Here is a 72,089-nt window from a genome sequence, read left to right as displayed (position 1 = left end):
ACTTCTTTGTATTTATAAATTATTGCTCAAAGAAACCTAGGTAATTTAACCACTGTCACCCCAATAAATAAATAATGAATGAATAAATGAGACATTATTAATCAACATGAAAATGGCACAGTGTATGGAAAATCTCTGAATTTGTGTTCAGTAAAACAATTCTCTATAAACCTTCAAGTATAGGTTATATATAAAACCAAGAGGCCAAGTATTTAAAATACTTAAACACAAAGGCAGCAGCTAAGCATTTTGTTGAAAACGTATAGTTTTAATCCCAACAACTGTAGTCAAAGTAGACTTATTACTGTAAGAGATAAAGAGCAACCAATAATGAATGGGTTTTAAGGAATGAAAGACAGTCATTAAGGCAGGATTCATTCCAAAATTAATGCTTCTGTGTTACACAATTCCAGGGGGCACCATTTACATTGTAATAAGGGCTCTTCCCAGAATAAATTATGTTCTCTGTCTAAAGCCATAGAGGGACATAGAATTCTTCCAGGTACAGCCAGAGAGAAATCTTGCACATGATTTCCCAAGCAGAAAACAATTTGTGGAGCACTTTTTTTATCAAAGATATCCTGTATATCACTTTATCCCCAAACTAGCTTTCATTGGATGAATTTGTGCCTTAGCTAATAGGAACAAAAGTATCCAGTACAAAAGAAAGTTGATGACAGCTGAGTAATCAAGACAGATTGTCTACACATTCAAATCTAAATAGAAATTTTCAAACCAATTGCAAACCAATGAGATGAGAGATAATTTGATATATAGACATAAAATGTTTCCCCCAAAATAAGACCTAGCCAGACAATCAGCTCTAATGCGTTTTTTGGAGCAAAAATTAATGTAAGACTCAATATTTATATTATGTTATATTATATTATATTATATTATATTATATTATATTATATTATATTATGTTATATTATATTATACTCGGTCTTATAGTAAAATAAGACCAGGTCTTATATTAATTTTTGCTCCAAAAGATGCATTAGAGCTGATTGTCCAGCCAGGTCTTATTTTGGGAAACACGGTAGTGCCATTCTAAGAGGGAAAGAAAACCCCAGATGGAAGAAGGAGATCAAGATACGGGCCAGGACAGAAGTTCCGCAAAAGAAAAGGAGAAAATCAAAGCATATCAATATGAAAAAGTCAACAAGATACAAAGGAAGGCAGTAAGAAAGGAAAAGAAGGACAAACGACCTATAAGACAGAGAAAACAATTAAAATGGCAATAGTAAGTCTTTACTTATCAATAATAATTTAAATGTAAATGGGTTATGCTCCCCAATAATAAAAGGCATAGAGCGGTTAAATGGTTTTAAAAAGAGATTCAACTATACAAGAGACTCACTTAAGATTTAAGGACATATATAGGCTCAAAAGAAGTGATGGAAAAAGATACTGCAGGCAAATGCTATCCAAAACAGAGCAGAGGTGGCTATACTTATGTCACAAAAAATAGACTTTAAGACAAAAATTGTCACAAGAGATAAAGAATAACTTCCTATAATGATAAAAGGGCAATTCACTAGGAAGATTTAATAATTAGAAATATATGCAACCAACATTGGAATAACTAAATAAAGCAAAAATTAACAGATCTCAAAGAAGAAACAGACAAAATAATAATAGGAAACAAAACAGAACAAAATAATAGTAGGAAAATATAATACTGCACTCTCAATGATGGATAGAACACCTAGACAGAAAATTAATATGAACACAATGAACTTGAACAACACCACAGAGCAAACGAAACTAACAGACATATATAGAACATTCCATCTAATAGCAGTGGAATATACATTTTTCTCAAGTGCACATGAAAGATTATACAGGAGAAATAATATGTTAGGTCACAAAACAAATCTTCAAAAATTGAAGAAGATTGGAATCATAAAAGTATCTTTTCTGAATACAATCGAGGGAAGTAGAAATCAAAAGAAGACGAAAAATTGGAAATATATGAAATTAGAAAAATACATGAAAATTAGACAACAGATTGAGGTACTACCGATGGTTTAAAGAAGAAATAAAAAGGGAATTAGAAAATATTTCAGGACAAACAAAAATGAAAAAAACTATACACCAAAATCTATGGGATGCAGCAAAACCAATACTTAGAGGGAAATGTATGAACATTTATATTAAAAAAGAAGATCTCAAATAAACAACCTAACAGTGTATCACAAGAAATGAGAAAAAGAGGAACAGAGCCCAAAGTTAGCAGAGGATGGAATAATAAAGATTAGAGTAGAAATAAATAGAGACTAAAAAAAAACAATTTTAAAAAATCAGTGAAATTAAAAGTTGGGTTTTTTTAAAAGAAAACCAAAATTTACAAACTAGCTAGATTGAAAAAAAAAGTCAAATAAATAAAATCAGAAATGAAAGAGAAGATATTAAAACTGATACCACATAAATCAAAAGACTATAAGAGATTGCTACAAACAATTATACACCAACAAATTGGATAACAAGAATTTATCCATTACTGCTAATGGATAAATTACTTCTATCCATTAGAAATAATGGATAAATTCCTAGAAACATACAAGCTACCAACTCTGAACATTGAAGAAATAGATAATTTGAACAGCTGATAATGAGCAAGAAAATTGAATCAGTAATTACAAACATCCCATGAAAGAAAAGCCTAAGAACATAGAACTCACCAGTGAATACCATGAAATATTTGCAAACCATGTAATTGTTAAGGGGTTAATATCTAAAACATATAAAGAATTCATACAATTCAATAGCAAAAATAGCCCAATTTAAAAAATGGGCAAAGAACTAGAGTGGACATTATTACAAAGAAGATACACAAATGGCCAAAAAGTAAATAAAAAGATGTTAAATATCACTAAACATTAGGGAAATGTAAATAAATCAAAGCCACAATGATATATCACATCAGATCTTGTTAAAATGGCTATTATCTAAAAGACAAGAGGTGACAAGTGTTGGTGAGGTTGTGAAGAAAAGGGAACACTTGTGCACTGTTGCTAGCAATTGGTACAGCCACTATGGAAAACAGTGTGGAGGCTCCTAAAAATTAAAACTACCATATGACCCAGTAACCCCACTGCTAAGTATTTATGCAAAAATACTGAAATCAGGAGATCAAGGAATTATTTGCACTCATGTTCATGTCAGCATTACGCACAAGAGCTAAGATGTGGAAACAACCTAAATTTCCATCGATAGATTCATGGATTTTTTTAAAAATCTGGTACATACATACAAGAAATATTATTCAGCGTTACAAAAGAAGGAAACCTGCCATTTGTGACAACATGGTGAAATAAACCAGTGATAGAAAAATTAATACCACATAACTCTACTTACACGAGGTATCTAATATAGTCAAACTCATAGAAGTGGGAAGTAATTCAGTAGTTTCTGGTGGCTGGTGTAAGGGAGGAATGAACAGTCATTGTTTAATGGATGTGGAGTTTCAGTTTGGGAGATAAACACGTTCTGGAAATGGTTGGTGTTGATGGTTGCATTAGCCATGTGAATACACTTAATGCCACTGAACTATACACTTAAAATGGTTAAAATAGTAAATTTATGTTATGTATACTTTACAATGAAAAACATACTGAGGAAGAGAGACAGACTGTGAGTGAGGTTGGCAGCAAACAGAGGAGCAAAATCAACTGTTGAGGACAGAGCTGAGAGCATTGCTTCCTTTTCTCGTTCTGGACTTCAGGAGTGTGTCAATTTGGTTTAAAGGTAAAGGCTAATGATACCAAAGAAAGGTGATGCTTTGCAGGGTTCCAGCCAGCTCTTCATCGTCTCAGAAGCTGAGGTGATAAAGTCGGTAATGGAGCTTCCTTTCTATAGTGTTTCTTTTCTCTACACCTGGACGTCTTTATGCATGAGTGCTTGGCTGAGTATGATTTTCTCAATGGCTACGGTGTGAAGCACAGGACTTTGCTGCACTTCCCCCAAGATCCTCTCTCTGTGGAGCAGAGAGAAAGCTGCATTCACCTGAATACATCTTGAGAATCTGTCGTCTAGGTACTCGCTCCAAAGGAAGTTGCTACGTCTATCTTCGGTAGATAGGAATCCTGACATCTAAGTCTCCTCAGTAAGTCACTAATAAAAATAAAACAATCTCCCAGGGTATTCTGGCACATAACCTTGAAGACGAGCATTTCCATTCTCAGGGCAGACATATCACTTAGGACAGTCACATTTTCAAAGAGACATCCAGTCTCTGAACTCTGAGCTATACCTAAAACGAACTATATCCTATGCCAGGCTCACCAATGTCAAAATGAGCAACAAAGCCCCATAGTGAAGCTTTCCAATTTCCATTACCCAAGTCCAATCCTAAACTATAGCCAGAGACACATGTCCATCCATAGGTCAACGACATTTCTAAAGCTGGCCTCTAATGAGGTTTGTGGGTACCAAGTGGGAGTAAATGAAAGACTTTGGCTGATGTTTCAGCAAATCAAATATTTCAACAGACCCAATTACTAATCCTCTGAGGATTTGAGAGGTCAATGCATTACCAAATCCTTTACTTCATGAAAACCTATTTGAATGTCTCTCTAGAGACAATGAAGAAAAAATTACAAAGAAGGACCTTTAAGTAAGTGACAGCACCAGAGCCATGCACCGACCAGCTGAAGATTTGTGTGGGAGACACTGCTCCCAAGCTTAGTGTGTTAGAAGGAGGGCTTAAATTAGGAAGAAAAAGAATTCTCTCTACATTTCTCATGGACCTGTTTGGAAACAAAAATTTAGCAGAATTGATTGAGAAAACAATGTCCAATCAAGTTGATTTGATTCATGTATACGTTTTATAGTTCCATATACTAACTTTTCCTGATTAAACAATTTTTATTGTTCCCATTCTTTTTAATTTCAATTGAATAAAGTTCTAAGATATCTGAAAAGATACGTATTTTTTAAATGTATTTATACTTGCATTGGAAGCCAAGAAAGAGAGTAGAAATTAAATCTTAGAGTTACTAACATTTCCTAATGCAAACAGCTCATTTTCTGAGTAAATCCAGACTGATAATGGGAACCAAAATAACTGAAATGTCCAAGATTGGGACAGTTGTCGAGAGAGATAAGAATTTCCAGCGTCCCACTTGTCAGTTCATGGAGTCTATTTGTGGGTGTGGAGCCTGTGCCACAAAGGGAACAAAGCAATGGGTGGGCTCGATCTAAACACTGAGAAACGTACAGTCAACTAGATCCATGTCAGTGATAACTAAATATATTGCCCCAAATTTTAAGCAGATTAACTCAATTTAGCCAACTTATTTTCACTAGAATTGTTTGTGTAGTTAGAGTCTGTGAATTGAAGGTTAATCTTCCTGTCTGAAAATGAACTTAGACACAATGATATGAAAAGGTCAATAGAAAACACTATCTGTGATATTGGCAGACCAGACACTGTTGAGAACTACTGAAGTCACAATTACAACACTGTGGTTCACATTTATGTCTCGTTAAGTAGCTGATATTGCACTTTCTGTTTAATGCAATTCCTTCCCCTTTTGGTGCCACACTGAATGTAGAATGTGTGGGTTGCATCTATTAAGAATGATTAACCACTCAGTCTCTGACTATAGGAGCCATGGATAGAGAAGAAACAACTCAGGGACGGAGCTTTTCTGAAAAGTAAAGCTATCTTTCCTCACCTTTGCTGAAGCTGAGAGGCCATGATGCTGACTTCTGTGTTCAGAAATATCTGAGGAAAAATATGTGGCTATGTTTTGGGCAGTAACTGGAGAAAGAAGAAAGAGCAGGAGGAGGAACAAAATATCTTATGATCTTTTGTAAACAACATGTACTCACTCTTGGAAACCCATGTACAGATCGTTCAAAAAAAAAAGAATGTATTTCTTCATATATTCAATATTTCCACCAGTTAGCAATAAAACTTCAAGTTCATATTTCTTGATTAAACTTATGACAAAAGGGCAAATTGCATTATATTAGGTCATCCCAACGTTTGTGTTTTCTCAACACCAAACTTCATGACTCAATTCTGTTTGTAAAATGTAGGTCGGATGACATATCTAATCCAGAGCATTAGTCTATATGTGAAGAAAGACCAACTGCACAGAAAGTTCACTTAAGAAATACTGAGACCTTTTCAGGGAAATGTGCATCTTACACGTCCACATTCAAAGACGTGGAAAGAGTGAGCACGAAAGAATCATGCTGAGCCAGACACAACAACCAAGGCTGTTGAGTGAATGCTTTTCCATGAGCCATTATAAAGACAGTTCCTTGGCATCCTGAAGGGACAAACTGCAGCTCTGTCTCTATCTGTGTGTGCTCGTACATTCATTTGGCAGAAAGGAAGAATAACTCACAGAACACATCTGGTGTAGTAAGCCTAGGTACTTTCATGTCTGATGCACAGTTGACTTTTGAAAGAATATTGTGTTCATATACCTATAAATACTTATGCCAGTAGACAAGTATAACTTCAAAACAATTGTTACTAATTCAATGTGTCCCAAAAAGCTATCTGTGAGACTTCTAGAGCTAGAAAGAAAGTTTGGAAGTCAATGGTAGTCAACATTTATAATTAACACCTTGCTTTTATTGTGGTGTTTGTAAGGTATTGTCACTTTTAATTATATAACTAAAGAGAAATTTATAAGAGAAATGTAACTAAAGAGAAATTTAAACTCCTTCCATTCTTCTTTGTAACTATCTACAAAACGGCAGAGTTGAGTGGAAGGAGCAGTTCACCAATCCCAGACCAGGACTAAAGAGGTGATGGCATATTGCAGTATTGAATTTAAAATATCATCACTCAGAAATACTATGCTCTTTCCAGATGGATCACATGCTCACAAGCCAAGCTGAATCGACGGGAAAGATGAGCAACGTAACAGAATTCATCCTCCTGGGCCTGACTCAGGATCCAGACCTGCAGAAAGTCTTATTCGCTGTGTTTTTAATCACCTACTTGATCACACTGGCAGGTAATCTGCTCATCTCGGTCACCATCTTCATCAGCCCAGCCCTGGGTTCTCCCATGTACTTTTTTCTGTCCTATTTGTCTTTCACTGGTCAGGAAATTCCAGAAGTTTAAGAACCTCTGTGCTACAAATAGGGACAAAGACCAATTGTTTATTTCTTATTACAAATCACAGTATCACAAAGTTCCAGCTGAGCTATATACTAACTGTGAACTTTGGCAACTCAATTAACTTTTCAGTACCCCATTTTCAAAGTTTAAAAAGATTCCCAAATTAGAAAAGCTAAAGGAGTTCATCACCACCGAAACAGTATTATAAGAAATGTTAAAGGAACTTCTCTAAGAAGAAAGGGGGGTGGGGGATCAAAAATATGAATAAAATGGCAATAACTACATATCTATCAATAATTACTTTAAGTGCAAATGAATTAAATGCTCCAATCAAAAGACACAGGGTGGCTGAATGCATAAGAAAACAATACACTTACATATGCTGCCTACGAGAGACTCACTTCAGATCAAAATACACACACAGACTAAAAGTAAAGAGATGGAAAAAGATATTTCATGAAAATGGAAACAAACAAACGAAAAAACCTGGGGTAGCAATACTTATTCCAGACAAAACAGACTTTAAAACAAAGGCTATCACAAGAGACAAAGAAGGGCCCAGGAATTCCACTTCTGGGTAATTATCCAAAGAAATCCAAAACACTAATTCAAAAAGATACATGCAACTGTGTATCCATTGCAGCATTGTTTATAACAGCCAAGATATGGAAGCAACCTAAGTGTCCAGCAAATAAGAACTGGTATATACAGAGGATGCCAAAAAATTGTATACATATTTTAAGAAAGGAAAACTGTATTAAAATTGTAATACTCAATATATTCCAATAACAAAAGATGAATATAAGTCATGTGTATACATCTTTTTTGGCACCCCTGGTATACTCATATACAGTGGAATATTATTTGGTCATAAATAATGAAATCTTGCCTGGAATATTATTTGGTCATAAATAATGAAATCTTGCCTGGAATATTATTTGGTCATGAAAAAATGAAATCTTACCATCTGCAAAAACATGGATGGACATAGATGATATCATACTAAGTGAAATAAGTAGGACAGAGAAAGACAAATACCATATAATTTCACTTATATGTGTAAACTAAAAAAAAAATGAACAAACAAAACAGAAACAAACTCATAGAGAACATTTTGATGCTTGCCAGACAGGAGGGGAATTGGGAGGACGGGTGAAAAAGGGGAAGGAATTAGGAAGTACAAATTGACAGTTACAAAATAGTCATGGGGATGTAAAGCACAGCATAGGGAATGCAGTCAATAATATTGTAATAACTATGTATGGTGCCAGGTGGGTACTAGATTTATTGGGGGGATCACCTTGTAAGTTGTATAAATGTCTATCTAATCACTATGTTGTATACTTGAAACTAATATAATACTGTATGTCACCTGTAATTGAAAAATAAAAACTATTTTTAAAAAAACACAGTTTAAAAAGATAAGGATATCTACCAATTCCTCTGCGTCCACTGTCCCTGGTACACACACCATCACATTTGTAACATTGTTCTTTATTGTTTATTCACATGTCCAGTCTCCCCACTCGGCTGTGAGCTGCTTGGTAACTAAGCTCCTGACCACGTGGCTCTAGATAATGTTCACTGTTTGGCACATAGATGCTAGGAAGTGTTTGTGGAATAAGGAATTAATCAATACCCGCCCCATCCACTTCAGGACGCCCAAAAATAAACTCCGGATCTTTCCCCTCAAACATATTCTTCTGGAAGCCTACTACCGCAGTTGAGGGCAGCTCCGACTTTCTGAAGGCTCAGCCGAAAAATCTTGAAGTCGTCTTGATTCCTCTTTTCTCACATCTCACATCGAATCAGTTAAGAACTCCTGTTGTCTTTAGCTCCACAATGTAAGGAGAATCTGTTCTCACCACCTCCACAGCTCCCCTACCCCCCCCCAACCCCACTCCCGTTCTGAGCCAGAGTCACTTCTCCCTCGCTTCCTAACTCGTGTCCCTAAGTCTGCTCCTACCACAGACCCTACCTGCAGTGTAATTTCGTAACAGAGAGCTCCCTCAAAGCCCTGCACTGGGTGCCCGTTCCATTCACAGTAAAAGCCAGAACCTTTGCCATGACACACAGCGCTGCGGGATCTTATCCCCATTGCCTCTCTAACCTCATCTGCTCCCACTGTCCCCATTCCCTCTTCCAAGCACACTGGCCTCCCTGTTATTCATCTAACACATCAGGCACGCTGCCACCCTGGGAACTTCGCACAGGTCGTGCCTTCTACCGAGAACATTCTTACCTAGGTGTCTATTGGCAACTCCCTCACCTCCCTGAAGTCTTTGTGCAAATAACACTTTCTCAAGCAGGCTAGTTGATCACCCTATTTTAAATCACAACCTCTCAGCACTCCCAGTCTCCTTTACCCTGTTCTGCTTTTTCTTTTTTCCATCCACACATTGCTTTCAAACACATTATATAATTATTATATTTTTATTGTCTGCCTCCCCCATGCACACTAGAATATGAGCTCCATGAGGCAGGGTTCATTGTGTATTTCATTCTCTAATGCATCCCAAATGCTTGGAACATTGCCTGGCACATTGTAGATGCTCAATTAATATTTCTTGAATGAATAAATGATAGGTATAGAGGTAAAAAAAAAATAATAATACCAATCTATACATATGTAAGACTTTACAGTTGTACATAATCTTATTTCATTGAGCTAATATTGACTCATCCTAATATGTGCCAGACACAGGCTTAGCTCCTTACACACACAGTATTAGCTCAAATCAACACAATCACCTTTGGAAATGCATTTTATTTATTCCTTCCTTTTACACGGGCAGGATCAAAAACTCATAGTTAGTTCCTCAAGGTCATAACTAACAGCAATCACTCCTTCTATGCCACACATAAAATACTGTATGTGGAAAGCATTTTGTTATCTAGAAACTATGAGATTGATGCAAATGTCTGCCCTGGAACATGTATAGTGTCAGAACACAGACCAGAAACAGACTTAAGAAAATAGTGAAAGCATGTTAAATGAATGAATGAGTAAGTGAATGTACAAACAATTGTCTCAGAGTCTAAGTAATTTGTGAAGCAATGATTATAAGATTTAAAACTGCTTAAATTCAACAAAGATAGTTGAGCCCCTTAAGTACCAACACAGATTGTCACTGACCCTACATGTCTAGGACCATATAGAATGCATTTCCCAAAGGGCCATTTTAAGGACAAAATAAGGTTTTTAAAGGCAAGAGGAGAGAGATGTTAACATTAGGAAGTTGGGCTTCAGGCCTTCTCTTCTGGATACATCACTCAACAATCACGGAAAATTGGAATAACTTCCACTGTGAGTACATCAGCCAACAACTGGAGGAAGCTGGGTGGTTATTGATGATTCATCATCAAGGGCAATTTAGAAAGTGGACTAAGGAAGTGACTCCCATAGGATTCTGTTTGAGCATTGCTTTTATCACATTTTGTTACTGTGGCTTCAAAAATATCAAGTCAAATGACACTTTTTCCAAGGGGATATGAAAGACAGTTTGGGGAATATAGTCAATAATGTTGTAAACATTTTGTAGGGTATCTGATGGACACTTGTCTTATTAGGGAGACCACTTCGTGGACGGTGTAGGTGTCTGACCACTGCAGTGTACACCTGAAGCTGAATAACAATGAATGTCAACTATAATATGTATATTTATATTTACAGGATGTGGAGCACAGCATAAGGAGTAGAGTCAGTGGAACTGCAGCAGCTATATACGATGTCAGAGGGGTAGTAGATTGGAGGAGGGGTATAAATGTCTAACGATTACATTATTTTGTACACCTAAAACTGATTTTAAAAAATGACACTTGTTACTAGAAAAGTGAAGAGGATCCTCCACCATGATAAGGAGTTAGATGAGCTCTAGTCTCTGCATCTCCAGAAACAGAAACCTGGGGAAGGATTCACAGAAGTCTGAGAAGAGAATCAAAATGCCTGGGGCACAGTCTCATTGAAGTTGAAACAAAGGGTGTGACTCAGGCAAAATTAAGGTACAGCTGAAAATGAGAACAATAAGCAATGACACTGCCCAAGGCAGAAACAAGGAAATCATCATCCCTCAGGATATTCTGCCCAGGCTTATTAAGCATCTCCCTCTCCCAGAAATTTCCCACCAGCAAAAGTATGTGTTTTACAACAAAATTCTTCTTCTATTCTCTTCTAAAATTCTGAAAATGGTTTGATCAGATGGTTACATTTACCCACAGGTTAGAGAGGAGAGATTGTCCTGGAAATAGCCAGCCAGTTCCTATCATTAAAGGAGAATACTGTAACCAAAAATAATACACTCATTGTGTGCATCCCAAAAAAGAATCTGGTAGTAGGTAGACACACTAGCTATTAGTTCATGAAAAAGAAATCCTACCATATTTTGTTTTTAGTTAGGCTTACAATAAGTGTAAAGCATGCACAATGTTTGTATCTGGTCTTTTGGTAACACTCCAAAAAGGATCCGTAAGGACATTGGGATATAAGACCAAATGCCTGCGTGGGTTGCACAGTTGGTACTGGGGCCGTCATGAAAACTCCCCTAGGAGACAGCATCACAGTCAGCAAGACCTCAGGCTCTGGGGCCAATTCCATGGGACTGACTCCCAGCTCTGCCACACCCCAGCTGAATGGCATTTGGCAACTAACTTGACCTCTCAGAAACTCAGTTTCCTCATATTCAGATGGCGCTAATGATCCATATCGTCTAGGATGGCTGTGGTGGGATCATGTAAGAGCACAGCCATGCATCACTTAATGATGGGGTACGTTCTGAGGAAGGCGTCATTAGGCGATCCCATCATTGCATGAACATACAGAGTGCAATCATACAAACCTAGACACCTGGGCTACGTGGTAGAGCCTACTGCTTAGGCTATAAGCTTGTACAGCATGTTACTGGACAAAATAACATGAGATCAAGTCAAGAGCAAGAGAAAATGATGCCATCAAGGGAGCAGTGAACATGAGACGTATGAGGCTGCTGCCAGCGGCATACTGTTCTATAGCAAACTTTCTTTTTATAAGTAGAAAGAGTACACTCTAAAATAGCAATAAAAAGGATAATAGAGTCAATACATAAATCAGTAACACACTCATTTATTATCATTATCAAGTATTATGTATTGTATATAATTCTATGTGCTATACTTTTATAAGACTGGCAGCACAGTAGGTTTGATGACACCAGAATCACCACAAAAATGAGTAATATGTTACACTAATGTTAGAATGGCTACAATGCCACTAGCTGATAAGAATTTTTCAGCTCCATTATAATCTTATGTGACCAGTGTCATATATGCAATTCGTCATCGACTGAAACACTGTTATGCAGTGCGTGACTGTGCGCTTATGCAGCTAGCACACTGCCTGGCACTTAGTCGGTGCTCAGTAACTATCAAGTATTATTACATCTCCATAGTTGCGTGGCAGACTCAAGTGGGAGATCGGTTTACAAGGGCAATGCCATAGGATTTATTTCCAAAGTTATTTTTCATTTCTGTTCATTTCAAACATTTTTATTAAATTTCAAGTAGAAAGAATCATAAGACTTGGGATACCAAACGGGCACAATATTCAGCCACTTGCTCACAGAGCCAATCCCGCTAATGGTAAAGGGGGAACAACGTGGTGGGTGCTCCAGTCAAGATTTATTCTCCCTTCCCGTCCATTCGTGAGATTCTATTCTGACCCAGACTCTCCCAGAGAAAATCATCATTATCATTTGCGTTTTACTTTTATGATTTGTATGACAGAATAATACCTACCTTATGTTACTTGATCCTCGAAACATTCCTATTAAGTATTTATTATTCTTATCCCCATTTTACAGATAAGGAAAGTGAGATTCAGAGAGATTAAGTAATTTATCCAAATTCATACATATGCATTAGAGATACTTTGGAAAGTAAAAAAAAAATGCAGTGAGAAATTAGAAATCATTAATATAATGGTGCATTTCTTTCCATTGTTTCCTTTCAATCATGCAAACATTTATTACAAATCTGAATGAAATATATACATAATTTTATATTCAGCTTTTTTCTCTTAAATAAATTTTTATTTAAGAATTTCCCCCAAGGTGATAATCTTTAACAGGTGTTATTAATGGTGCATTTTTTTAAAGTACCATAATTCACTTGATCATTTCTCTATTTATGAGCTTTTATGTTACTGCCTATTTGGTACAATAGTATATGACCTTCCTCTATAAATCTCTAGACAACTTTCCTTAAGTCAATTCCTTCAAGTGGATAAAGGGCATGAACATTTGAGATAAAGGGCTGAGATAAAGGGCATGAACATTTTTGAGGGTCCAGATAGAATTTTATGCAGTGTGAAGACGTCATTTTCTCTTCCAGGAATTAGGGAAGACACTGATAAAACAAGGATGATCATTAACTCTCAATACAGACTACTTTTCTCCAACCTAAATATCTTCGAACACCTGCAACCTCTCCTCCTGTCCTTATTTCCTCCTCTCTCATTCAGTACAAATTCCTCACACCACCCTTAGGCCATGAACACGCCCTTTGACCTCATGGTCTGTGAGGCCCTGAACAAGACTGAATTGAGTGCTAAAGGGACTTGCCACTTCCTACAGCTCATGATGCTACCGTGTTTTCCTGAAAATAAGACCTAGCCAGACAATCAGCTCTAATGCATCTTCTGGAGCAAAAATTAATGTAAGATCTGGTATTATATTATATTATATTACATTATATCATATCATACGATATATTATATAAGACCCAGTTTTATATTATAGTATAATAAGACCGGGTCTTACATTAATTTTTGCTCCAAAAGACGCATTACAGCTGATGCTCCTTCTAGGTCTCATTTTCAGGGAAACAGGGTATCACCATGTGGAGCTGCCGGGGGTCAGGCACTGTTCATGAGCCTCACACATTATCCTAGTTCACTCATCACAACGCTCTATGATAACTGTTAATATCCTCACTTTAGAGATGAGAAAAAGGAAGCTCAAAACATTCAGTGTTTCAGTGACTTGCTCAAAGTCACAGACAGCAAGCGCTGTCACAGGAGTTACAACCCAATCTGGGAGACATTGCATATCTCACTGTCAGAGAGTTTTCTCCATTGCAGTAGTCCTTTCCCCTATTTCTCCTACCTCCTCCCCTTGCAAGGCTTATTTGCTACACCCTCCTACTTTCTCTAGTCTCACACTACTGTAAAACTTAACATTGGACTTGACATTGCCCAAAGAAGGCAGCATGACACCATGAAAAGGGCTCTGGTCTGGAAGCCAAAACACCTCAGTTTCAGTCCCAACTTTGTCACTGGTATCTCTGTGACTCAAACAATTCCCTCCATCTGCTTGGTATTGTATTTCTCCATCTACACAAAATGATGGCTGGAGTAAGCGATGTGATTCTAAGCTGGAAAAGTAGAAATACACCCCAAAAATTAATTTCACCGATAATGATGATCAAGATTTGATGAATTTAAAAATAACTAGAAAGCACAAAAGTAGCTTTACATCATTACTAAGTCTGTTCACTGCTTTGCCTGAGAACTGATGTAGGGGACTGAGGTTCACATGACATTTGTCATGCGAACTGAATTTGATCTCTTACCAGTTTTCAGATACAATCTGTCTTGAAAGAGAAATTAGTAACGCAACTTAGAAACACTTCTACCTTAAAAGATTAAAATGTAAATAAGTCTTTTAAGAATCTTTCAAGCTTCAGGTATCAGAGGATTGATTCATTTAGATGAAACAAGGCCTTGTCAGGTGGACCTGGGCTTTGGGGAAAGGGTACCATGATCACACCTCAGTGGAATACACTCTGGAATTGCTGTAATTTCCAAAATGTTAAGGTGGTATCAGGACCCGCCTACCAGGACAGCTCCTGGGAAAAGCTGGGGAACTCAGCAGCGCTCAGCCATGATCTGGGCATTCCTGTAACAAGCCTCTAAATAATAACATAGGTGCGAAAGTGCTCGCTGAGCCTGAACAGCTCCACAGGTTAAAGGAACAGTAACCACAGCAGTACAACATGTGCTTGTATTTATTCAGCAATGCTGTACTCCAGGCCCCGTGCCGAGCAGTTTAAATGCATCGTTTCACTTAATCCACTCAACATCACTTCAAAGAAGCTACTATGATTGTTCCTATTTTTTGATGAGGAAAATGAGGATTAGAGCAAATGAGTGGCTTGGCCAAGTTCTCACACCAGCAATGGTTAGAGCCAGAAATGCAAGCCAGTGTGGAAGCATCAAAGCTGTGCTCTTAATCACTATATGACACTCCTGATGAGGGAAGTGGGACCATCTCATCACCCAAAGAGGGCATGGCCTCAGCAGCTAAAGGGTGAGCAAGAAAATGGCTGAAGGAAGATTCTAGTGATGCCTTGCGAATCTGGATTAAAAAAAAGAAAATCAATTCACAGGATGCGTTTGAAGGCAGGAACCTGAGAAAGACTCAGATACTGTGCGGCAGGACTTTCATCTGGGCATCGAGCACAAGACAGAGAGAGAGCAAAGCAAGTGAGGACATCTGTTTTCTATAAGGGTCCTCAGCCAGTTCTGGTTTATCCCAGCCAGAGATTCCCCAGTACACCAAGACTACATGAGAACTGACCTGAGGGAGCTCTACCCTCCTCAGGTGAGTGGTGAAAGTCAAAAAGTCTGGCCAGGAGACGTTCAAGCACAGCACGTTCGGGGAGATTCATGTAGAATCACCCCAGCCAACGCCATTGCCAGACGTGAACACCTCTGCTTTGGAAGCTGGAGCACATTCATGGTTACCAAAAGTACCTTGAGGCTTGCTAATGAGACCCCAGGAGCACTACATCCCAATTAAAGGAGTGGGACATAGGGACAGCCATACCCCCTTGGCATATTAACTTAGTGGTTCAGACAAACTTTACAAGACAAGGAAGCCACTGTTTTTATCCTGACTTTGGATTTCTATACTGAATCATCCCAAACTCATTCCTTCAACAATAGTTATTAAGCAGCTACTATATAAACTTTTGTGCCATCTATTTGGGGAAATAAGCTGCTGTCAAATAGCTGTTGTTGTTTTTTTAAGTAGCAAGTATAAGTTTGAACTGAACTAGTGCTTTGCTTACTGCCTCATGTTAACATAGCACTTGGAAGTGTTTCCACCTGTGAGGAGGGTAAGACAGACAAGAGGCATAATATAGAGCTTAAAAACATGAACTAAGGCCGACTTAGCCACCTGGTAGATACCTAACCTTTAACAAGTGGCTTAACATCTCGGGATACCATTTTCTTTCTCAGGTTTAAAGAAATCAATACACAATTCCACAATAATAGTTGCAGACACTAATACCACCACCACCCTCCAGCAAGTGGGAGCATGATTCAATTTTAAAAATTAGTAAAGACACAGATTTGAACAACATATGAACCACCCTAACCTAACTGATATTTATAAAGCCCTATACTTTACAACTAAAGAACATATTCTTTCAAGCATACGTGGCACATTCACCAAGATAGACCTTCTATCAGGCCATGAAACAAGTTTCATAAATGTAAAAGGAATGACATAATTCATAATGGACTTAAATTAGAAGCTAATAACAATAAGATACCAAAGAAAAAAACATTTTTAAAATGAACAACACACTTGTAAACAATGCATTGGACAAAGAAATCATTTTAAACATTACAATACATTTTAACTGAATAATACTAAAATACATGTGGAATTTTATGGAATGCTGCTAAAATACTGCTTAAAGAAACTTTACAGTTTTAAATTCTTATATTGTAAGTGAAGAAAGTGCTAAAATTTGTGAACTAAGTTTACACCTTAAGAAATAGAAAAAAATAAAATTAAATACAATCAAAGTAGAAGGAAGGACATAAGCAAGATAACAGAAATTAATCACATAGAAAACAAAAACTGAGGAAAAAACCTGGACAAAAACCAGACTTTTATGAGACATAATGAGTGAATATTATGATCAACCTTAACTTTTAATATTAATGTCTCTTGTTGAACTAAAGTTATCAAATTCTACAACTTAGGTAAAAAGTGCAAATTTATAGAAAAATACAACTTACATAATTGACCCAAAAATGAAACAGGCAATCTGAATAGCCCTCTATTTATTAAACAAATTGAATTTATAGCTTACAAACATTACACACACCAAAAAAATCCAAGCCAAGATGGTTTCATTGGTTTCATCAAATATTTAAAAATAAAGAAAGAACACCAAATTTACACAAACGTTTTCAAAAACAGAAAACTTCCCAGCATAACTCTGCCACCAAACCCTGACCGAAAAAAAAAACTAAAAGAAAATCACAAACATTACTCATGAACACAGATGCAATAAAATCCTTAATAAAACGTATTTAAATCAAATGTATACAAAGGATAATATATCATGACCAAGTGGGCTTATCCCAGGAAAGCAAGGTTGTTTTAATGTTAAAAAAATTAGAGGCGATTCAAGATGGCAACGTAGGACCAGCCTGAACTCCCCTCCTCTCAAGGACACACTGAAGCTACAGCTCCATATAGAACAATTTCCTCTGAAAACTGCCTGAGCGACTCCTTCACACGAGGAAAACGAGAAAAAGTCCACATGCAAGCCGATAGGAAAGCGACACACCCCACATAAACCTCACCCCGGCGCAGGGACCCATAATCAGCAGGGAACTCACAAACCAAGCGCTTCTCCCTGAAGAGCGAAGGGTTCACACATTAGGCACCCCGACTTTGAAGACCTGCACCTGAGAGACAAGCCCCCAAAACATCTGGCTTTGAAAACCAACAGGACTCATGTCCACGAGACCCAAAGGGCTGTAACAAACTGAGAAAAGGCTCTTACAGAGCCCGCATGCAGACTCACCGCCCCAGGGCCCAGCGCAGAAGCAGCTCCCTCAAAGGTTCCCAGCCTTCACCTGAAAGGGCTCACCTGCTGCTCTTATAGCATCTGCGGAGGGGCGGGGCCCTGCTGGGAGACTCTGGGTAAGGAGGCTGGTGGGGGACCAGTTTCCTGCTCTCCCTCTGCCCAGCTCCAGGGCCCAACCAGTATGGGGAGGGGGGAGAGTTTACACACATCCGGTGCCCACATTTTTTGCAGCTCAGGGGACACCCCTTGCAGATTTTATATTGAATAAAACATGGAATATTAAGTGACTTTCAGGTGTACTAAAGATTGTTAAAGAGTTTTCTATTCTGAAAGGAAGATGTGAATTCAATTCCCTGATGGTGCGAGTGTTGGGTATAAAGAACATGCCTTCCAGAATTAAACAGTTGTGAGAGCAAGTCTCCACTCTACCTATCTACTCTGTGATGTAAGCCAACATTATCTCAGTATTAGCTGAATCCGTGTAAAATAGGGGTCGTTAACACCCTCCCGAGCGCCCATGAGACATGATGCCCTGTCTGGGATAGCTATGACTATGCCAGCTCTAACACTGTGTGTGATTCTACAGGGTGGGTTTTCACCCACACACAAGAAAGCTATTTCCAGAAGATTCACCATGATAACTACTTATGTTATTCATTCCATTGCAACACCTGGCTTCTCAGACTTTTCCAAGGGAAGCCATATCTCTATCTGATGTCTCTGCTTCCCAGAAATGCCACTGAATGTGGAGGTTGAGCAAAGATAAGAAGTGAGGGAAACATGATGATGTCTCTGGACATGGCTTCTCAGACTGCTGAAAAGACTTAACACCTGGAATTCTCGTAATTATTTAGGAATAATATAACTTTCACCCAATTCTTTTTATATTAAATTTACATATAAATATCAAAGCACAGAACTAGTCCTGTACAAGTCATACATTTTTACAAACATTATAAAGAAGATTCTGAGTGATGCAAGCCTCATGGCACAGTGTGCAATCATAATAAAAAGATGTCATAGAGACATAATGCCAAGATTTGAGGCAATTTCAGAGCGAGCTGTGTCAACATTGCACGTTCAAGGGAGTTCACCCTAATTGGACAAGCTACATTTTTTGAGGCAAGTCTTCACTCTGATTGAAGAAGCTCTTGCCATGACTCTCTGGACGTGAACTTTAGAAGAAGGCTTGGCTCTGCTTCCCCCTCTCAGAATGAAGGTCGTTTCCTAAAGTCTCCATAACCGAGCCATACCTGGCTATGACCAATCAAGACAGAAGCGTAAACATAGTATATTGTAGTGGCTTTTGAACTTTCTTTAGGATTTGAATACCTTTTATCAACATAAATATACAAAAAAGATTTTTAAAAAGAGACAATCAGTTGTTTTGAAGTCCCACACACGCGTGTTTGGCTGCCTCCTAGCCTCTCCTGCTCTTCCTGCCCCAGTCCCTGAGGTCCCTGAAGAATTCTGGACTCGAGTCATAGTTCGCAATCAACTGATATGGCACAAACATAGGGCTTTGATCAGTACTTGATCTTCAGTTTCCTCAGCTGAAAAGTGAGCAGCATTGTCCTGAGATTTAATTTTAGGAAATTTATTGGTGGATGCTCAATTTGTATTAGTCTTCTGCCTCCTACTTCTCATTTTATGATCTGAACGGTGTTCTCAAGAATGCTGCCATTTTCAATACTATGTCACTAATATATATATCTTCTTGGGCTGCACACTGAATTTTGATCCCATGCATTAGGTATCCCTTGCAGCTCATGCCCAGGTTTTACCTACATAAAAGAGGAGCCAGAGCTGAAGCAGCATATCTTCCTGCTTTCCTATCCTCCAATTCCAGATCTGGCATCTCAGGTTTTCGTGGACCCAGGAATACCTGTGAATACCCATAAGGCAGTTCATGCTATTTCTATTTTTTAAACTTTTCCTTTACTTTGAAGTCATTCCAGAGGGAAGTACCTGACAAAAAGGAGATTGTCAGGCCTCAGATTTAGAATTCAGAGACTTAGATGTATTTATGTTCTGTTGATCTTTAGAGAGAAGCAGAGGAATGCACAGAGAAATCAGGGGCTTAGCAATCAGACCTAGGTTTGCACTCAGGCTCTGTGAGTTACTATGTGACCTTGATCAAGACACTGACTTATCAAGATTCAGTCTCTTCATCTATAAAACAGAGACCTCGTACCAACCTCACCAGAGTGTGTTAGGATCAAATGAGGTAAAATATATGAAATCTCTTGGTTCATAGTAAAATATACACACACATACATCCTCCTTATTTCTTTATAAATATCAATCTCGCGAAACAATATCACAAGAGTGCTTATTGTGTTTTCTTAAGTGGTGTAACATTGGTATATTATTTAATAACTGAGATGAAAATAGAGATATAACAACAACGACTTCAGAAACTTAACCAACCCAATATTTATTGAGTTTTACTATATGTCATTTAGAGCGAGGTACAAAGATGAGTAAGATTTAGACCATATTCTCAAGAGAGTGACAGTCTTGGGGGTCAGGGAGGGAAATCATCACTGAAATACAGGTAATTATGCTTGTTATGTTGTTATCGTCCAGGGTGTTAGCGCTGGGATGTTTTCATTCTGAAAATTCACATGCTTTTTGAAAAATTGAGAAATATATGTATGTGACTTCAAAAGATATGTATTATATACATATATATAACTTTGAAAGGTTTTTTACATAGATTATTTACTATCAGATTGTAAGTAACTGCAGGATTTCATTATTTTTAAGATCTCTAGCAGTTTATTTTACACGTCTTCATATTTGTTTGAATAATTAATAAAGCATACAACATAAACAGAATATTGAATTAAATGACTATCTTTTATTTTGCTAAAATACTATGTTGCTTATAGAACAGAGATAATTTTAGCAACCCACAAGCCCTACTTTTCTTGTTTCTGGTGACAGGGACACTTACTAAACTAGGTGTTTTTTTTGGTAGCATCGTCATGTGTGATAATGGTCTGGCCTTGGGGCAGACACCATTTTCTGGAAGAAGGAGTTTATGAGAAGACAGTTGCTCACTTAGTATTATGCTATGGATACCAGTGATACCAGAAAAGCCATGTAGACACAGATTTGTTAATTTATATAATTGAAGTGCATGTACATGGATAGCAGGGATTGCAACAAAGCGTAAATATGGACTGTGTAGGTGGTTAGATATTTTTTATTGTTGTAAACTTCTAACCTATTCTTTCATGTATTTTAAATACATATATTCATTTTTAGAGGAAGACATATTTTTTGATGATGTGTCTATAGGAACAGATATTTAGGCCAAGGGTTTGAAAACCTGCACATTTATCACTAGATTTTTCATTCATATATTCTTTATTTTTCACCTACTTTCAACTTTACTTTCTTTATGTTCCCACAGAACCAAGGAGCTCACATGTGATACTGTGTTTCCCCGAAAATAAGACTGGGTCTTATATTAATTTTTGCTCCAAAAGACGCATTAGGGCTTATGTTCAAGGGATGTCAGCCTGAAAAATCATGTTAGAGCTTATTTTCCGGTTAGGTCTTATTTTCGGGGAAACACAGTAGTTGCCTTTCTCTTGCTATTATATGATCCAGCAATCCCACTTCTGGGTATATATTTAAAGGAAATGAAATATCTTGGCTCTTACTCAAATGTTGCAGGAAATGATTCTGCTTGACCTATGTTGGCATAACATTCACTGTTGAACCAATCGGCTGTGGTCAGGTGGGCGCAGTCATGTGGTGTATAATGACCATTTGAAACATGGTGGATGAGTGAAGAAAGTTCTTAGATAATTCATATAAGCGTGAGTAGAAAAACTAGACTAATTGGGGGGATTACTGCATAAATTCTATAAATATCTAATCACCAAGCTGTACACCTGAAACTGATATAAAATAATACTGAATGTCAACTGTAACTAAAAAAGATAATTAAAAATAATTATTTAAAAAAAAATACTAAATATGTTAATCTAAGTGGAAGAATAAGAAACCCTTATGACACTAAAATCTGAGGCCTTTAAAGAATTGTCTAGGTCAGAATCCCAGGTTTAGTGTGAGGCTGAATTCTAAACAATCATTCAGAGACAGGCGGCTTTGACATTTTCTGCTGGTGGCTTCCATGGTTGCTATGGTTATTCCAGGCCAGCCAGCCAAAGTATGAAGTAGAATTCCAGGAGACGTCCTCTTCAGCAAGTGTAAATGTGTAAATCAGCACACATTGTCTCCTCTCCTATTTCATTGCCATGAACTAAGTCACATGATCGTGCAAGTTTCAGGAGAGACTGGAAACACATCCTGGCTACTATAGAAATTAAAAAATGAAATAAAGGAGAACTGAATTTGGTGGACACATTTATCAGTCGCTAGTATGGTGCATAGTACAATCATGAGAACCAAGGAGAGCCAGTGGAGGAAATTTAGGAGAAAAATGCCACGATTTGATTTACATCTTAGAAAAACATTATCCTTAAATTCAGAAAGAGAATAGTGATGAAAGCAAAATACTACTGAAAATGTAGAATATTTTTAAAGTATGTCAACTTAAAAAGATTATAAAGGTATGAACTTAGGAAGTTCCCATGAAAACAGAAATGAATGGAATTGATAGAAGACAGAGTTAGCATGATTTTGGTAACTGACTAGACATGTGGGTAAAAAAGATGGAGAAATGATAGATACATCATATTTTCTAATGCGGCCTGGCTTGGTACCAAGTGTACACATCACTTTTCAGCTCGTAGTGTTGCAATTTCGCTAAATCCTTTTGGATGACTCTTGCTTTACTATCACTAAATGATCTGAAAGGTAAGGACTGTGACTATTTTTCTACTTAGGAACAATATAGATCTTAGAAAATGCCTGAACATCTAATATGGTGTTTAGCATTTGAATCTCTTTTTTTTTTTTTTTACTTAAAATTTATTGGGATGACAATGATTAGTAAATTTACACAGGTTTCAAGGACACAATTCTGTAATATATCAGCTATATACCACATTGTGTGTTCACCACCCAGAGTCAGTTCTCATTCCATCACCATATATTTGATCCTGTTTACCCTCATCTATCACCCTCCCCTCTTACCCTCTGGTAACCACTAAACTATTGTTTGTGTCTATGAGTTTTTGTTTCTTTATTTGTTTGTCTTGTTCCTTTGTTGCTTTCAGTTTTAGACCCCACATATAAGTGAAATCATATGGTTCTTGACTTTTTCTGTGTGATTTATTTCTCTTAGCATAATAATCTCAAGATGATCCATGTTGTCGCAAGTGGCACTATTTCACAGATGATAGGATAAAGAAGATGTGATTATATATATATATATATATATATATATATATATATATATACACACACACACACAATGGAATACTACTCTGCCATAAGAAAACATGAAATACCATTTGATTCTGATATTAAGTAAAAGACACTTTTTAAATGAAATCATTACTCTTAAAATGGAGAAAAGGATAAACAGAGAATTTTTGATACATGCACAAATCTTCCAAGGTGGAGAGCACATGGTAAATTTCCTCTTTCCACAGATGAAACGCCAAGAAAAACCACCAGAAGAAAATCTAACAAAATTGATGGAATGTGTTCTCTTGGACTTTGCTGAGGTGCCTTGTCTCCAGAGGTTTCTATTTGGATTGTTCTTAATCATCTATGTCATTATCTTGATGGCAAATGGCACCATATTTCTAATAACAAAACTGGGCCCTGCTCTTTTGATCCCCATGTATGTTTTCCTTGGCAACATTTTCATGTTTGGAAATCTGCTATGCATCAGTTATACAACCCAGAATGCTCATGTATCTTTGAGCCCAAAGAAGAGTAATTTCTTCAGTTGCCTGTGCTGCACAAACGTGCTGAATTCTTATGCTGGGAGCTACCAAGTGTTTCCTTCTGGTCGTGATGGCCTGAACCCCTATATGGCCATTTGTAACCCTCTGAACTACCCTCTATTCATGAACTCCAAGGCCTGTGTCCAGTTGGTGGCTGGCTCCTGGATCAGTGGAATTCCAGTCCAAATAGAGCAGACATTCCAGATTTTCTCTCTGCCCTTTTGTGCTTCTAACTCATCAACCACTTCTTCTGTGACATCCCAACAATACTCAAGCTGGCCTGTGGGGACACCTTTGTGAATGAAATGATGGTCTACATAGTTGCTGTGTTGTTTATCGTGATTCCATTTCTGTTGATACTTGTCTCCTATGGCAAAATCATCACTACAATCCTTAAAATACCATCAGCCACAAGTAGGGTCACAGCTTTTTCCACTTGCTCATCTCATTTTATAATTGTTCTTTGGATCAGCCATTATCACATATTTATGACCCAAGACCCAGGACTCAGCAGGAACTGACAAAGTACCTTCTCTTTTCTACACTCTTGTGATTTCCTTGTTTAACCACCTGATATACAGTCTAAGGAACAAGGATGTGATAATGGCACCGAGATAATTGCTATGTAAATAATTTACATCATTTAAAAAATGAATTTATTTACAGGAATTGATTTCTTACATATTTTTAATAAAATTTCAATACCTATTTATCTTAAATTCAATTTATCTGTCTATATATTGGGAATTATTTCCAAATTTAAAATTGCTTATAACGTTAAGAGACATTTCTGTCTCTACTTATGCAGTCACGTATGTGTCCACAAATAGCAAATCACTCTTTTGGGAATTCTATATTTTATTGTGAAATGTCCCTTCTTTTGATGAGGATTGATGTAATAAATTCAATTGTAATATAGTGCGTTATATCACATACTGGAAACCATGTCATTCATTTGCATAGAGTTGTAACAGTCATTTTTAAAACCAGGTTGATAATGGATATTGATTAAAATTATGTGTACGTTTAGACCTAGCAATGACTCTATAGAGAAATCATTTCTTAGAGAAAAATCACCTTTCATTGGGAATCTAGTTTATAAATGATGATAGTACAATGATAGATGACAGTGAAAAAAAGTAGAAAGAAATGAAATTAGTTAATTAGAAACATTTCTAGATTTTTGGAAATCAATTGATGAGAAGCAAGAAGAAAATAGAAATATAAGAAAATAAGTGACCTATGGCGATTCAGTATAACACTCAACTATGTCCCTTGTCTACAAACAGCAGTGGGCTCTGAAAGTGCAGGAAAGTAGCAGATATTTATTCAAGCATATCATGAGAAGCCAAAGCAGAAGGCACTCCACTCAAAAGTTAAAAAGGGAAATTTCAAAATTGTTACAAGAGGATTTACATTAAAATTGTCTAATTTTTAAAGTGTCATCGTTTAAATGGGTACCTTCATTCTATGAAAAACTAGATTTCATCAAATGCATCTTTCTCCAACATTCTTGCATTTTCCAATAAGACTCTTTGGATAAAAGATCATGATTACATTTTCATAATATTGCTGTGACATATTTAATGATAGTCGGCATTATTACATTTTATAGACAGAAATTGATACAAAAGATTGGAGATACACAAGGATGCATTTTATAATAAATTGGAAATAAAAATCAATTAATAAAAATGTATTTTCATATATTGTCTCTATACTGCATCTTCCCAACTCTTGTTATTGACTCTTTTTTGTTATAGTCAATCTAGTGAGTGTGAAGTTGTATTACATTGTGGTTTTAATTTGCTTTTCCATAATGAGCTGTGATTTTGATTATTTTTGTGTGTATGCTTGTGATCTTTTTGGTGTCATATCTATTCAAATCTTTCACATACATTAAATGGGGTTGTCTTTTACTACTGAGTTGGAAGGATTCTTTATATACTCTGCATACAAATCCTTTACCAAACATATGATATACAAATATTTTCTGTCTGTGTCTTCTCTTTCACTTTCTTAATGGTTTAGTTTGGAATACAAAGGTTTGATGTATTTTATTTTATTTTATGGATTGTGGCTGCTCCCCCACCCCTTCTGTGGTCTGGGAGATGACGAGTCCTGCCTGGCTGACGTGAATGTGCAGAAGAAGGAGTGAGTCACGTTGAAGATGATGTTATCATTCCACAGTCCTAGACTTATTTCTTTTGCATTTTAATGACAGAAATAAATTTCTCTCTAATTTAAGACACTACACATTTGTATTTTAAAACATATTAGTGTATATCATAAGTCACATGTAATTATAAATTCCTGATTTTCAATCCTATATTTTTTAATAATCACAAAACAGAAAGGTAGAGAATTTAGAGAAGGAGTCATATGGCAAAATAGGTGTTTGGTTGTTGTATCAAACTCCTTGAGTGGCAGGCAGAATGGTTTAATTCAATTGGGAAATTACCTGATCTCGAGGGTAAAGAATATTTCCTACTTAAAGAGCACTATTTGTTATGACCATAGAATATATTTTAGAAGGTGATTAACCTCTATGTCAAAAAAAGGAAATTATCTAATCTAAAAAAAATAAAATAAGAAGAACCCAAAACAGTTTTTTTCCTCATGCTCTCTCTACCTTTTAATTCAGTCAGTAAAGGTAAGTATATTTAACGTCAATCCAAACAGGTCAGTGTGAATTATTCTTGTCCAATTTATTTTTACATTTAGCTGTATTTATTTCCGCATGGGCAAAGAACATTTATTTACAGAAATTTTTAAAAAGAGTCTTTGTTATTATTGCTTAGTGTTAAAAACACTGATTTAGGTAGATTTTGTATATTTCTGACTCATTATTATAACATCAAATGAGAAAATACCAATTGCATTTAATATAATGGGCCAATATATCAAAATTACTGATATTGTCATTACAATCATCGTAATAATCATGGTTATCATCATCTTTAGGTGCTAATGTTTATTGATTGCATGTGCTAAGCACATATTTAAGTATTTTGCATGAATTAAATCTGGGGATCACATAAGAATTTAATTATATATAATTAAGGAGGAGCAAGATAGTGAATGCACTTTACTGCAATGGTTTTGTATCCTATTAGTAGCAAAAGGATTCCTTGTTTGTTAATAGTTAAGTTCCAGGATAAATGAATCTGAAAATATTAAAGAGATTAGCATGTTTTCATTTTTATCTTTAGAGACTTCAAAAAAAAAAGCTTTGAAATTGCATTCACCAATTTCTGATTTCTATTTCCTATCTTCAATTTGATTTTATAATCTTGTTCTGAATATAAGCATTACATACATTGGAATGACAGTTTGTGTAATTGATATCACAATCTCCACATCAAAAGAAGTAATTACTTCAGTGGAATACCAGAGAAATACTCAGAAAATATTTGAATAAAAACAAGAGTGGCCAGATTTAGTTGAATTATATAGCAGTTTTCTTTCTGAAGTGCATAAATAGAAGCACCTAAAACCTTCTAGAAGTCAGAAAAACAGCCTGTATATTGCAAGATTTGAGGAAGCTTTTTTTGGTGAGAAAGTTTTTAGAAGATTAGTATGATTTGGATAGGATTTGAATAATTACATTATTTGTTTTACAAATGGTTTTATATTGAATTCTATTGAATATTCATAAAATTGTCACTATTTTACAAATAGAAAATTAAGGCCAGAAAACAGATGTAGTAGATGCAGAACACTATGTTTTTGATTGCAAGTTCTGTTGCTGCTTTTTGTTGCTAATTATTTTTGGCACCTAAGTTTCAGTTTGCTCTTTAAAAGTACTCCCCCATTTGTACAGTAGAGAATAATGTAGAGAGAGAGATAGAGACAGAGAGAGAGAGTTGAAGAATGAGAAGAGGTTACATAAAGAGCAGATCCAATAAAGAGAATAAAGAGGATCGCAGTTCCTGAGAGCAATGGTGAGCTCATCAAATGTGGGTGTGTGATGCATGCTAGCCAAGAAAGATGGAGTGAGTCATTCAATAAACAGTTTTAATCATTGCCCAAGTATTAGATGCTACATTGAATTAAATAGATGAATAAAACATGGTTAAAAGTGTGCAGGATGGTGTAGTGAAAAAAAACATACTGTGTAGTCTTTCTTCTACACATGAAATCATCTTAGTAATGTCACCTATCAGCTGCTAGTTTCTGACCATCTTAGAGACTCAGTTACAGCATTTTTACATTCTCTACAATCAAATTTTCATTGGGAGAATTGTATAATTATGGAGGAAGGTTTAAATACCTGTAGTACTTTAATAGGTAATCTGGAATATTGCAGTTGGTGAAATAAATTATTACTTAACTTTCCTTTTCTCAGTCACAGAAAATCCTCAGGACGCCCAAGTTTTACATGGAGTGTTGCTCCTGAGCCTCTTGTGTCTGCATTTTTGTAGTAGTTGAAATCTTAACTATTGTCCGCACTTAACACCCTAGAATAGGGTTATATATGTCTCTTCTTTGTGGAGACTTGGTCTCTATTGACTTTCAAATTAGTTAACGCATAATATGGAAGTTATCTAGCACATGCTGAAAACAATGGAGTAACGTGCTACTGATTCAAACAGTGAATGACAAGAGTATAATTCTGAGAGAGAGAGAGAGAGAGAGAGAGAGAGAGAGAGAGAGAGAGAGAGAGAGAGAGAGAGAGAGAGAGAGGGAGGGAGAGAGAGAGAGAGAGAGAGAGAGAGAGAGAGAGAGAGAGAGAGAGAAAAGAGGAGAGGAGAGGAGAGGAGAGGAGAGGAGAGGAGAGGAGAGGAGAGGAGAGGAGAGGAGAGGAGAGGAGAGGAGAGGAGAGGAGAGGAGAGGAGAGGAGAGGAGAGGAGAGGAGAGGAGAGGAGAGGAGAGGAGGAGATCTGCTTGATCTACACCAGGAGAAAGTGAGTGGAGGTTCAGCATTTGAGTAGGAACCCATGCTTACACCTTGGGGACCACTTAAAGAAGCAACCGATTTGACTGAATTGTTATTTATTTAAGAAGTTAGTTCATTTTTCACTTAAGTCCACATATACTTCTATAAGTATGAGACTTGTAATAAAGGGTTAACAAAAAAAAGTTAGTAAATCATATTTTGTAGAACTAATATACTATGCATTGCATAGAAAGATGTATACAATATCAGAAGCTTATAATCTAGTTGTAGCAATAAGAAATGTATATAATAAAGATGGGCAAACACACCAAACACACTCACATGCATAAACACACACATACCTGCAAGAAAAAGACAGACTGGATTAAATGAGTTCAGCAGAATGGCAGCATTAATGAGAATGTGGGTGATTTAGGAAAATCTCAGAGATGAGTTGTGGTTGATGTCTGTTATACAATAAGTGTGTGTGGGGTGCACATTTTAGTCAGAACTGGTTTTCTGAAGATAAATGCTAGATGAGCCTTCCTCTTTACCTCTTGAACTTACCTGGACAGAAAGAGAGTTCCCTTTCTTCCTGTTGCAAAATATGAATAAAAATTATGAGTGTTGCTATCATAGATCTTACATTGAAATAACACGATATTAAAGATTAAATAGAGGGTGGTCAGTTAGCTCAGGTGGTTACAGCGCAGTGCTCTTAACAACAGGGTTGCTGGTTCGATCCCCATGTGGGCCACTGTGAGCTGCACCCTCCACAACTAGATTGAGACAACTACTTGACTTGGAGCTGATGGGTCCTGGAAAAAGACTTTAAATAAATAAAAGATTTTTTTAAAAAGAAAAAAAAGATTAAAAAACATCCCATACTATTTAATGGCCAGTTTATCTTTTTTTTTTTTTTTTTTTTTTTTTTTTTTTTTTTTTTTTTTTTTTTTTTTTTGGTAATAATATAGCCTAAATATGCAGAATATCAAAGCTAAACAAGACTTTGAAAATACCACCGGAAAACCATCACTTTAAAAAATTAACCCTGCTCATTCCTAAACACTATTTTAGATGACCTACAATGTATTACTTCTGTAATTAAATTTAACATTGAATTCATGATAATCAGAAACAGAACTAAAAGGAGAGGAGACAACCATGTCAGGCATCATTGTTACAATTAAACATATTTTGAATTTTTAGGTGTCCAGATGAATGGTAAAATTATAATCACATATATCATCAACAGAATGAAAAAATATAATAACCCAAGCAGAAACAAAAAGCAAAAGGGGATTTATTTTCTTACAGATACATTTAATAATAATGAAAATACATTTCAACACACTTTTTAGAGCACCTGGCAGTTACAGGTTTTGTTTTTACAGACAATGGGAACAATCAGAAGGCAGGACATTCTCATTTTATAAATAAGAAAATAAAAGCCAAGGAAAGTGGTTTAACTTGTACTTCCAATTAAATCATTCCCACAGATGAACTATAAAGAGAGGAAAACAGAAGACAATGTTTCCACAGTGACGCAGTTTGTACTCCTGGGATTTTCTGACCTTCCACAGCTCCAAGGGTTACTATTTGTGCTGTTCTCCATCATTTACATGATTATCTTAATTGGAAATAGTCTCATAATAATAATAACCAGGCTGGACATTGCACTACAGAAACCCATGTATTTTTTCCTGGCAAATTTTTCCTTGTTGGAAATCTGTTACGTGTCCGTCACTCTCCCTAGGATTCTGGTGAACCTTTGGACTCAGGATAGGATCATTTCTGTGCTGGACTGTGCCATCCAAATGTGCTTCTTCCTTATGCTGGGAACCACTGAATGTTTCCTCCTGGTGGTGATGGCCTATGATCGCTACGTGGCCATTTGTAACCCTCTGCACTATCCTCTCGTCATGAACCAAAAGGTGTGTACCCAACTGGCTGTTGGCTCCTGGATCGGTGGAATTCCAGTCCAGATAGGACAAACATGCCAGATTTTTTCTCTACATTTCTGTGATTGCAATCAAATTAACCACTTCTTCTGTGACGTACCCCCCATTCTCAAGCTAGCTTGTGAGGACACTTCTGTACAGGAGGTGTTGATCTATGTGGCAGCTATTTTATTCATTGCAGTCCCTTTTGTGTCGATACTTGCCTCTTACAGTAAAATCATTTTCACCGTTCTGAGGTTGCCCACAGCCAGAGGACGGGCCAAAGTCTTCTCCACATGTTCTTCCCACCTGCTAGTCGTGGTTTTATTCTTTGGATCTGCCACCATTACCTACTTAAGGCCCAAATCTGATCATTCTGCAGGAATGGACAAACTGCTCTCTCTTTTCTACACCATAGTGACTCCCATGTTTAATCCTATGATATACAGCCTTAGGAACAAGGATGTTATTGCAGCTCTGAGAAAATTATTACTTAAAAAATAATGTAATTGTAATTGTTGTAGTGCTTGCCACAGAGTTATCAGAGAAACATTTCAAATTTCTATATTCCCCTTTTAAGATGTTAACCACTTCCAGCTTGTGATGTTCTTTTACATACTTTTAAACACTAACCTACAATTTAATGTGCATGGATATATATAGACTAGGCCAATTTATCTATCTTCAGTGCTCTATGTCTAAAGAAGAATAATCCTGCCTCATGAATAAAATAGTAATGTGCATCACATATTCTATATAAAAACTAAAAACAGAATTCAATCTGTTAAGATTTTGGCTTAAATATACTAAGAAGTGTACAAGACTATTTACCTGAATAATTTCCTATATCTTCACACATGTATTTGTTAGTGTTCTCTCATTCTATGGCACAGAGACTGGCCAATAGCAGCTGAGTAATGAATGTTTGAATGAGTAATTACATGAGTGAATGGATAAATGAATATTGCTATGCCCTACATCAGACTCCTGCCAAAATCTAGAAATTTTAGAGCATCAGTAAACATCAGGAGTATATTTATTTAACCTACTATGCATCCATGTGAAATTACTCCAATCATAATACCTAAAGAAAAGCTTACATGACTTAGTTTTCTTCCTAATAACTTCCTGCAAAAACTCATGATACAACAGAACATTCCTACCTGTCTCAGCCAGTTTGCTTGGCACACATTTCTATGTTCTCATTAGCAATTATGATCCCAAAGTAATTTGCTTTAAGTTACTTTATCTCTTTCATAACTGTGCTTCAAACAGCTACTCCCAGGCCAAGTCATATTTCTGAAAGGAAACATCTATGAGTTTAAAAGTGAAGACAAATGTTAGAAGTTATTTTCCAGATCCCCGAAGCCAGCACATGTGCATTTACATTAGGGTGCCTAAGCTTCCATGTCTTTAACCTTTTCTAATGGGTTTGAAATTATCAAACCTTTGCATGGTGTTATCAGGGAAAGTGAACATCTGTCAGCAGAACATTAATGCCTATCCTCCCAATTCCAGATTCTTGAATCAGCAACTCACATTAAGAGATGATTTAGTGCATCTGTCTCTGGGAACATTCGTTTGTTGACACTTCTGCTGTTCTGTAGTTTTAGTTATAATTGTACACCTGTGGATAAGACAATGTTGGCTCCTGCTCTATGTTTCACTTCATCAACCCATTACATCATCTATCATCTAACATGATTTGCCACATTTATTTACTTATGTATTTTATTCATGAAAGTACGTAAGTGTATATTCCTTTTCATTTAAGGTTTCATATAAGACTTTTATACCTGGTCATGATGAAGACCATCATGATGATGAGAAAAGTGATGATAAAGATTATGGTTATGATGGAGATAGTAATGTCAGTAGTTTATGTTTCTGATATTTAGTAAAGCTGGAATCACAATGTTATAAAAACAGTCTGTCCCACGAGTTCAGATACCTGATTTTTCATCTTCTCTTTACCAAGTTCTTGAACAAGTCATCTAGTTACTTTCCTCATAGGGGTCTACAGGCAAATTATCTAACTAACACTGACGAGGTGATTCTTGATTGACAGATTTAAGGTTCCATTTCTGGGAGACCCAAAAATGTAACTAAGTTAAGTTTAAATTTAGTTATTTGGGAATTAGCATAAGCCACTCCATTTGGGGCCTCTTGTCTTTAACAATTCACAATTAATAAAATGATGAAACCATGGTTTTTCTTGGGAATTCTGGGATTATTATAAGGGTCAATCCATATCCACCTAGTATGGAGAAGCATTTGAAAAAGTTTAAAGGACCAGAAATTGAAGTGTTGGCTGGATTTCAGTATAATTCTTGGTGGAATGATTGGGTCTATTGTATTTTATATTCAGATCCATAGAGATAACCATTATAGTGCTATTTTTGAGGAAAGAGACATTTCACAATATCAGTTACCTTGAGGGGAAAACTTACTTGTTTACACATTAGAATTATTTTCTTTTCACTAATGTTTTATGTTAGTTTTTTTTAAACGTGCTCAAATTTTTGCTCATCTAAACAGGAACTATGAATGGAGAAAAACCTTTGCTAATTTTAAAGAAAATATTAATAATGTGTATATCATTATAAAATCCACGCCAATTAACCTGTTAGGAGTATGACTTTATTTTTACAAATTTCCTTGAGATATTTGTATTTTCTCTTTTTAGCTCTCTATCCCTTACCTTCCCAATCTTTTAATTCACAAAGAACTCTAGAGTCTAGAAATTACTCTCTGAACTCATTAATCTGCTCTCCATTACCAGCAAATATAATTGAGGCTGACTGGAAAAAAACCTGTGACATGGTTTATAAAAACAGTCATCTGACTTTACATATAATTCTTGGGCTAGTCAATGGTTGCCAGCTAGGGCTCCAGACATTTCTTGAAGATTAAAAATTATTCTCATGCATTTTTCTTTTTTCTGATGTTTATATTATATCAGTCTTCTGAATAGTAGCATTTTCTGTCTTCTGGCCACCGAATATATGGGTGATCCAATATAGGACTTGGTGAGCCATTGCTGAAGACTTGCAATCTCTGTATGTCAAAGTAGTGGTTTTAATACATATATCGCCAAATTATATATTTAATGAGAAAGAGAACATGGAATATTGCTGTCTGGATTCATTCTGGAGGAGTGTTGTCTCTTCCCTACTTTTCACTGGGGCTATTGACACATCATTTCCTTAACGATAGTAACACCTTTAGCATAACATCCTCCTAAAGAAAATACTTGTGAAAATTAAGCAGAATTATCCATAAGAATGTAGTAGTGATTATATTTTACAAAAGCTTACTTCATCAAAGAATTTTATGAGATGAAAAATGTTGTCCTTAGAGGATACAGAAAAGATTTTAACATAGTGACACTAAGCTATAAAATAGCATGAGATCTGTTTTCTCTGAAATACAATTCCTAACACCCCTCTATCCTGATTGTCTCATTCAATAAATCACTCTCTGCCAAATTTTAGTAAATTTTAGAAATAAGAATTTAAGTTGTGGTAAATATATTCATATTTCTTTTCAGAATTCTTGCTGTAATGACTTGGAAAAGGGCCACATTAAATAGAGTTGTAAAAGAAGACTGGTTCTTAAGTGAAGATAAAAAGTACTATGTAAGCTAAAAAGTGGTAATGGCCACTGCTTTAGATGAACAACTCTTTATATATATACAATTTACATCACAATTTTATATATATATATGTATATATATATATGTATACATATATATATATATATATATATATAGTACATTATGTTGCATATATACCATAGTATATCAAAATATATACATACCATAGGTCATCATATATAATAACATGCTACTATACATAACAATATATAATTCAGTGTTTATTTTGACATGATGGAGAATTTACACTAATGACAAGACCCATTCCCAAACAACACCAATTAAATGTTAAATTCACTTGAAACCATTTTCCTATTCACTTTGAATGGATTTTTTGCTAGTGTAAACCAGTAGTTGAGTATTTGTCCATGTGCCTTGGTTGTCACAAATTATTGCTTGGTTCTGACCCACTAAGATCAGTGGATTCCATTTGATAATGTTTCATTAAATTTATTAACTCTTCAACTCATATGTCTGTCCTAGGTACATGTCACTTCATTTGTGTCAATAAGGACCAATGGATTAGACAAGACAAAGTGAAGATCTTCAAAGCCCTAAACTCATGGAAAAAAGTCAACTACAACGTCATCAAAATGGTGGATCAGGTAAGCCTCTGTAAATCTCCCCTGGAATTTACAACTAATCGAACAACTATGATTCCACAAAGGTCTCCCTGCACAGCAGGCAGGCAAGAGGAAGAGGCCCACAACTGAATTCACCTAAAGGAGGGCAAATCGCGCGAGCAGGGGAGGAGGAAGGGAGAAGCACGGAGATGGAGCCGCACAGGCGCAGGACACAGACCTAGCTCAGTGCTCCGAGTTCGCTGTATCCCAGAACTACTGCAGCTGTGGGAGAGGGAAGAACTCGGACTGCTAGGGCTCCCTTTATGGCCCGCAATGCTGAGGGGACAGCATATAACATGGCTGAACCCAACGCTCACGGCAGAGACATCGGAGAAAAGACTGAGGGAAGAAGGCTGAAAACGGTGGTTTAAGCCCTCACTGCCGAGCAGAGAATGGAAGCCTTAGGCACTGAGACTAGCCGCCCCCTTCCGACCCTCCCAGAGCTCACCCCGCCCCCACCTGCCTGGTGCTAGAAGCAGAACAGTAGCAGTGTCAGATCAAAACAACAGAATATTTGCTGTTCTGAGAACTGTGGACTGCAGACACAGATTCACAGCCCAACTAGTTCTGACAAAGGGGAGGGAGCTGTGGAAACAGGACCAGCTGTGGTGGTGGTCACTGCCATTGCTCTGGGCCACCTCTCACAACTCACATGGCCCCTGGCCCCACCTATCTGGGCGGATCCCTGCAGGAGTAAACAGAACTGCTGAAATATACAGGCTCTGAATCTAGTGCAGGAAGAGCTTAGGAACTTAAAAAGCTCTCCACATACCCACACAGACACTGCGCCCTGTGACCCAGGCGAACTATTAACAGAGGAAAAGCCTGTCTCCCAGGGAACCCCCCATTGAGTGAGAGGCTGGAATAGTGCAGAGAAAACATAACACTACCATGTGAGAGAGAAAAAAAGACTGCAGTCGGAGAGAAAATACTGGAAAACAAAAGAAAGACCTCTTCCTATCAGCCTGTTGCAGAAGCCACTCCTGTAGATGTATAGGAAGAGAAATAATAAATCAGTAATTGCCATAAATAACCAAGGCAACAATACAGCTCAGAAAGAAAGTGAAAAATCTCCAGAAAAGGAACTTCAAGATATGGAAACATGTGACTTAAATGACAGAGAATTCAAGATTGCAGTTCTGAAAAACCTCAACGAGATGCAAGAAAACAGAGAAAGGCAGTTTAATAAACTCAGAAACAGAATAAAAGAACAACATGAGCATCAAGGATCCAGTTCTGTCCACTAGTTTGGGAAGTTCTCATCGACAATTTGTTTGACTATATTCTCTGTTCCCAAGAGATTGAAATTTTAAAAAAGAACCAAATAGAATTTCTGGAGATTAAGAACTCAATAGAAGAAATTAAGAATGAAATAGCCATGTTAGGTAGTAGAGTTGACCAGTTGGAGGAAAGAATCAGAGACATCGAAGATAGAAACCTGGAAATTACACGGATGGAAGAAGAAAGAGACTTGAGACTTAAAAGAAATGAAAGAACTCTACAAGATCTTTCTGACTCCATCACAAAGAGCAATATAAGAATAATGGGCATACCAGAAGGAGAAGAAAGAGAGAAGGGAACAGAGAATATATTCAAACAAATTGTCGATGAGAACTTCCCAAACTAGTGGACAGAACTGGATCCTTGATTCTAAGAAGCAAATAGAATACCTAATTACCTCAATCCCAAATTGCCTTCTCCAAGGCACATTGTATTGAAGCTGTCTAAAAACAATGACAAAGAAAGACTCCTCAAGGCAGCCAGGGAAAAGAAGACGGTAACATAAAAAGTAAAGCCCATTATATTATCATCAGATTTTTCAGCAGAAACTCTACAAGCCAGGAGGGAGTGGAACCAAATATTCAAACTATTGAAAGAGAGAAATTATGAGCCAAGAATAATATATCCAGCAAAGACATCCTTTAGATATGAAGGAGGAATAAAGACCTTTCCAGACATACAGAAGCTGAGGGAATTTTCTAATACATGACCTGCACTACAAGAAATACTAAAGGAGGCTATTTGACCACCATCAACAGGGATAATTTGTGGCAACCAAAACTCAAAAAGTGGGAGAGTAAGGCCAGAACCAGAATACGGGAATGGAGAAAGTAAGCCTGCTGAAGAAAACAGAATACTCTAAATATCAAACTTTCTTTTACATAAACTTAAGGGTAACCACTCAAAAAAAAAAACGGAACTGAAATACATCCTGTAATAAAAGAAGAAATATAGGGAAATATCATAGAATACCACCACACAGAAATAATAGACAACAACAAAAAGGCAAAGAAACAATGGAGACACAGCCCTACCAGAAAACTAAAGATAGAATGACAGGAAATCCTCACATATCAATAATCACCCTATATGTAAATGGACTGAACTCACCAATAAAAAGGCACAGAGTAGCAGATTGGATCAAAAAACTACACCCAACCATATGGTGTCTCCAAGAGACACATCTCAGCTACAAGGACAAGCATAGATTCAAAGTGAAAGGGTGGAAATTGACACTCCAAGCAACTGATATCCAGAGAAAATCAGGTATAGCCATACTTACATCAGATGAAACAGACTTCAGGGTGAAAAAGGTAACAACAGACAAAGATGTACATTTCATAATGGTAAAGGGGAATATACAACAAGAAGACGTAACAGTCATCAATATTTATGCCCTCAATCAGGGAGCACCGAAATACACCAAGCAACTACTAACAGAACTAAAGGGAGAAATTGACAAAAACACAATTATACTAGGGGACTTAAATACATCATTGACAGCTATGGATAGATCATCCAAACAGAAAATAAATAACGAAATAGCAGCCCTAAATGACACATCAGATGAAATGGACATAATTGACGTATATAGAGCACTTCATCCTAAAACATCAGACTATATATTTTTTTCTAGTGTACATGGAACATTCTCAAGGATAGACCATATATTGGGACATAAAATCAGCCTCAGCAAATTTAAGAAGTTGAAAACATACCAAGCGTATTCTCTGATCACAAGGCTTTGAAATTGGATATCAACTGCAAAAAGAAAGAAGAAAAAAACACATATACATGGAGATTAAACATATTTTTAAAGAACGACCGGCTCAAAGAAGAAATTAGAGGAGAGAACAAAACATACATAGAAACAAACGCCAAAGAAAATACATCCTACCAAAATTTTTGGAATACAGCGAAAGCAGTTTTAAGAGGGGAACTTATATCATTACAGACCTAACTCAAGAAACAAGAAAAATCCCAAATAAATAACCTCATGTTACACCTTAAAGAACTAGAAAAAGAAGAACAAGTGAAACCCAAGGTCAGCAGAAGGAAGGAAATAACAAAAATCTGAGCAGAACTAAATGAAATAGAGAACAAAAAGACAATAGAAAAAATTAATGTGACAAAAAGTTGATTCTTTGAAAAGATTAATAAAATTGACAAACCCTTGGCTAGACTCACTAAGATAAAAAGAGAGAAGACACTAATTAAAATCAGAAATGAAAAAGGGGAAGTTATCACGGACACCACAAATACAAAGGATCATCCAAGAATACTATGAAGGACTATATGCCACCAAATTCAATAACCTAGAAGAAATGGACAAGTTCTTAGAAACATATAGCCTTACAAGGCTGAACCATGAAGAACTGGAAAATCTAAACAGACCGATCACCAGTAACGAAATTGAATCAGTCATCCAAAACCTTCCCAAAAGCAAAACTCCGGGACCAGATGGCTTCACTAGTGAATTCTACCAAACCTTCAAAGAGGATCTAATACCAACCCTGCTCAAACTCTTCCAAAAAATTGAAGAAAAGACAGTACTCCCTAACTCATTTTATGAGGTCAACATTACCCTGATACCAAACCCTGGTAAGGACAACACAAAAAAAAGAAAACTACAGACGAATATCTCTGATGAATACAGATGCAAAAATCCTAAACAAAATTCTAGCAAATCAAATACAACAAGCATTAAAAAGATTATTCATCATGACCAAGTGGGGTTTATCCCAGAGGCACAAGGATGGTTCAACATCCGCAAATCCATCAATGTGATACATCACATAAACAAAATAAAGGACAAAAATCATATGATTATATCAATTGATGCAGAAAAAGCATTTGACAAGATACAACATCCATTTATGATTAAAACACTTAATAAAGTAGGTATAGAAGGAAAATACCTTAATATAATAAAGCCCATATATGACAAGCCCTCAGCTAATCTCATAATTAATGGTGAAAAACTGAAGCCCTTTGCTCTACGTACGGCTGTCCCCTATCACCTCTGCTTTTCAACATAGTGTTGGAAGTCCTTGCCAGAGCAATCAGGCAAGAGAAGGAAATAAAAGGCATCCAAATTGGGAATGAAGAAGTTAAATTATCACTCTTTGCAGATGTCATGATGCTATATATAGAAAACCCTAAAGACTCCACCAAAAAGCTATTAGAAACAATCAACGAATACAGTAAAGTTGCTGGCTACAAAATCAACGTACAAAAGTCCATTGCCTTCCTATATACTAACAATGAAATCTCAGAAAAAGAAACACAAAAAACAATTCCCTTTGCAATTGCAGCAAAAAGAATAAAATACCTAGGAATAAACTTAACCAAGGATGTGAAGGACCTATATGCTGAAAACTACAAGACATTTTTGAAAGAAATTGAAGAAGATACAAAGAAATGGAAAGACATTCCATGCTCATGGATTGGAAGAACCAACATAGTTAAAATGGCTATATTACCCAAAGCAATATACAGATTTAATGCAATCCCCATCAAAATCCCAATGGCATTTTTTAAAGAAATAGAACAAAAAATCATCAGATTTGTTTGGAACCACCAAAGACCCCGAATAGCGAAAGCAATCTTAAGAAAAAAGAACAATACTGGAGGTATCATACTCCCTGACTTTAGCTTGTATTACAGGGTTACAATAATCAAAACAGCATGGTATTGGCAGAAAAACAGACACATAGATCAATGGAATAGAATTGAGAACCCAGAAATAAAACCACATAAATATGGACAGATAATTTTTGACAAAGAAGCTAAAAACATACAATGGAGAAAAGACAGCCTCTTCAATAAATGGTGCTGGGAGAACTGGAAAGCCACGTGCAAAAGAATGAAACTGGACTGCTATCTGTCACCATGTACCAAAATTAATTCAAAATGGATCAAAGACTTAAGCATAAGACCTGACACAATAAACTGCACAGAAGAAAACGTAGGTACTAAACTTATGGACCTTGGGTTCAAAGAGCATTTTATGAATTTGACTCCAAAGGAAATGGAAGTAAAAGCTAAAATAAACGAATGGGACTATATGAAACTTAAAAGCTTCTGCACAGCAAAAGAAACCATCGACAAAATAAAGAGGCCACCAACTGAATGGGAGAAGATTTTTGCAAACAGTGCCTCCGATAAGGGCCTAATATCCAGAATATACAAGGAACACATGCAACTCAACAACAAAAAAACAAACAACCCAATTGAAAAATGGGCAGAGAACCTGAAGAGACATTTCTCCAAAGAGGACATACAAATGGCAAATAGACATATGAAAAAATGCTCAACATCACTAATCATCAGAGAAATGCAAATCAAAACCACAATGAGATATCACCTCACCCCAGTCAGAATGGCTATCATCAACAAGATGAATAGTAACAAGTGTTGGAGAGGCTGTAGAGAAAAAGGAACCTTCATACACTGTTGGTGGGAATGTAGACTGGTGCAGCCATTATGGAAGGCAGTGTGGAGGTTCCTCAAAAAATTACGAATAGAATTGCCATATGACCCAGCAATCCCTCTCCTGGGTATCTACCAAAAAAATCTGAAAACATTTATACATAAAGACATGTGTGCTCCAATATTCATTGCAGCTTTGTTTACGGTGGCCAAGACATGGAAACAACTAAAATGTCCTTCGATAGTCGAATGGATAAAGAAGTTGTGGTGTATATACACAATGGAATACTGTTATGCAGTAAGAAAAAATGAAATAGGACCATTTGTGACAACATAGATGGATCTTGAGAGTATAATGCTAAGCGAAATAAGACAGAAAAAGCAGAGAACCATACGATTCCACTGATATTTGGTATATAAACCAAAAACAACAAAAGAACAAGACAAACAAATGAGAAACAAAATCTCACAGACACAGACAATAGTTTAGTGGTTACCAGAGGGTAAGGGGGGGGGGAAGATGAGGGTAAAGGGGATCAAATATATGGTGATGGAAGGAGAACTGACTCTGGGTGGTGAACACACAATGGGATTTATATATGATGTAATACAGAATTGTACACCTGAAATCTATGTAATTTTATTAACAATTGTCACCCCAATAAATTTTTTTAAAAAAGATAATTGCCATTAATCTTCCTCAAAATACTCCCCATCCCTCAAATACACTTATCCCATCGTTCTTGCCACTTTCTGAAGCAGTTCTGGAAGTCCTCTTTCTTGAGTGTCTTTAGTTGCACTGTTGTGGATGCCTCAATGTCCTGAATCGATTCAAAATATTTACCTTTCATGGTTATTTTGACTTTGAGGAAGAGCCAGAAGTCACATAGTGCCAGATCTGGTGAACAAGGTGGATGAGGACACACCATAATATTTTTATTTGACAGAAATTGCCATACCAGAAGGGATGTGTGACACAGAGCCTTTCTGTTGTGATCAAACAATTTGGTGAATGTTGCTGCCATTCAACAGAAGGGCAGGGATCTTCATTCAGGAAGCAGTGCATCAGCCTAGTAACAGTGTGTGATAAGTTTCAACTTGTTTTGTGCAGTCAGTCAGGTGTGAGCTACAGTTGAAAGAAGGTGTGTTATAAAGTGTGCCATAAATCATCCTCCATCATAACAATGCTCGGTGTCACACATCACTTCTGGTATAGGGCAATTTCTGTGAAATAAAAACATTACGGTGTGTCCTCATCCTCCTTATTCACCGGATCTGGCACCATGCAATTTCTGGCTCTTCCCCAAAGTCAAAATGATTCAGGACATCAAGGCAGCCACAACGGCGCAACAGAAGACACTCACAAAAGAGGACTTCCAGAACTCCTTCAGAAAGTGGCAAGAACGATGAGATAAGTGCGTTTGAAGCGAGTAGTATTTTGAGAAGGATTGATGGCAATGTGTCTTTTACTGTAATAATTTTTTTATTTAAACATTAATTGTATCTTTTGATCATACCTCGTATGTTAATTATACCATGTAGAACTTCTGTATCCTTAGACATTGGATTGTATTGCTTGTTTACTCATCAATTAAACAAGTATGGTAAAGTCTCAGAAATTACGTTTCTGAATAAAGTGTTATAGGAGGAATATTTTTATAATTGGTTAAGCTTCTTAATACAAAAAATCCTAAAGACTACTACACACACACATACGCACACACTATTAAAAACAATAAACAAACATAGTAAAGTTGCAGGATACCAAATCAATGTACATAAATCCATTGTGTTCCTATAGACTAACAATGAAATTTCAAAAAAGAAATGAAAAAGAATTTTTTGCAGTTGCAACAAAAAGAATAAAATACCTAGGAATAAATGTAACAAAAGATATGAAGGACTTACACACTGAAAACTATAAGACACTGTCACCATGCAACAGCTTAACCGTTTGTACTTGTGCCCAAAGAAAGGAGAGTCTGTAAGACCGATCCTTTCGGGGACTTTGCTAAACCTTTGTGTTTGCACTTTATGCCTCCCTGTTTGGTCGCAGAAAGATGACTGGACAGTCAATGATGAGTAAGATTCCTCACGGAAGGAACAACTCAAGCCAGACGCAGTCACATAGAGACCAACAGGAGAACCCAAGGGGTTCACAGAGGTGTGGACAGCCCCCCACCTTCCTCAGACTAAGGAAAGCCTCAGCCTCTGTGGCTGCATTCCTTCCCAGAACCTGCAAGGGAAGTGATTCAATTATGTGCTCTCCATCTATTCATATGCATATAGGTTTTGTCCCTTGGGGAAGTTGAGACTTACGGTACAGCAGTCTGCAGGCAAGGGTGATTGACTCCAATCGGTTTCCTATTATGATGTATAGGATTCACATATCTTGAGCCGGACAAGCTTTATCTCCTTTACTTCCCCACCAAACTAATAAAAGCTGATGCAAGGTTCGATTAGGGGCTTCTAGTCCTTGAGATTGGGGGTCCCTTGGTCTGCTTAAACTCTATTCATGACTACTGTCTTTCTTTAACACTACACTGCCCTCCTCGCTCCCCACAACTCTCGTTGCGTGGGACGCAACAAGACAATTTTAAAAATTGAAGAAGACACAAAAAATGGAAACACATTGTATTCATGGATTGGAAAAATCAACATAGTTAAAATGGCCACATTACCCAAAGCAATATACAGAAGTAATGCAATCCCCATCAAAATCCCAATGGCATTTTTTAAAGAACTAGAACAAAAAACATCAGATTTATATGGAATCACATAAGACCCAAAATGGCCAAAGCAATCCTGAGAAAAAAGGACAAGGCTGGAGGTATCACAAACCCTAACTTCAATTTATAGTATAAAGTGACAATAATTAAAACATGGTATTGGAAGGAAAACAGACACATAGACCAGTGGAATAGAATGAGAAATAAACCCACATATATGTGGGCAGATAATTTTTGACCAAGGAGCTAAAAACATACAACGAAGAAAAGAAAGCCTCTTCAATAAATGGTACTGGAAAATTGGAGAGCCACGTGCAAAAGAATAAAACTAGATTGCCATCTATCACTACATACCAAAATTAATTCAAAGTGGGCCAAAGACCTAAACATAAGACCTGAAAGAATAAACTACATAGAAGAAAACATAGGTACTAAACTTATGGACCTTGGGTTCAGAGAGGATTTTATGAATTTGACCTCAAAGGCAAGGAAAATAAAAGCAAAAATAAATGAATGAGACTATATAAAACTAAAAAGCTTCTGCACAGCAAAAGAAACCATCAACAAAAGAAAGAGGTAACCAATCAAATGGGAGAAAGTATTTGCCAACAGCGCCTCTAATAAGGGGCTAACATCCAAAATATATAAGGAACTCATACAACTCAACAACAAAAAACAAACAATCAAATTTAAAAATGGGCAGAGGACCTGAACAGATATTTCCCCCAATAAGACATATGAACAGCAAACAGATACATGAAAATATGCTCAACTTCACTAGTAAAATTATTAATATATAGGTTTCAAGTGTACAATTCTATAATACATCATCTATATATTGAATTGTGTGTTTACCACCCAGAGTCAGTTTTCCTTCCATCACCATATATTTGACCCCCTTTACCGTGGGTGTAGTGGTGAGCACAGCTGTCTTCCAAACATGGTCCTTTTAAGGATAAGTCTCCAATTATATTTCTCCATTTGAACTTCTCAAAAAATTTTCATCATACACTGTGCTATGACATTTATTTTGCCTTTCCATTTATGTATTCATCTATGTATTCAGTCTGTGTTCACTTTTTCTCCTTCACCTGTGCAATACAATGACTTACTCCATTCCATCTTGTTGTTTTATGGTGTCCAATGAGTCTTATTTTATTAAATGATTAATAAAATTTTGATTTAATCAATTATTTGAAGACTTCAATTCTATGGCTATCTAGATGCACAGAAGTTCTATACAAACAAGAAATTTGTAGTTCTCATTCTGATGGTAATGGGAAAAAATAAATTTAAGCATGCTCTAGATCAAGCAATTTCAGCACCAGCATTTACATTTGTTTTTACCATCCCACTAAATCCAAGTACTAGTAAGTGAAGATTCTACAACACCATAGTTCTCAGACATTTCAAAGTAGCCAGACATCTTACTCTTCTGATACAATCCCATTTAATGTCTATTATTTCTATATAATTATAAATACACCCCCTCTTTTATACTCTAGTGTGGCTCAGTTTGGACAATAAATTATATGGCTACCCTATTTATTACCAACACTACCACTTTGTTACTATAGAAAGAGGATTTTTCTGGAAAATTTATCTATAATTATTACAACTTATTTTAACATGACTTTATTAAAATCAATAGAAAAACTGTTCCAATTTTCATAACCATTATTTATTACATAAATATTTTTATTGTTTAGACCCCACAGAGACAACTTTTGCTTTTTAAATTGTTGTGATGAATGTAGCTAGTCAGGAACTGTGTGAAATCTATGATTCTAAAATTCTGATACTCCTTTTTGAAGCGAACGCAGGGAGGATAACAAGGTTATATGGACCCTCTAGGTCTAGGAGGATCAATATGAGTGTAGTTTATGTACTTTTGGAGACTTATTCATGGAACCGGACAACAGGTAGATTAAAAGATGAACTCCAGTTAGAAACTTATGCATAAAATCTAAAGGGAAAAAAATCAAAGAAAATTGCAACAGAACTTGACCAAGGAAATGATGTCTCAAATTACTAGAGGAAGCTGTAAATAAGAAACACAGATCAAAAAAGAAAGTATGTTAAAGTAAATTATAATATTAATGAACTGACACCACTGTCTATGATTATTTTTATTATAGCAAAGTTCCTGGTTTAGTAAACTTAAGTCAAGCAAATGCCATTTGAATAGGGTATGCAATGAGGAGGGAAAGTGACTTTCAGTTGATTTGCCTTCCAATCAAAAATGGTTTCTGGCACCATACTTTCCTCAAAGCATTCTTCATCTCCATGTTTCTGAGTGTGTAGATGAGAGGGTTGAACAAGGGAGCAATGATGGTGTAGAAAAGAGCAAACACCTTATCTTCTGGAAAAGTTGTGGCTGGTCTAATATAAATAAAGAAGACAGGCACAAAAAACAGGACCACAACTGTGAGGTGAGAACTGCAAGTAGAAAGAGCTTTGGTACGGCTCTCTGCAGGGTAAGCCCTGATGGTGTAAAATATCATAAAATAAGACACCATCAAAATCACAAAAATCACCAGAGCAATCAGACCTGAATTAACAGTTACCAAGACACCAATTCTGTATGTGTCGGTGCAAGCCAATTTCAGCAAAGGATACACATCGCAGAAGTAATGATCTATCTCATTGGGGCCACAGAACGGTAAAAAGATGGTGAGAAGACACAGACCGGCAGAGTGTATAAATCCCCCAGTACAACAAGCTATGATGATCGTGTTACACTTTTGCTTGTTCATGATAACGGCATAGTGCAAGGGCCGGCAGATGGCCACATAGCGGTCATAGGCCATCCCTGTGAGGATAAAGATCTCTATGCCACCAAGGAAGTGAAGGATGAAAAGTTGTGTCATGCAGTTATTGTAGGAAATGGTCTTCCTTTTTTCCAGTAAATCAGTCATTAGTTTGGGCATCACTGTTGATGTGTAGCAAAGGTCGGCGAGTGAAAGGTAATTAAGGAAGAAATACATGGGTTGGTCAATTAGCAGACTGCATGTGATAGAAATCATTATGAGCAAATTTCCCATCCAAATAGCAATGTAGCAAAGTAAAAATAATACAAAACAAAGGATTTCAATGTCCTTGTTTTGAGACAGTCCCAAGAGAATAAACACAGTGACATTACTCCTATTTTCCATGGTCCAGGGCAGTAAAAATGCATTAACAGTTCTCTGAAAAGACATAATGCATAAGTCAATGTCAGGGGCCGGCCCAGTGGCTCAGGCGGTTGGAGCTCCGTGCTCCTAACTCCGAAGGCTGCCAGTTCGATTCCCACATGTGCCAGTGGGCTCTCAACCACAAGGTTGCCAGTTCAATTCCTCAAGTCCCATAAGAGATGGTGGGCTGTGCCCCCTGCAACTAGCAACGGCAACTGGACCTGGAGCTGAGCTGCGCCCTCCACACCTAAGACTGAAAAGACAACAACTTGAAGCTGAACAGAACCCTCCACAGGTAAGATTAAAAGGACAACAACTTGACTTGGAGAAAAGTCCTGGAAGTACACACTGTTCCACAATAAAGTCCTGTTAAAAAAATAACAATAATAATAAGTCAATGTCAGAAATGTTCATAAAGAATATTGATAATACTAACATCATGAAGTTACGTTTAAAGGACATAATTTCCCAAATTAATATTCAATTTTAATAATTATATTTTCTAAATAGTCTCACAATGATTTGTATGTTGGTCTTTCAGGGCATTATATTCAATCTCAACATTAATAAAAATGAATGCATTCAATCAATCAAAAGATGAAAGTGCCATTTGCGACAACATGGATGGATCTTGAGAATGTTATGCTAAGTGAAATAAGTCACACAGAAAATGTCGAGAACCGTGTGGTTTCACTGATATGTGGGATATAAAACTGAAAGCAACAAAGCAACAAGACAAACAAATAAAGAAACAAAAGCTCATAGACATACACAATAGTTTAGTGATTACCAGAGGGTAAGTGGAGAGGGGGGTGGTAGATGAGGGTAAACAGGATCAAATATATTGTGATGGAAGGAGAACTGACTCTGAGTGGTGAACACACAATGTGATATGTAAAATTGTACAATTGAAACCTATGTAATTTCACTAATCATTGTCACTCCAATAAATGTTAATTTAAAAAAATGTGTTTCTTTTTTAATTATTGTTAGCTGCCAAATATTTTCCAATTCTAAAGGAATATACAACTAAGTCCTTGGAAAGGACATCACTCTGGGTCCTTTCAAACTCAGATTTGTTAAACACATGAGTGTAAGTCATACAAAGTTTTTGTTCAATGATACAGAAATGAATATAAAACTTAACAGCCATCACTAGTGGAATACATACTATCTCAAAATAATTTTAGAATGATATAGAAAACTATTTAAAGATTTATAAAATGATACATCTATATTTACATAGCAGAAGGTAAAATCTTTCTGCAAGAAGCCCATGCAATTGGTCTGCATAATTTTTTGATTGCTTGTTTACTTTTTTTCTTAGTGATTTGTGACAGTAAAATGCTGATATTTTATAATAGAAGTATAATATTTCTATAGGGACATCAATAAAATCATATACTTAAATGAATGGCAGAATAAAGCAGTAGTTAAAATTTAAAAAGAGGATCAGATGGCAGTTATACCTTCATGGTTTTGCTCTTGACTCGCTGTATCATATTATGCAAGTCAATTTCTTCTTAGTGGTTTGAATCAAAGTTTGAATTTCTTTTCTATATATGTCCAATTTATGCCTTTTTCCAAACCCATAAAGAATCTAGACATGCATGATTCATAGAAAAAGTTTATGGGAAGTATGTGGGAAAAGGTTTATGTGAAGACAAACAGTGGCGACCCAAGATCTATTACTTATTATACCAGTGTGTGAATCAGGGTACCAATCACTTTATTTCTTTGAATTCAAGTTATCTCATTTGTGAAATGAGGAAACCTTCCAGGACTTTGTCACAAAATGGTCATGAAATTCAAACAAATCAATAAATGGTCATTGATTTATTAACCACAGAAGTATTCATTGCTGATTTTCTCTTAAGGTCAGTGTTACCAAATCAGTAATCTGAAGTTGTCAATAAAAGTCCACTAAATATGACTCCCATATGGAAAATGCTATTTTTTTTTTTTTTTTTTTTTTAAGGAGGGCGCAGCTCACAGTGGCCCATGCAGGGAAACAACCAGCAACTTCGGTGTTATCAGCACCACGTACGATCTAACCAACTGAGCTAACCGGCCACCCCAGAAAATGCAATTTTAAAATCATAAAATTATTTTGAACAGAAAGGAAACTTTGAGATCTACTAGTCAAACCCCCTAGTTCTAAAGAGAGATATTTTAATTAAAAGTATATAGAAAATGTATAGAATAATAAGGGTAGTTTGAATTTCTTTACTATTTATTAATTATATTAAACCAACATGACTTGATGTATTAAAATGTAGACAATTCAGTATGCATTGACCATCGCCTCTACTAATTTAGCTTGCACCTCAGTGTTAAAAATATAATGCAAAACTGGTAACCACGTGGTCCAATTCTCTTTACTATAAATTTTGACCCCAAGTTCTATCAGTAATACTCATCACACTTTCTTAACATTTGTGATATACCTCTGCCCTAATCTTGTAGCTATATTATCTCATCAATTGATTTTTAAATTCTCTCCTTATCATTCTCTTTCACAGATTAATTGTCACCTTCCAAATAAAACATTCCATTGCAATAGAGCTTTAAAACAAATGAAACTTATCTCTACAGTGCAATTTTAAGATTTAGTATTAGCTTCTAGAGAAGCCATTGAAAAGTCAGGTTTTATACCTTCAATCATACCATGTAACTTTTTCCTTACTTATAAATAAATAGACTATTTTTTAAATAATATTTAAAATATTGGTTTTAAAATTTACTCTTAAAGTAATTGCTTGTTCATTTGAATGGACATAAACAAAACCATTACTTTAATCATGTAAATGGAAATAACACCCACCTGAGTTGTTTTCCCTTCCTCCTCCTCCAAAATGAAACAAGAGAATTTTGATTCATACATTCAATTAGGCCCCTGAGAAACTAAGGTTGTTAGAATACTCAGGCAAAGCCAATCATTCTGTCTTCATTTGACACAAAATTAAATTTCCTGAGAATTAAATGTGGTCAGATTTTCTAACCAAACAATTTTGCTAAATACGTGTTTGAATCTCCAATTTTCTCCATTCTCGGGAACACAGATAATGCTTTATTTCCCTTCTTGTCAATCTCCTCTTTTTCATTTCAGCTTCCCCATACACCTGTGGTTCACCATGTATGAACTACCACCTACGTTTCTAGCTTCTCAATTTTAGAGTGTGAGAAGATCTCTACTTTCTATTCTTGACTCAGTCATCAATTTTAACTGTGAACTCCTAACTTTATATCTTTTAACACTTTTCTTAATCTAAAATATAGAGAAATAATTTCTCTCCTAAGTAAATCACAGTTATGAATTTCAAATTTAAAAATGTATAAAGATATTTAAAAATATAAAATGTATGCAAATGAGTATGGTATTTAGTTAAGAGTAATAATACTTTAGAGAGGGAAAAAGTAGTTGAGGCTTTTCTGATAAAGTATATGTAGAACACCTAACTGGTGTTTAGTAAACCAGAATTTGAAAGTAGAGTCTATGTAGAGTCAAAGCAACAGAATAAATTTATGTTAACAATTCCACTTTTTCAGTTACCTAATTATATCATGGAAAACCAGATAACCTCTAAAGTTACTGCCCTTGAACCATTTCAGCCATTCTAATTTTGATATGCAAATGACAAAGAGATAACAAATTAAGCCAAACTCTCTAAGTCTATATAAAAATAATGGGTCATAATCAAACAAAACTGTGTTAACTCAATCTGTTTTTGTCTGCTACATATGGAGCCCATTCATAAAGAGTAAAAAAGTTACACTCACATACACGAATAAATTGTACTGAATCTCCTCACACTCTCAGACAGGAGTGATGCCACTTCTGCCACAAATATTCCCTCTGGAAGAACAATGGCTAGAAAAAAACGGATTGTAATTTATTCTCTGCTACAGCTCTACATTCACGTTAGGGGCTCGTATGCACTTATTCTAGTGTTTCTATCTTTAAAATGATAAATCTAATGATTTATAAAATATGCTTCAGTTAAAATTTTGCAGAACCCTTGGACTCTCTACTATTGTTAAAAGATTTGAAAAACCTGGAACATAATGAAATGAAATTGCTTGGGTTTATATTCGAGTTTTGTTTTGAATGACCACATGACGTCAGTAGGTTACTTAACTACATTATCAGTAGTCTACTCACTCTCATATTAGCTTACAATTTCAGCATTCTCATGGGCCTAACATTCCTCTAAACAGCTTATAGGCATTAACTTTTTCTAATCCTCACAATAATACTAAGAAGTAAACATTAATAGTAAATCCATTTTACAAAAGAAGAGAGTCATAAAGAAATTAATTAACCCAAGAAGTAATAGTCAAGATCTAAAATCATATACATCTCACGTAGCAAACGTTATGCCCTTAGCACAGTTTCTGATGCAGAGTGTGTACTCAATAAAGATTTCATACTATTAGTACTTAAAACAATGGGTCTCACTGACCTCAATATTTCACTTGTCAATCTATGCCAAAGCAAACTCTATACACCCTTAATTTGCACGAACCTAAATTCCACAAAGGTAGAGAGACTGTCTTATGTTCTGCCTTGAAATATTAAGAAACACTTACACAAATTTAATTTTGAATTCTAGCCACTTCTCCCTGATCTGTGTGATTTGGGGCAAATACTGTCTTTTCTCAAATCATCATATTGCTGATGAGTACATCTATCTCCCAATGCTGTTGGGAGAATCAACTAGATAAAGTGTACGTCACCTAGTACACGATAGGGGCGCAAAAACTATTTCCAATTAGTTTACCTTTGTTCCACATTTTGTCAAATACAGGCTACCATTCATTTAACCAATAATCAGTAAATGTTTGTTGAATGATTAAAATAAATCACTTCAATGATTTCAAATGATATATAAATAAAATATTCGATAATCAAAATCATTACCATCACAATTATTACAGGCAACAAGGGGCAGGCAACAAAGTAAATAGAGATAAGGTAAACAGAAATTCAAGATTTGAGATACTTCCAGTTGACTTTTAGTGATCTGCGTAGGGTCCTTAGTTAACTTAAGTCTTGAGCCAACTTTTTTTTTGGAGAAGAAAATAGTGAGCATGGTACCGGTTACTGCAGGCAGCTTTTTCGTCCTTTCTATTTGGGTTGTCTCACATTCTTGGTAACTAGTGAATCGCTGTTATACTTAATCAATGCTTTGTTATTTTTTTTACAAATTTCAGATAATTATTTCTTTTTATTTGAAATTTGCTATTTAGCTAGGCATCACTTTTCTGTCACTGTCTGCCTGTCCCTTTAGAATGTCATATCATAGCCCCAACTGCCGACTCCTTGAGTTTATCGTGCCCTAATCTCAAAACAAACTAGTCTATGAAATTCAGAGAAGATGCTTGTATTTACTTTAACTAGTAGCAAATCTGATATTTATACAATGAAGGCAAAAATATATTCAAATGATATCACACATTTACGCAGGAAATTGGAAAGGAAGGAGAAATAGTTCACCACACATGGGCTTCCATTTCAATTGTCAATTTATTCCTATTTCTTCCTTTCAGTGTTGTCTCTCTTTCCTCATTGAAATTCTGGTCATACACCTGTTATTCAGAATATGTCATTTCAGCTTCTTGAATTCACATTTCACTCAGCATAGTTTCATAGCCATTCATAAGGAAAAAATCAAAAACAAACAAAAAAAAACCCTTGTATCATTTTGATAACTGACACCGATCACTCATCCAATGGTCACATAAGCAATGAGAGGTCTTATGCTCAGAGCAACAGTTTCAAGACAAGTGGAATAATTTTAATATTCAAACAAGTCAAATCACAACCTATATTTTCAGCACTAAAATTATTCTTAGAGATGTCCAGGCTCATGATTAGCTACATAGCAACTTCACTGTAGAGAGACTACATTGTAAAGCTGCATTTTATACTAGAGCATTGACTATTCCTTGCAAGATGTTTGGAATAACCTTCCCAAATCATAAGCTCACCAACTGGATTTCCTTTAGATCCAAGTTATCAGAAATGCATGCTGCTACAATAGAACCTAGATTATAAATAGTATGCAAGCCACAATTAACTTTGCTTGCAATTTAGGAATCTCAGTCATTAGACACTCCTCGTGGGCTCTAGTGACTGAATTCCCCTGAACTTTACTCAGAGAATTTTGTGATGAAGACAAATTTGAGGTGCTTTTGCTTTAAAAACCTTATCCTTTTTATAACCTTTATAAACTAAATGAGGAGTAAAAAACAGACCTAATCCTTATGGTAGCCAGTGGCCTTCATGTCTCCTCCAAAAATGTCTTTATTGCATTCTCTGAGAGAATTTAAATGAGTTTTAGTTTATTTCTAAGTATTAGGTAGATTTCACAAACAATAATAAACGTATAATGTTTAATAGTATTTTGTATGGATTTAGAAAATTTTTCAAAAAATTATTTGAAAAAGAAAAGTTTCAGTTTATCATGTTTTAATCCCCGCAAGTACTTATAGCATTTCTGTACGGCTTTCTTTCTTCCTTTTCTCTTGTCACATCCATATCCAAAGATTAAGCTAATCTTCATGTGCTGTGTGAGCAAAATAAATCCTAATAAATGCATATTGAGGGTTTGCTATGGATCATATATGAAGTGTTCTCATTTAATCTTCACAAGGACCCTATGGGGTGGACATTGGGTCCTTATTTTACCCATGAGGAAACTCTGTAACTAACAAGATAGATATATACTAAGTCTACGGTACCAGAACGGCTGATATCACCAATAAAGGTCAATAGGATAACTCATTCTAGGGGAAGGGAAGGAGTGAGGACAGGAAGGGACATATCTTCGATTTTGTAGGTGATGGCAGTGTTCTATTTCTTGATTCATGTATAGATTACAAGGATATTTCCATTGTAGCATTTTCTCTCTCTCTCTCTTTCTCCCCCTCCTCCTCCCACCCCTGACCCCCCCACACGCCCCCATAGAAAAGACCATGTGAGTACACAGCGACAAGGTGGCCATCTATAAGCCAAAGAGAGAGTCCTCACTAGAAACCAGCCTTGCTGGCACTTTGATCTTGTACATTCAAAGTGCAAGACTTCTTAGCATCTTTTTGATGATAGTCATGCTAACAGGCCTGAGGTGTTATCTCATTACAGTTTTAATTTGTATTTCCCTAATGATTAGTGATTTTGAGCACCTTTCTATGTAGCTTTGTTGTCATTTTTATGTCTTTAGAAAAATGTCTGTTTAGTACCTTAGCCTATTTTGAATTAGGTTATTTGCTTTTTGGTGCTGAATCATATAAGTTCTTTATATATTTTGGATATTAACCTCTTATCAAATAGATGGTTTTCAAATATTTCCTCTCATTCGATAAATTGACTTCTCATTCTGTTCATTTGTTGTGCCAAAGCTTTATAGTTTGATATAGTCCTACTTGTTGAGTTTTGCTTTTGTTGCTTGTGCCTTTGATGTCATGTCCAAAAACTTATTGCTAATACTGATGCAAGGAGTCGTTCCCTGTTACTTCCAGGAATTTTATGGTTTCAGGTCTTCCATTTAAGTTTTAAATATATTCTGGGTTAACTTTTGTGAGTGGTGTAAAATAAGGGTCCATTTTATTCTTCTGCACGTATTTATACAGCATCTTTCTTTTGCCCATTGAGTAGCCCTGAATCCTTTGTCAACTATTAGTTGTCCATATGTTTCAGAGTTTATTTCTGGGCCCTTCATTCTGCTCCATTGAGCTATGTGTCTATTTTTATGCCAGCCCCATACTTTTGTTTTGTGATTTTAAACTACTAACTTTTGAATAAAATTTTGTGGTTATAAGCCACTAATTTTTGGCTTAGTGCTGTTTGTCAGTATACAGTAATACGTAACTTATATCCTACTCAGTTCACACAAGGCAGACAGTGGAAGCTAAACTGTGAAATTTCAGGAGACTGTCACATGGATGGAGTTCTTAGGAGTCCTGTGTCTAGGGGATACAGAGACTTCCTGAAGAACAATAACGAAAAGTTTTCTATTCACATCTCTTACCAGTAGGCAACAGACACAACACTTGATGGGAGATAACATATATATTGTATGTAAGCGTGCTACTCCAAATCACTTATTATGTGATGGTGGAAACTACTAGTTTTCAGTAGGATTCACTGACAAGGGCAAAGCAAGGAAGAGTCAAATCCCTTTGAGGTGGAGGTGAGTGTCGCCTGAGAAGTTATGCAACTGAGAGCAACTGAGGGAGATCAAGCCCAGCTGACTGGAGGAGCAAGTTGATGAGTGTCAGTTATCGCTCTGAGAACAGCTGCCACAGTAGGAAACACAGCTTGCTTTTCTAACCTACTGTAAGACTTCTCAGGAAACTAGAAATGGCCACTGCCTTTTTTTTTTTTTTTTTTTTTTTAAGGAGGGCGCAGTTCACAATGGCCCATGCAGGAGGATCGAACTGGCAACCTTGGTGTTATTAGCACCATGCTCTAACCAGCTGAGCTAACCGGCCACCCCGCCACTGCCTTGAAAAAGTTGATTTGTACCTCTGATCTCCTCTCCGTTCATGGAAGAGGGTAATGAATTTCATTCTCCAATAAGACCCCATATCATTAGAAAATACAATCTTGAGCTTATCATGCTAAACAAATAAGTCAGACAGAGAAAGTTGAGAACGCTATGATTTCACTCATATTTGGGATTAAAACTGAAAGCAACAAACAAAAACTCATAATCACAGACAACAGTTTAGTGGTTACCAGGGGGTAAAGGGGGGGCGGTGGTAGAAGAGGGTAAAGGGGGTCAAACATAAGTTGATGAAAAGAGAATTGACTTGGGGTAGTGAACACAAAATACAATATATAGATGATATAGTCTAGAATTGTACACTTGAAACCTATATAATTTTATTAACCAATGTCACCCCAATATATTTAATTTTAAAAAGAAAATACAAATACATATAAGTGGTGAACTAGACTGGCCTTCATTACATGTCACCCAGGTTTCTGTACTTGCCTTGCTTATAGCCAGACCTGCCCTAGCAATGACCTGCACTTCACCATGATACAAAGAGAACACAGATAAAGACATGGGAACTATTCTCCATCTTTAGGTCAAGCAGGGGCCTGACTTGATAGGACCTTGGCTCACACCCATGTGGGCACTTCTGGAATCCTTCCCCCAAAGATTCTCTCTTGTTGCTGAGGTGGCAGGTACTGTGTGACATGACTGTAACCTAGATATGTCCAATGGCTTTCCCTTCAAGCTGGCCTCCTGCTATGAATGCCCTGATGCTAATTTGGACTCTGTCGTCTCCTTCCTGTAACTACAGGAAGGCTCCAGTGACATGGCCAGAAACTGCAGAGAAAATGGCCCACTGGGAGGTGAACTTTGGCCAGTGGGATTGACAGGGGAATAGATGGATACAGTTTCCCCTCTTCTTAGGTATTTACAGATTGTTTGGAAAAGAAATACTTAGTCTCTCTTAAAAAGTCCAGTGAGATCAAGAAATCAGCTGTGCTTACGACCATGTGGTAGGCAGCTCATATGTTCCCTCTAACAGTTTCAACAAGTAAGAGTATCGCATTCGGATATTGTATGAAAAAGGAAGAAGGAGGTGATATGAAGATAGGTAGGAAGGAAAAAGAAAGAAAAGCAAGAATGAAGAGAAAGGGCACAGTAGGAATAGCAAATGAATAAGAAAGAATATTGGTGGTCAAGAGTCAACCTTAAAGGTTAACAAACAGAAAGTAAAAGAATAAAAGCCTACACTACTCTTCACCCCAGGAATAGGCTGGAAGTGAACTTCCCACCTATGTCTCCAGAAATCAGCAGAGATTGAATTAAAGAAAAGCAGGGAACTCCAAGAACATTATTGAATCCACTATTTTCCAATAAAATAGACCTTTCAAAAGAACAGGACAATTAAAATTCAAGAGAGTAATACCCCAAAAAGAGATATTTTAATATGTTATACTAAATGTCTTATAATTTTATGTATGTTTAAGCATATTAATTCAATGAACAAAATAGCAATCATAAAACAATTCTGTTTACCAAAATGCTTTGGATTAGTGTTATGGTCCTAAATGCAAGAATTCAGTTTCCAATATAGCAAATGAAGAAAATTTTTAAATATTTTTTAACAAATTGAAAGGGCATCTGGAAATTAAAACTCATTGTTAGTTCTCTGATGTGGTTCTGCTTAAGGAGAGAAACTAGTGGAAAGGTTCTCCCCAAGGTCATTAACATTTTGCATCATTCTCTTTAAAGAGACGTTATAAGAAATAGAGAAAAGACCGTTCGATGCCAAAGATACTGTGAAATGGCAAACTCAGTAGGTGAGAGACAGAACCTGAATAATGAAGACTTGATTTGTACCTGCCTTTGAGTTTTTAGGATTGGCAGTTCTCTGGTAGTAATTATTCTCAGAGCATCATTCTTACTTTATTTTGGACAGCTGTACTCAAATTATGTCAGGAGAGAGGAAAATAAAGTAAAACCTGGACAAGACTGGTGAGCTTTCTTTTTCTTCTAAAACTAATAGAAAAGGTTTGTGAAAAGGGGAATTCAAACAAAATGCAGTATTTTGAAAACCCGTAATATAATTGCAAGACCCTGTTCTCAGAAACAAGGGGAGAATAAAATTATTAGGATGATAAGATAACAAAGTGTATCTAGACATGTCTGAGATAGCGCAGCATGACTGTGAATAAGAAATAGGAATAATTTCAAAGGAACTGCAGATATTATCATGTTTCAAATGCTCAGAAAGTGGAGGAAGGAATTCTTTGAGATGGGTCTTGATTCAAGGACAAGGAAAAATTCTTCTAGAACCTTATGGTGTGGACAACGGAGGCACAATTCCCAGGCTTGTGTTTAAATGCCCAGTTCCTTCTAGATGAAAACAAGCAACACAATTCACAGTTGTCAAAAACTGCTATGATTTGAGCTCTCTTAAATTGAGGGGTTCCCTCTGAAAAATAGTACTTTTTCTTTTTTTAATTCAGAAGGAAAAATCAAAGGAGAATGAGCGTGTAAAAGCAGGGGGATGTGCTTGAGTCTGCATTTGAATTGTTATTGCAATTATCGCTATTATTATTATCACTACTTTGTACTGTATAAGAGAAGGTACACCTATAATGACTTTCTGTCAACTCTATTATATGGACCTGAGGAAACACAGCCCCACAGTTTCCCAAAGCTAGACATGTCAGGCACAATATTGCTGCAAAAGGAGAGCTGAGACCAGAGTTCAGTAGGTGTTACAAGCACTGAACTTGCCAGAGCTTGAAGGGATGTGGTCTCAGGAGGACAAAATTCCTACTTAATACCTAGACACTGTGTAATCCTATTCGAACTTATAACTAAAAGAATTGTTTACATCTGTGACTTGGTATGATGGATAACTTGTACGCCCTTTTAATCAAAACTATTTCACATACCCCCTTTACACATAGTGACCTCACTAGAGTGCTTGAAATTTCACCACTGAAGATTCATCCATTTAAATTAAACGTTGTCCTCTTTCTAAAACCATTTAAAGTATCTTTCAATGATGACCTCTTCCAGAAATATTCAATTCATCCTAAGTGGGAGACCTAATATAAACGAGCATAAAACTTGAAAGATTAAAAGGATGCATGAAGGAACAGTGAGATGAAGGGCAGAGTCCTTCCTTTTTGTCTTTGTCTTTTTCTTTTTTTTAAGTTATCAGACAAATGTCTAGAATACAAAAGCAAAGTATTTCCTGGGGAATCCTCAAACGCTGAGTTTGAAGATGGAGAAATTACCAGCAACTTCACTTCCCCTCTTTTCAAATCAATCAGGTCTCAATGTGTCCCCAGAGGTTTCTTTTATAGCTTTGTCCTCTATTACCTCTACTTCCTTGCCAGGGTTTTAAGGCTATTCCAGGTCAACAGAATCTATTTAATTTCATCGTAGAAATAATTGTTAAAATGATAGATGACAGTGAAGTTAAAACCTCCTCATTTCACAAATGGGAGAACAGAAGCCGCATGAAGCTAAATGACGTATCTGGAGTTGTAGCACCATTTTTTCAGAACCCAGGTTGTATAATGTTGGTCCTCTTTCTACTACAGCGCACAACCTCTTGACTATAAGAACTTGCTATCAACTAGCAGACCATAAATTCATGTACACAAAGTCAGAGTTTTAGAAGTTTCAGAACCTGCAGAGTTCAGCCAGGCCCAACTACTTGAACACTCCTGGTAATATTCAGAAGGGAAAATGTGAGTAGATGTTTTTGTTTCTGTGTCAAAAAGAAGGAACTTTTCCAGATATATAAATGTTACAATATCCCCAAACACAGAAGTTGTTTCAAAATTAGGTTGAGTGCGTTATACAGAATAAGAACTAAGTAAATCTTTAGCGACAGATGAAAAAAACCTTAATAGAAAGTGAGGGAGGTAAGACTCTTGATTAGATATATGACTAAGAGGATTATACTTTCTCTGTCTGGACTTTGTCCCCTCATCAGAGGTGAATGAATGAGCTATCCTATTGACTTAAGATGGTCAGAATATGTGCACTTCAATTGCTTTAAGAGTGTATGCCAACCAACAGTAAGTACTTGTTTTTTCTATTTTCAGCTACTGTGATTATCCATGTGTTTTGAGTTAGAAATAAATGTTGGTCTTTGTTATGTTTTCCTTTCAGATAATTTAATTGTCTTGAGAACTTGGCCTGCTAGACAAATTCCATGGAAAAAATAAACAATGTAACAGAATTTGTTTTCTGGGGTCTTTCTGAGAACCTAGAGGTTGAAGAAGTGTGTTTCGTGGTGTTCTCTTTCTTCTACACAGTCATTCTCCTGGGAAACCTGCTCATCATGCTGACTGTTTACACGGGCAACCTTTTCAAGTCTCCTATGTATTTCTTTCTCAACTACTTGTCTTTTGTGGACATTTGTTACTCTTCAGTCACAGCTCCTAAGATGATTATTGACCTGTTAGCCAAGAGCAAAACTATCTCCTACGAGGGGTGCATGTTGCAACTCTTTTGGGTGCATTTCTTTGGCTGCACTGAGATTTTCATCCTTACTGTAATGGCCTATGATCGCTATGTGGCTATCTGTAGACCTCTACACTACATGACCATCATGGACCGGGACAGATGCAATAAAATGCTGCTGGGGACCTGGGTAGGTGGGTTCTTACACTCCATTATCCAGGTCGCTTTGGTTGTCCAACTACCCTTTTGTGGACCCAATGAGATCGATCACTACTTCTGTGATGTCCACCCTGTGCTGAAACTTGCCTGCACAGATACATATGTTGTTGGTGTTGTGGTGACAGCCAACAGTGGTACCATCACTCTGGGGAGCTTTGTTATCTTGCTAATCTCCTATACTGTCATCCTAGTGACCCTGAGAAAACAGTCACCAGCCGGCAGGCGCAAAGCTCTCTCCACCTGTGGCTCCCACATCGCTGTGGTCATCATCTTTTTTGGTCCCTGTACTTTCATGTATATGCGCCCAGACACTACCTTTTCAGAAGACAAGATGGTGGCTGTATTTTATACCATTATCACCCCCATGTTAAATCCCCTGATTTATACAATGAGAAATGCAGAAGTAAAGTCTGCAATGAAGAAACTGTGGGTCAGGAAGGTTTTCTCTGAGAAGCTAGTGAGAAATAATTGGAAGTAACAATTTAAACTGCATAATCTCAAATGTTCTCATCTGTGCAATGAAGACAATACCAACAACTTCACAGGGTTTCATGGGAGGAACAAATGGGAGAATAACATGTTCTACAGGAGCAAGGTATTATTTTTCATCACCATCATTAGTTTATTTGTTCTAATATTTCAGAATGAGATCATTTCCTGAAATATCTAAGGCAGAAATATCTTATTAATCTCAGAAGCTCAGCATGATCATAGTCAGCGCTATCATTTTCTCCTCCCTATTTTTGTCTTTTTGCCATTTCCTTCCAAGAATGAGAGTCCTGTGAAGTGCTTAAGGCTGTATTCTAGTGTTTAGAACTGTGACTGGTATATATTATGTACTCGCTATGTATATGTTGTATGAACAAAAGAATAACAGCGATCAGAACTAAAGCAGTTCGATAAAAGTCCTCCAAAACAGAGTGAAAATTAAATCCAGTTAAGTTACAATGGAAGGGGAAGTGTGTGCAGAATGTGAAAGAGACAAAACAAAGGCTTAAAAAACAAAGCACTTGTTCTCATCCTCTGGTCTTGGGGAAAAAAAGCTTTTCCTTTCTCTAGGACGCATATTTTTTTTGACCCAAACAATAAGGATATTGAAAAAAATTGCCTCCAATTTTTCCCTTTTAATTGTAACATCCCATTAATATGCTTCTGCTGACGCTAATCTTGTAGTTTGTAGCCTGTTATCCCTATTAATGTAAAGCAATTAATAGGAAAAAAATAAAGAAATTGAATGAAAATAAATCCATCTGTGATGAATAGGTGACTAGGACTCAATCAACAGAGTGAATAGAATTTGCTAAAATGCATGGTTGGGAACCGTATTTTCTCCAATGTTCAAACCAAGCAGTCTGCTGAATACAGGGAGCCATTTGTCACCACTTCCTGACTAACCTAACCTGATTGCCAGCTGTGCATTCCAGAAAGACTCATTCTGAACAAACAAACATGCCTTTCTAGTGTGAACTGATGTTTGCCCTGGTGATACTCCTTCATTTCATACGATCTGAGCTTTATTTTTCTATAACAAATGAACATGGCACTGAGTACCTCTCTGCAATTATCCCACTGTCTTTTCCACAAATCTGATTATTCAAGTTACTGCCAAGTTATTGTAAGTGTGTGTGTTTGTGTGTGTGTGTGTGTGTGTGTGTGAACTTTATGTTAAGACCTGTACATAGTGCTTTAAAAATTATCTCTGTTGTTGATGAAGTCATAAAATTAAAGAAAGGAAAGATCAAAAAAGACAGCAAGACACCTGGATTAGAAGTTATAATTAAGAAATCCTTGCCCTGGAACCATACAAATACATTTATTGGCCCAGCTTGGACTTATACTCATTGGGTCTCTATGGGCCTCCATTTGCTCAATTTTAAAATAATGACATCAGTGCTTCTCAAACTTGGCTGGTCATTGGAATGATCTTGAGAGATTTTTGAAGATAATAGTACGTATTCTAAGAGTTTCCAACCCATCAAACCAGGGATAAGGGGTATACAAAATCTGTATTTGCAATAAGGTCCTCTGGCAATTTTTATAGCCAATGGCACATGTGGGAACTTCAATTTGGAAACACTGGGACTAAATAATACTTGATGTTCTTAGAGCACAAGAAGCCTATAAGTCAATAAAATACCAAAGCCCTACCTTTGGTTATATACCCCCATCTGTTCTGCTAACCCACACAAAGGGAGCTAAACTTGAACTGAATTTAGAAAACTGGGAAACAAATAAATGTAATCCACTTGATAATTTTTTTCTCCACAATACTCTCCTTTATGTCTTTGCACTGAAGTCTTGACTATCCAGGAATTTTAGTGATATTAGAGGTCAGAAGTCCCTAAGAAGGTAGAAGCTGACAGGTTCATGACTCTCAAAGACCAAGCGGAAGATATGAAAAAGTATCCAAGTTTCCACCAGTGACTTTATAAACTTATTCTGATTCACAAAAGTTCCTCAGACTCTATCCCAGTCACAGGAACTCAGAGAACCTCTTGTTTCTTTGTAAAAAGATGACCAAGAATCATGAGAAGTGAGACTCTTCCCAGTTTCAGTGCAGCGAAGTCTGGTTAACAACATCATTTTAATTCACAGATGCATGATCACAACATTGGCTGCCAGCTTTGTAGTTTTAAAACCTTGTTACAAAATGGAAGATGTGTTCACCACCCAGAGTAAGTTCTTCTTCCATCAACACACATTTGATCCCATTTAAGCTCACCTACCACCCCACCCCCCACTTACCCTCTGACACAATGTGATATATAGATGATGTATTACACAACTGTACACCTGAAACCTACCGTGTTTCCCCGAAACTAAGACCGGGTCTTATATTAATTTTTGCTCCAAAAGACGCTTTAGGGCTTTTTGTTCAGGGATGTCATCCTGAAAAATGATGCTAGGGGTTATTTTCTGGTTAGGTCTTACTTTTGGGGAAACACTGTATGTACTTTTAGTAACCATTGTCACCCCAATTAACTTTAATTACAAAAAAAAAAAAGATGGAAGATGTGACTTTGCTTAGTGCCTTCACTGCTGAAAATAAATGGCAACCCTTCTCATTTTCCAGATAAATAAATTAGTTTACTTCATAGTGGAAAACTGAAAATACGTCTCCCTGTATTTTTTAACCAGTTGCATTTCTGTCCCCTGGTGTAGCCTAAAATGTGTTGAATATGTTTCCATGCACTGCTCAATTAAATATGTAAAGATAGCTTTCTCGTGCCTCCATAGGTCTTCCTTTTTCTCACTTAAATATATCCAGGAGATTAAAACATTTCGCACATGTCCAAGGCACCATACTTTTACCACTTTTATAGTATCTAAGTGGGAATGACTCATTTTGATCGTGTTCTGATATATCCAATATTTGCATGGTGATCAGCTATGTTTTGTTTTGTTTTGTTTTGTTTGAAGTAAAATGAGACCTCACCATTTCATACAAATCTGCAAAATAGTCTTTATTCTAAAATTTTATTATAAAAAATCCACAAGTAAGTGTACCACAAGGTAGAGAGAGACATACAACACTGAACTTCCATAATAGTCAATGGTACAGTGAAACATCACATGTATAGAATATAAAATTTCAGTGTCAGCAAAGATTAAGATACCACTTCTATTTTATCCATGAGAAAAATCAGAGCTACATGAAGTACATTGGAACCCACTGTTAGGTCTGAAATGAAGCTTAGTCAAGCCCAACCTTTACCAGCTGAACCCCAGCTTACACAAAGACGCATGCACAGGAATTAAATGCTTATTGTATAGGCCATGGATTTTGCAGTGGTCTTCTCCATGGCATTATTAAGCTGGCTGATCAGTGAATGGAAGTATACCATTCTGTAATGCATGTAGACAAGTATCTAAGAACACTTGTAATAAATATGTTTCTAAAGTAATATCTTTCTGAAGATGTATGCTAAAAAACAAACATTAAAGTAAATAAATGCATGTCATATTGCTATGTCAATTGTCATGTCAATTATCATGTCAGTCAGCTCACAATTCTTTTAGTTGGTCTTTTTTAAATCTCCGCTGGAATATGGACATACTGATTACATACTTTAAAAAATCCCCAACTAGAAAATTTGGAATCTAATTTCTTCATGCAATTTATGTTGGGAACCTTTAAATATGAATGAAATTCAAAATCATATTCACTCCTAAGCTACCATACCCAAGAATAGTTCAGATTTTTAACATAGTGCCTATACCTAAGATAAAAAATTGACTCCTAGGTCTTTCATACTTTTAGTAGCTCTGCCTTGTAGTTCATTCCACAGATTTAACACATAGTTCTGTGAGTAAAGCCATCAACAGAGTTTCTCAATGAGGCATTTCCAATGATTTGAGTCTATAGAAAAAGCCCCATCGGGACAGACCTCAACTCCAGACATATTTTGCTACAACTTCAAGATCCATGTTCATGGTCAAATGCTCCCCTGGTTCACATTTGTACACAGTAGGCATGTCCTGCAATTCCTTCATGTGTATCATTTCTTCCTAGAACAAGATTGAACTTTCCTGTGACTTGCCCTGGTTACGTGTTTGGAAGTGATAGGATTAAAAGAAAGCTCATGAGGAGAACAAATATCATTGCATGACAACTTCTTCAAAGGAGGGGGCGGCATGGTGTCTAGGCTAGGGAAGACTGTTCTTTCCTCTCTTCCAAGGGAGAGGAAGTATGAGAATGCAAGATGTGTGACTTCATGGTTCTCACCCTTCCCCACACAAATGGGTCTATTTTAGATCTCAGAGTCCTACTCTTTCCCTATCAGAACATTGACTTCAACAACAGAAAAATCCAGTGAGGTTGCACCTTCAGTCATCTGTGCAGCTCTATCATCTTTATTATAAAATTCGGGACCAGAATAAGATCATAATCCCTGTCTGGAAGAGATGTGGCCACATTAGCCATGGGATCTCTATGTTAAAACATGTCCATCAGACATATTACATAGAGTGTATCTGGGGAGGCACCTAAATTGGATCCAGTAGGCACTGCTTTTCATATTTTTTTGCTTTGAAATAGAAGAAAACTTCAACTAAAACTTTGCCCGCTGGATTCTACTACTGCGCAAACCTTACAAAAGCAGAATCCAACTGCAGCAGTCGTGATCAATGATAAACTGTTCGATATGGATTAAACTTGAAATTTACAAAATCTGAAAAAAAGAGTGATATATATATGTCACTAAAGTTCTCTGTGGAATTTACAGATTTCCATTCCTACACAGAGACATAGATTACCATTTCTCAAGCTAAAGAAATTCTAAAGTTCCTTATAAAATAAATTTAATTAAATCTAGCCATCTTAATATAATTTAGTAATTTATAAATAGAAATAAAAATGCCACTGGAGGGTAAGGGGGAAGGGCATGGTAGATGAGGGTAAAGGGGATCAGATATATGGTGATGGAAGGGGAACAGACTCTGGGTGGTAAACACAAAATGTGATATATATAGATGATGTATTACAGAACTGTATAACTGAAATCTATGTAACTTTACTAACAGTTGTCACCCCAATAAACTTTAATTAAAAAAAAGATGCAGAAGTGCCAAATTTATATATATATATATATATATATATATATATATATATATATAGACAGACTTTGGATACAAATAAGAAAACAAATCAAAATCAGAAAGATTCTTAGTGATAATGTAATTAGAGACTGTGGTATTGACAGATGGTGACAAAAGGTAGTATCCAGCTCAATTGCATTAATATATTATTCATCCAAATATCTCAGTCTCTCTCAAGTTACTCTCCATTCTGGATTGTTTCAAAACTCACTAAAATAATTCATAGCTGTTATGTAACTCTGTTTCAAAGCTTAAAAATTATCTGGCTTATAATATTTTTGTTGAATTAGTTATTATTTTTAAATTCCTTACCGTCAACTATTGTACTTTTATTTCTAGCCCACATAAATATATCTACCTTAATTTGGGCCACCTATGCCATAATCATAACTCAATATTATAGATAAGTTATTCTAATTGGTATGATTCAAAAAAAACATAATACTTCCCCAAATTGGAAGGAATCATTTTAGGAGAAAAAGGGAATTTTTACAAAAAGAATATTGAATATGACCACAATAGTCAAAAACCTTCCTAAGATAAAAAAAAGACTCCCTCAAAAGGGTGAATTTTCTCACTGTGTTCTGTCACTGTTCTAGAAGCATCAAGGTAAACATGGAAATAATTCAAAATGTAATCCCAAGAAATAGAAGGGAGATTACCTAGATTATGTAAATTGATCCTTAAACTACAAAGATCCTACTATTATTGAATCTGGTGCCTTTTCCTGAGTCAGGAAGAACAACCAACTTGAAGGTCCGTGGTCAGATATTATGAAAATAGAGTGTCTAATAAATAAATCATTAGGAAGGAAAAACTGACAGGCTATGGATATAAGCATGCAGAAGTGTAACTATAAACAGAGAACACCAGATGTCAACATGAAGAAGGGCAGTGAAAACACCAGATCAAAACCACAGTGATACTAGGCAGGCAAGAGAGGCAGAGACGAAGTGGTGGTTTTACTTGGCTGTTTGTACCTGGTGCTGTATCTTCTTCTACTTAAAAATGACTCGACACTACCTAGTGAATGTTTTCACATTGCCTATTTTCCTGAAGAAACTAATTCTCATGCCCAAGTTAGGATTGTATTACCTCCACAATATAAAGACAATATTCTTTGTGGACTTCTACATCAATCCAAACTCTGAAGAAATACTGGAAACTTCCATTCATTGTGTGTCATCTGAGATCAAGTTCTTGCTCCATAGCTTCCTCATGGCATTTTTCACTTCTGCGTTCCTCAGTGTATAAATCAGAGGGTTGAGCAAAGGTGTTCCAAGGGTATAAAACACAGCTATCATCTTCTCCATGGGGAAAGTGGTTGCGGGGCGTGTGTATACAAATATGCAAGGACCAAACGACAAGATGACCACGATGACGTGGGAGATGCATGTGGAGAGGGCTTTTCTCCTTCTTTCAGCAGTGTGGTTTCTCAGAGAATGAAAGATGATAATATAGGACAACATCAGCATGACAAAGCTCACTGTACAAATGGCCGTGCTGTTGGACACCAAGAATAGATTGATCATTTAGGTGTCTGTACAAGCAAGTTGCAACAAGGACTGCAAGGCACATAAACAGTGATCACATTGGGACCACAGAAAGGTAAACTTGAGGCCAGAAAAATCTGAGCTAAAGAATGCACACAGGACCCCACGCAGGCCACCGCCACCAACACACCACAGACCCACCGACTCATGATGGTCATGTAGTGAAGGGGCTTACAGATGGCCACATAGCGGTCAAGGGCCATGAGGATCAGGATGAAGATCTCCAGGCAGCCAAAGAAATGGAATGAAAAAACCTGGACTATGCACTCACTGAAAGAGACAGTGGTATTCTTGAAAAGGGCGTCCACAATCATTCTCGGGGCTATGGAAGTAGAGAAGCAGGTATCAGATAAGGATAAATGGAAAAGGAAGAAGTACATTGGACTTCCAAGTGTCTGGCTGGTCTTGATAGTAGTAATAATCAGAAAGTTACCCAACAACATCCCCAAAGAACAGCAAGAAAGTGACAAACACCATTTTTTTCCTAAGAGGATCCTGGGTCAACCCAAGCAGAATGAACTCAGTCACATTATTATTCAGCTGTATGATTTCATGAACGAGGAGAAGGGGTGAGTGTGAAATTGTTTATCTGCAAAACATAAAGGAATTAATTCATGGTGTGATATGTGATTTTATGAAACAAAGAAAAATAAGTATTCCTCATCTGGACATTTCACCTGTGGTTTCTTAATTATTCATATCAACTCTTTTTTTTTCTGGCTTGTTTGTATTTTTTAATTAATTCAGGTGACATTGGTTAGTAAAATTATATAGGTTTCAAGAGTACAATTCTACAAAACATTATCTGTATATTGCATTGTGTGTTCACCAGCCAAAGGCAAATCTCTTTCACTCACCATATATTTGACCCCCTTTACCTTCTTCTACCATCCCCTCCCCCCTTACCCTCTGGTAACCACTTAGCTGTTGTGTGTGTCTGTGAGCTTTTACTTGTCTTGTTCGTTTGTTGCTTTTAGTTTTGTATCTCACACATGAGTGAAATCATATGGCTCTCAACTTTTTCCATCTGACTTATTTCACTCAGCATGATAATCTCAACATACATCCATGTCGCAAATGTCAGTATTTCATCTTTTCTTGTGGCAGAGTAATATTCTATTGTGTATATGTGTCAATCTTCTTCATCCGATCATCTCTCAAAGGACACTTGGGTTGTTTCCATATGTTGGCCGCCATGAATAGTGTTGCAATCAACAGTAGGGTGCATATATCTTTACAAGTAAATGTTTTCATGACCACTTTACAGGGTCCTTAGGAGTCGCAAATAAGCTTGTCAATGTTATACTTTCCTACAGCCACTCTTCAAATTCAAGTCTCCTCTGGTAGTCTTCGGTGATTACTTTGTGATAGAAGAAATTCTCTCTCCTGCCTCTACAGGCTTCCATTGTAACTTTTCCTATAATGTTACATACTGTACTTAAATTCAATTATACGTGTGTTTCCTTTAGCTTCCTTTTTGGAATAAGAATCTTTGAAAAGTACATATTGTCAGCATTTTATTCTCATTAGTCCCAAACCCAATGCCTTGTACAATGTAGGGGCTTAAGAATGTTTTTAAATTGAATTTTCTCTTACAATATATTTAGCTAATTGTTTTAGTACTATTCTGATTACAAAACACATTCATGTCATTAATCTACTGGGGTCTCCTATCTATTATGTATGGTAGATCAACCAACATGCTCCCAATTTATAAATCCAGAAAAGAAAAAAAACCCAGAACCTGAGATCAATTTTTAAATAACGTAGTAAATCATCACCACAAACTTGAGTAGAAGATGTACTCTGAGTAGCATCACATGACCATGAAAGACTTTGGGACTTGACACCCTCAGAAATGATTATCAAGCATTTGGCATTTTCACATGAGTCCTTACCCTTTACAACAATGCAAGGAGAGCCGTGACATTTTCCATGTCCTCCTGATACCGATGCCCATCTCACTGCCTGACCACATGTCCCCGTTTCCCAGAGCTGTGCTAATACCTTTCATCACCGGGTTCTCAAAGGAATTTGTCACAAAAATGGGTCACAACGACCTGAAGACAATAAAATGAACTAGTAAAATAGCACATCTTCTAAGTTCTGTACTTACCTCAACGTTTCAAACCAGCTTAGCCAACTTTAGAATGCCTGAATGTGTCAAAACGATAATAAACAGACAATGTGTTGGTTGGGAGGTAATGGAGAAGCGCTGAGAGAAAAGCAGATGGGAGAAGGTGGAGAACAGGTGCGGTGGACTGCAGAGTGTCAGGCAGATCTTCCCATTCTAAAAATCAATTTTACTGCAGCAGCCACAGTGAGAATCGTTGCTTTCCTTAAGGACTGTCTGTGAAAATACCCAAGCCTCCCTGGTTCAGTTACACTGAACTTCTATCGTTGGGAGAATCCCTACACTCATGTTACATAATAGAAGAGTTACCACTCTCTGAGGGAAAGTTCACAGCTTATATACCAAGGTTCCTTATCCCTCAAAAGTGCAATTAAAGAATCATATAAACTCCCTCCCACATATGTGACACATTATCTTTCACCTTCTTTATATAGCTTATAGAAATATACACTTGAAACCTATGTAATTTTACTAACCATTGTCACCCCCAATAAATTTAATAATAAAAAAAAAGCCTCCAGATTATATTTCCTCTGAACTTTTCATGACAAGTAGTTATTCAGATTTTAAATTAAATCTCAGATGTGTGTCAACTCCAAATTATATTCTTATGCCATCATTTTAGAAATTTACAAAGAGTAATAATTCTAGACTGTGATACACAACATTCTATTTAAAGCTGTCACCTGGAGATGTTAAAGGTGGCATTCAGAAGCTATGTCAGAGTCACTACCTCTATTAATCTTTGCTCTAATTTCTGACCAGATATAATCTCTTCTAACTTTTAATATCCGTAATGAGGACTTATCTTGCTCAGCTACCATACATGGAAAGCACCTGTGAACTTTTCTACACTGTCATCTCAAGAAACTTCAATAAACTTTAGGACATGGAATGCATTTTTCTCACCACACAGTGACGGTTTTTCACACACCTCATATTCATAAAATATATTTTGAGTTAAAAAGATTGTTTTATCAGCATGGTATTGGCAGAAAAACAGACACATAGACCAATGGAACAGAATTGAGAACCCAGAAATAAAACCACATAAATATGGACAGACAATTTTTTAACAAAGAAGCTAAAAACATACAATGGAGCAAAGACAGCCTCTTCAATAAATGGTGCTGGGAGAATTGGATAGCCACGTGCAAAAGAATGAAACTGGACTGCTATTTGTCACCATGTACCAAAGTTAATTCAAAATGGATCAAAGACTTAAGCATAAGACCTGACACAATAAACTGCATAGAAGATAACATAGGTACTAAACTTATGGACCTTGGGTTCAAAGAGCATTTTATGAATTTGACTCCAAAGGCAATGGAAGTAAAAGCTAAAATAAACGAATGGGACTATATGAAACTTAAAAGCTTCTGCACAGTAAAAGAAACCATCAACAAAATAAAGAGGCCACCAACTGAATGGGAGAAGATTTTTGCAAACAGTGCCTCCGATAAGGGCCTAATATCAAGAATATACAAGGAACTCATGCAACTCAACAACAATAAAACAAACAACCCAATTGAAAAATGGGCAGAGGACCTGAAGAGACATTTCTCCAAAGAGGACATACGAATGGCAAATAGACATATGAAAAAATGCTCAACATCACTAATCATCAGAGAAATGCAAATAAAAACCACAATGAGATATCACCTCACCCCAGTCAGAATGGCTACCATCAACAAGACAAATAGTAACAAGTGTTGGAGAGGCTGTGGAGAAAAAGGAACCTTCATACACTGTTGGTGGGAATGCAGACTGGTGCAGCCGTTATGGAAGGCAGTGTGGAGGTTCCTCAAAAAATTACGAATAGAATTGCCATATGACCCAGCAATCCCTCTCCTGGGTATCTACCCAAAAAATCTGAAAACATTTATACATAAAGACACGTGTGCTCCAATGTTCATTGCAGCTTTGTTTACAGTGGCCAAGACATGGAAACAACCAAAATGTCCTTCGATAGATGAATGGATAAAGAAGTTGTGGTATATATACACAATGGAATACTATTCGGCGGTAAGAAAAGATGATATAGGAACATTTGTGACAACATGGATGGATCTTGAGAGTGTAATGCTGAGCGAAATAAGTCAGACAGAAAAAGCAGAGAACCATGTGATTTCACTATGTGGTATATAAACCAAAAACAACAAAAGAACAAGACAAACAAATGAGAAACAGAAACTCATAGACACAGACAATAGTTTAGTGGTTGCCAGAGGGTAAGGGGGGTGGAGGGTGGGGGGTGGGAGATGAAGGTAAGGGGGATCGAATATATGGTGATGGAAGGAGAACTGACTCTGGGTGATGAACACACAATGGGATTTATAGATGATGTAATACAGAATTGTACACCTGAAATCTATGTAATTTTACTAACAATTGTCACCCCAATAAATTTAATAAAATAAAATAAAATGAAATAAAAATAAAATAAAAATATATGGTGATGGAAGAACTGACGTTAGGTGGTGAATATACAATGCAATATATAGATGATGTATAATAGAATTGTACACTTGAAACCTATATAATAATACTAATCAATGTCACCCCCAATAAATTTAACAAAAATTTTAAAAATAAATAATATAGAGAAATTAAAAAGACATTCAGTTGGATACAGTCTCTCGGAGCTACTGTTAACAATGCTTCTGGCTGCAGCAGTGGAAGATGCTCCTACTGGATGGTTCCGTGACTTGACCATCTTCATTTCTGCTGCAGCTCCGAACAAGAGGCAGTAGCGTCATTCAGACAGACAGCTTCTGTTCCTTTCATGCAACATCACAGTCCTTTCTCAGGCAGGTTCATTAGTTATTATTAGTCAGAACTGTCTTCCAGTCTGATTTCATTTGTGGTTTCCTTCCTTCCTTCCTTCCTGCCTTCCTTCCTCCCTTCCTTCCTCCCTCCCTTCCTTCCTTCCTTCCTGCCTTCCTTCCTTCCTTCCTTTCTTCCTTTCCTCCCTCTCTCTTTCCCTTCCTCCTTCCCTCCCTTCTTTTTCTTTCTTTCAGCAAATTGCTCATTAATTAATACTAGATTCTGTGATTGGTGGATACAAAGTTGAATAAGAGAGT

General features: G+C 36.5%; 3 protein-coding genes, 1 non-coding gene and 2 pseudogenes across 4 annotated transcripts; 3 read left to right on the top strand and 3 right to left on the bottom strand.

The window, feature by feature from the left end:
* Positions 1–23,511: 23,511 nt before the first annotated feature.
* LOC148755901 (olfactory receptor 10AG1-like) lies at positions 23,512–24,468 on the top strand (annotated as a pseudogene).
* Positions 24,469–30,213: 5,745 nt separating this feature from the next.
* Positions 30,214–31,158, top strand: LOC109439732 (olfactory receptor 10AG1-like). Its single transcript, XM_019719987.3, has one exon. It carries the CDS (start codon positions 30,214–30,216, stop codon positions 31,156–31,158), a length of 945 nt encoding a protein of 314 aa, XP_019575546.3.
* Positions 31,159–45,589: 14,431 nt separating this feature from the next.
* Positions 45,590–46,528, bottom strand: LOC109439524 (olfactory receptor 4P4-like). Its single transcript, XM_019719846.3, has one exon. It carries the CDS (start codon positions 46,526–46,528, stop codon positions 45,590–45,592), a length of 939 nt encoding a protein of 312 aa, XP_019575405.3.
* A 12,708-nt stretch (positions 46,529–59,236) lies between these two features.
* LOC109439401 (olfactory receptor 4S2) lies at positions 59,237–60,199 on the top strand. The gene has a single exon (XM_019719702.3). The coding sequence runs from the start codon at positions 59,252–59,254 to the stop codon at positions 60,197–60,199; it is 948 nt and encodes a 315-aa protein (XP_019575261.3). The 5' UTR covers positions 59,237–59,251.
* A 3,786-nt stretch (positions 60,200–63,985) lies between these two features.
* Positions 63,986–64,115, bottom strand: LOC148755900 (small nucleolar RNA SNORA18). Its single transcript, XR_016018801.1, has one exon. It is a non-coding gene; the product is annotated as a small nucleolar RNA SNORA18 (small nucleolar RNA).
* A 2,376-nt stretch (positions 64,116–66,491) lies between these two features.
* On the bottom strand, positions 66,492–67,942 carry LOC148755899 (olfactory receptor 4C16-like; annotated as a pseudogene).
* Positions 67,943–72,089: the final 4,147 nt, after the last annotated feature.

Source organism: Rhinolophus sinicus, chromosome 14, assembly GCF_057876585.1.
Source record: "Rhinolophus sinicus isolate RSI-liver-muscle chromosome 14, RSI-T2T, whole genome shotgun sequence".
In the NCBI taxonomy this organism is placed as follows: Eukaryota; Metazoa; Chordata; class Mammalia; order Chiroptera; family Rhinolophidae; genus Rhinolophus; species Rhinolophus sinicus.
Note: the sequence above shows the minus strand (reverse complement) of the source record. Positions and strands in the feature narration are given on the sequence as shown.

What these genes read in the sequence shown, in the direction of transcription:
- LOC109439401 (XM_019719702.3), top strand. Translation starts at nt 59,252, where the DNA reads ATGGAAAAAATAAACAATGTAACAGAATTTGTTTTCTGGGGTCTTTCT.
- LOC109439524 (XM_019719846.3), bottom strand. Translation starts at nt 46,528, where the DNA reads ATGGAAAATAGGAGTAATGTCACTGTGTTTATTCTCTTGGGACTGTCT.
- LOC109439732 (XM_019719987.3), top strand. Translation starts at nt 30,214, where the DNA reads ATGAACTATAAAGAGAGGAAAACAGAAGACAATGTTTCCACAGTGACG.